We start from the raw sequence: 72,089 nt of genomic DNA, 5'->3' as shown, positions 1-72,089 counted from the left end.
GGCAGAGCCTGGTAGGCTACAGCCCATGGGGTCGTGAAGAGTCACAGACGACTGAGCAACTTCACTTTCACTTTTCACTTTCATGCACTGGAGAAGGAAATGGCAATCCACTCCAGTGTTCTTGCCTGGAGAATCCCAGGGACGGGGGAGCCTGGTGGGCTGCCGTCTATAGGGTCACACAGAATCGGACATGACTGAAGCAACTTAGCAGCAGCAACACAATATTTATAAATATCACTTCAGCTATTTTGCCAACTGAATGAATCAATTGTGATTGAAATGATGGCCACACATATTAGGAATAGATATGGTTCAAATAATTACAAAGATTGTACTGAAATGCAAATGTATAAATTCATCCATTTATTTGATAAAAACTTACTAAATATTTATTTTATTTTCACTAAGTTCTTAATACCTACTTAGCACAGTGCTAAATGATGGAGATTAAAACAGAGCATGATAAGAATGGAAAATAGTGTATACATCTTATAATTATTGATTCTGCCCCCTCTCCATGAATTCCTTTACACTTATAAAAAATAAATCTGAAAATATAGTTATTGTTGCCTACCAGATAGAAATTTGAATATCTGTTAGCCTAAAACATCTTAAGAAAAGAAAATGGAACTCTTTTAGTGAAACTGCTTCTTGACTATACTAGTTAATTAAATACATTCTGGCTCTCAAATACAGTAAATAGGATATCTCTCCCAGTTATCACCCAAATCAAAATCTTGCTTCAAATTAGCAAACATATATTCTTCAGAAATGTTGGCAATTTTCAGAAGGAGTACAATTTTTACTTGGAAAGAAGTCTCTGGTGAAGTTATTAACATGTTAAAATAATTTCATTCAGTCATTTAATAATTTTAATTAACATTTTTAATCATTAAAATAAGTCCCCAAGTAAACATTCACAAGAGTGGGGCTTCAAAACGAGCAAGCTTATATTCAGCTAATCCATGTCTGGAGCAGATGCCAGAAGTTCTAGACCAGTTCCACATAATATGTAGGGTCTATAATCATAAATATAAATGCTGAGACACTGCTTCATTTCCACCTCTCTTACACACTTGCTCTTTTTCTAGCAGGAAATGGCATGTGAACAAATGAGATAATAGCTGGAAACATGGAGCCCTACTACTCATTAAGGCAGAGAGCACTCCAATTGTAAAAACTCTTCAAAGTTTCTATTAAAAAAAGAAATCACAGGGTTTTTCAAGAGCTTTTTGAGAACATGCTGCGATGGAAAGAAAGTTAGATGAAAGATAGTGCCTGGGAGCAGACAGTAACTCAGAAGTCTAGTTATAAAATATTTTTAAGGTGGAAAAAACCATGCTAGCACTTCCCAAATCAGGCCAAATTCATTTTAGCTTATGCAGTTGTTTCCTAGTGAGTCAGTGCTCTATAGAAGACAGAGACGTCCAACACTTCTGTAATAGGTCAAGGACAAGAATGTGTGGCTGGAGGAGAGAGCTGAGGCTCACTCTAGCAAGGCAGTGCTGCTCCAGGGATCATTGCACATGGAGCCCTTAAAGAGCAACTGGTTTTTATCTCATGTAGGAAAAATACATATGAGTCAATCTACATGGATATGAATTCATTTAAACTTGTCTGTATTCAGTTACTTTCTGAAGGTTCGTGACTATTTTAGCTGGACCTTTAAGACTACAGGTGCCCTTCAAATATAAGACTTAAAAAAGTCTTATTGACATTGACATTTACTAAGTAAAAAGCGTAAGTTGAGTTACAGGATGCACATATATCATGAGGAAGTGCAATTGTCATAAAGATACGGTATGATTGTAATGTTAAACTATGTCCATCCGCACACCCTCCAATTTGCTTTGGGAATTTCTTGAAGTCTCATACAGGCATTCTAGGCTAAAAAGGCTCACTGGCTAAAATAAAGAGATCTCTGGCTGACTTCCCTCCCAAGGCGAGTCCGTGGTCTCACATCTCTCTTTTATTCAGAAATAACCCTGACTCTGTTTTTATACAGCTCAGTACATCATCATAGCTGACTCAAGGAAACCAGAGGAAAGTGGCAAATGTTCGGCCTAGACCTACTTCTTTGGTTATTCCATTTAGGGGGAAATGTGTGAAGGCATGATCTCCTGTTGAGACTTGGCCCATGATAAGTAGAAGAAAATATCCATTTTAGGAAAGGGAAAGTTGTTGCAAAGCCCAAGTTAAATATGACAGCCTTCCTCCCCTCAGGTTCCCATGTGTGGGTATGCACGCTTGACAGAGGGATTAAAACATCCCTGGTTTCATCTGGCTTTATTTGGCACATGTGAACACTATTTCTCTTCTCAATATGATTGTTTCTCTGGCCCAGTTCCAATGATCTCACTGTGGAAATCTTCAACATTAAAATTCGTGCGTGAGAAATTTTTTCGAGTTTTAAAAATTTGGTTTATTTTAAGGAAAAAGTCAACATGAAATAAAACACCAGTAATTCTATGAACAACATAAACTGATATGTACACATAATATAAGTGATATAGAATTTCCCTACAGAGCCCCTAATACAAAGTTCACACTCAAAACCTCTTTGTATATACAGGACAGCCTTTCTGTAGAGTGGATATTTAACATGTGACCAGCCATGCACTCTGTCTACAAACTGAACATTTCAATAAAGTGAATTACATCAGAATGTATTTCCAACTGTGCAGGACAAAAAATGTTCCATAATTCAATTCGGTAAACATAGTGTGTACTTTAAGAAGGTGTATAGCACAATGGTTAAGAAGACAGACTGTGACTTACTACTTTTGTGAACTTAGCCAAGTTTTTTCACCTTCTATGCCTCATTGTCCTCTTCTGGTATAGGGATGATGAGACTACACAGAGTTATTATGAGGAATGGCCTAATTAACATATGTAAAAAATGCTAACAGCAAGGCATGGCACATGGTTAAGGCTGCATCAGTTTTGGTTGTTGCTGCTATGGCCTCGGAGAAGGTGATGGCACCCCACTCCAGTACTCTTGCCTGGAAAATCCCACGGATGGAGGAGCCTGGTACGCTGCGGTCCATGGGGTCGCAACAAGTCAGACACGACTGAGCGACTTCACTTTGACTTTTCACTTTCATGCATTGGAGAAGGAAATGGCAACCTACTCCAGTGTTCTTGCCTGGAGAATCCCAGGGACAGTGAAGCCTGGTGGGCTGCCGTCTATGGGGTTGCACAGAGTCGGACACGACTGAAGCGACTTAGCAGCAGCAGCTATTGGCCTGTTGCAAGCACCACCCCAGGTGCTGCAGGGCAAACAAAGGTGAATGAGTAATAGTCCTTACCTTCAAGGCACAGAAAACTGAGAGGTATCAGTGTTATAATTCAACGCAGGCAGCAATAAGAGCTCCAACAGGGATGCAAAGTGCAACTGGCAGTACACAGGAAGGAGAAAGTTTATGCAATTTGAGTGGGGGGAGTCTTAGATGATGAGTAATATTTTGACAGGTAAAAGAAGAAAAACAGGGAACTAACCAATAAGATAGGAGATACAGGGACAACACCCATTCGAAATTGGCTAGAATGTAACATGTAGCATCAATGCAACTGACCCTCTTTCCTGTGCCCAGGGCTAACCTATTTCAATATTCTTTCCTGCTAGTCTGATTTGCCACAGAATCCTTCTTAATATAGGGCTCAAGGAACCACTACCTCTTCACTAATTTGTCTTGGGTAAAGCAATCTGTTTGCCACCTCAGATACATGTGATGAAGGTGTGTATATTAATAAAGTTGAAAAATAAAAAGCAATGATGACTATCACAAATTGAGTATTCATTGTGTACTTTCATATATGTTATCTAATTTAATTCTCACAATGAATACTCTTATTTTGTATGAGACTGAGAAAGGGTAAGAACCATTTTTAATATCACTTAGTGAGAAAAATGTTGAAGGCAGAATTTAAAACCAAGGTTTTTAAAATTGAAAAGTTGTATTCTTAATCACATTATAATATTTGATATCATTTAAAATAGCAGGGAGATAAATAAATTAATCATAAGCCAGCTCTTAATTTCATGTTAAAAAATTTAAAAATCTATTCCATGTATAGGGAAGCTATTAAAGGCTTCTGAACAAAGGAATAGCTAAATTAGGTTTGTGCTTTGCCACCAAAACTCTGGTGGCAGGATGACAAATGTATTGGCAGTAAGGAGATTAGACAAGGGACCATCAGTATGTTAGGGGAGGAATGAGGATATGAGTGGAAAGGAAGTAAGGAATCAAATTAGTAGCTTCAGGTGAAATTCACAGGACTCGACTATATGGAAAGAGGTGACATTTATGAAATTTTGAGTGTGGCAGTGTAACAACTGATGTGGGCAGGAATACAGTGAATTAAGTTTGAGATAGTGGTGGAATATATGGATGTGGATTTTTTAAAAAATCAAATCGATTCTTTCAATACTGTCTTTGTATAGATAAGGTTTAACATGTTAAGTTTTGTTTTTATAGTCAAAAAATTGTGGACACTGCTTTAACGAAATTCTGAACATTTTTTGGCCATATTAAGAATGGGCACATTCTCGATTATGTTTGTGTGTGTGTGAGACAGAATAGTGTTCCAGGACTCAATTTAAAATAACTGTTTGATACGATCAGAGACATACTCCAAATTTCTCATTAAATCACTTCTTTATAAAAGACAAGGTAGATTTATTATGTCGTTGTCGTTCTTCCATGGTACTGAATCCTTGGCCAGTCAGAAATAAACTCAGTGCCAGGGTTCTCAGCAGTCTGACCTACTTAGCTAGGCTTTTTTTTTTTTTTTTGAGTTTGTAGTTGAATTCTGCTGGGAAGGTGTCAGAATGTTAGCTCCTGTGACTAGTAGACAGTAGAATACTCAGTGTTGTTGGAAAGCATGCAAGTTAGTGAAGCTCAATTCCTGCTTTCCTTTAACCATATGGGAATTCCTTTAACTTGACAGAGCATGGCAGAGTGTGGAAGGTGTTTATGCTTTTCTTCTATCTTTAAACATTGGTTAGAGTTTATATTATAGTGGTACTCAGGAGCTTTATCATTCTAAATAGTATTTCCATGTAGCAGGTAGGTGATGCATGGATTGCCTTATAGAAATTTCTTTCAGTCAAGTAGTCAACACAGATGAGGAAATATTAAAATATATATGCTAAAATACAAAAGTGACAGTAGACATGAAAATATCAGATGGTGAGAAAACACCATCTGATAAGCTGACTAACTGATAAAAACACCATCTGATAAAGCTGATTAACTTTTATACTGAAATTAAGGTGTGGTGGTGGTGGTCGTTGTCCTGGTCTAAGTCGCTAAGTCATGTCGGACTCTTGAGACCCCAGGGACTGTAGCCCACCAGGCTCCTCTATCCATGGGATTTTCCAGGCAAGAATACTGGAGTGGATTGCCATTTCCTTCTCCAAAATTAAGCTGTGGTCACTAATAAACTTTATTTTATGGAAAATACTAATTTTCCCAATAACTAGAGATATCATTTTTCATTAGAATAATTACAGTCTTTAATAATTCAATGAGCATAAAAAGTGATTTGTTTTTCTTAGAGGCAGCTGTTAAACATCCAGGGGTAAATTATATTCAAAAAGTTTAGCATTTTCCTAGGCACTTACAGCTCACTGTTCTTAAGGAATTTAGGAAGTAATAAAGCCATTGGAGACATATAATAGCATGAAGGCATTCATATAGAATAATAATTAAAGAGAGTTGAAGACAGAGGAGGCAAATGCTTATCTGTAGGTGCTGCAAATATTCATTAGAAAGAAAAGGCTCATCTAAAAACAACAGGTCCTGATTTACAAGCTAAAAGTAGAGTTAAAGAAGGAGGGTAGTCATTTACCTCCTAAAGGACTAAGGTTTGGAAATTGATCAATGCTTGCTCTTAGTGTCATTGAATTTCTGTGTAGCAACAGTATAACTTCGACTGAAATATCCTTAGCTTAGAAAATTTAAGCAAATTAATGACTAAAGATTGAGTAAAATGTGGCTGGCAATCATTTTATGAACATCTGGCTTCAGAGGAATATGATTACTGATTCAAAATTATAGGGAAAAAGTGACAAATAATCAGGGTCTTGGCTGTAAAGTTCATATTTGGGTTCTGAGCCAGCTTCCTCAGAAATCAGTTTGGTAGTTCCCTCCTCCCTCCATGTCCTTGGCACACAGACCAGCTGCCTGCCCCTGGAGTCCAGCTGTGAAGAAATTAAGGAGGCCCTCTCCAGGGGTGCCAGCCCCAGGAATGTTCTCCATGCAGATTTCTCCCAGAATCTCAGTGTGGCAAAGCACACCATGCAATCATCTTTTTATTTAGACTTTCAAATGAATGTAAAAATATTTGGCATGCTCTTTCCACCTTTGCTACTATTCATTTAGTCTTTGCCTCTGAAAAGTATTGCCAAGAGGAAAGTTTCCTGTGTTTATTTTATTTCTAGCATGACATCTTGCTTTGAAAACTTTGATTGTGTGTATAGGCAGGGAATGAAAAACATAGGCTTCATTTTTTTCCTTCTTTGCATTAATACACAATCTTAAGAGGAAATTCAAGGTGAATGCTGAAAATCACAAACTTATAAGAATGTATGGAAAGAGTTTATATTCTGTCTCGATGATAGATGTTTTATTGCACCTTCAAAGACACCTGAACAGCAAACAACCTTTGCAAGAGCCTTAGTAAATCATTAAAACAACTAAACTTGAGGTATGAGTTTTTCCTTTATTCAGAAATTAGAGAGGAGATTAGTATGCTTTTTTTTTTCATTGTTATTGGAAGTAGTAAGACGTGTGGGAGACATTTTGCGTGTTCGTTTTAAACTTTGGTACCCAAGTGGTTATGTTCAATTACAGGTAACAAAATAAAGTATCAGATTTAAGGTTGAATAAATTTTTGGGGTTGAAGGACATGGATATATTGGTGTGGGGTAAAGGGTGGATATTTTCACTAGCTGACTTATCTCTTGGAATTGACAGAGTATTTATATCAGAAAAGGGTAGTAAATGGATATAAATTTAAACTTGATGAGAAAAAGGCAATAATGAGTCTTCTAACTCCATTTAAGATTGTCCCCTGTGACCAAGGAGCTCTACATAAAAAAAAAAAAAAAAAAGCTATGATATCACAAACCTTAAAACCTGTACTTGCAGAAAACTAATGAATTTTAGTGAAAAGAAACTCATAGCTTAAGAATGTGACAACCATGATAAGGTACTGAAAAGTCCATTTCCCTAAAGCAGTTAGTATGGACTCTATAATAAACTAAATACTGAGAAATTTAATTTGAGTTTTCCAAACTGTGTGCCCAGATATGTATGACTGAAGCATAGTTTCAGAAAGCTGTAAAGCAACCATGTTTCTTGACAAGGACTGACAGTCCGCTTATGCAAAGAACTTAAAGAAAAATCTGAGGATTTCAGAGAATATGTGTTAACTGTCATGTATCACAATTTATAATTAGGGAGAATGAATTTGTGGTAGGGAAATGATTAATTTGGAAGTCACATTGGGTCAAGGCTCATCTTTTTTTCCTACTTTTAATCTAGGATTACTGCATTTTCTTCGTTTAAGATAGAATTTCAATTTTATCTATGAAAGATATGCCAATATTTAAATTCTTTGACATATTATTTCAAATAATGAAAAATTTATCAAATTGTACTTATTTTTGAAAATTATTGAAACAATAAAATTCAAAGATGGCAAAATAACTGTTCACTTTGTAAACATCATGTCTGTGCCACATTGTTACTGAAAGATCTTGTCAGTAGGGGAAGGAAAGAGAACAGAACTTAGTGTGCTGAATGACTTGTAGAACTGCAGGAGGAAAGAGACAGAATAGGCTCTATCTTGAAAGCAGGACTCCATCTTGGGCCAGACTGTGGACTTTGAGTTATATGCCCAGTGTCTATGGAAACGACATACCAACTGGAAAACCAGGCCGCAGGAAGGAAGAGCCCCAGGGTTCATACCTAGACTCTCCATGGCCTAAAAGAATACCCTAATTGTCTGTGTAACTGAATAGAATTGTTAGGGGAAGCATACTGATTGAAACCGCCCACCCTGGCCAGGCACCATAGTAACCATTTGCATGAGTTGTTTTATGACAGGAGATCCTGGTAAGGAATATGGAACTAATAAGCCACCACCAACGGGAAGGGATCAGGAAAGGTCGAAAGGAGACACCGGGTGTCCGTCCACTTCCCAGAATCCCTCTCGCTAGCATCCATCTTGGCTGAGCGATGTGTGGGCCACCAGGAAAGACTCTGAATTAGAATGATTGGCCAAAGACCACCCGGAAACTAATCCCATCACCATAAAATCTGAGACTGCGAGCCACGCAGCAGAGCAGGTCTCCTGGGTTCCCTTGCCCTACTTCTCTCCACCCGGGTGCCCTTTCCCAACAAAATCTCTTGCTTTGTCAGTACATGTGTCTCCTCAGACAATTCATTTCTGAGTGTTAGACAAGAGCCCCGTTTTGGGCCCTGGAAGGGGTCCCCCTTCCTGCAACAGAATCATACATTCTATTATGCTTATTGGGGTATGACGACAGGCCTATTGATAATTGTTCACTGTTAACTACCTAGGCTTAAGGCATATGAATGACAGGTTAACTTTGATTGTATCTTTCTTTTCCTTGGTTCAGACTAGTTTCAGGGAATTTGGGGAGTTGGGTTTGGGTACGTACACTTAGGGTATATAAGGTTTTCACAAAAACTGGTTGGGGTCCTTGGCTAAGAGGAGACTCTGCCTTGGGCCCACCGGTGTAATAAACTCCACTATCTGCATTGTCCTTCTGAGTGAGTTTGTTTCCCGGAACGCGTGGCTACAACAGAAGTAGGTGATATCTTCACAGAGATACTGGGGAAAGTAGAAGGCAGGTTTACCAAAGGAGTGACGATGTAGAAGGGGTTGTATGAAGCATGCTAGGTGAAACCCCCATGCCAGAAAAAAGGTGTAGAAAAAGGATTCTGAATGTGAAAGCGAATTTTGGAAAGAGCAAGACAAGAACATCAAGACAAGTATTATGTCCTTTAGAACTTTGTCTAGTCTTGGTGTTAGCAACATGTCTAGGTTAACGTTAAAGGAAGCTATAATAGACTGATGTCCCAGCCTCTACTACCCACATTCTGGCTCTGCGTAGAGTTACAAGAAGACACCAATCCCTCCCTTCCTTCGTGGCTGAGGAGCATGGACAAACCTCATTCCCTGAACCTGTTAGTCATGCTAACGAACCCTTAATTTTCATCTTATTTGATCCTCACACCAAGTTAAAAACAGGGAATAGTACCTCTCCCCCAACCTCCCACTATCCCCCTCTCTGCCCGGCTGCTATACTGAAACTCTGATTTGTTAAATGATTTAAGGCAAGCGAAAAACACCTCAAAAACCCACCAACAATAAAACTGGGGTTTAACCCTCAAGCAGTCAGACTCCAGACTCCAAAGACTTGGTTTATTCTGGTACCTTGAGACACAGGAACTTCTATCAGAGAAACGTCTGGAGAACTGGATGCTATTTGGTCTTCAGGCTCTGCTCAGGCCAGAGCAGCAGCTCTCTCTAGTGGGGGCAGGAACTGAAGACAAATTGCTAGGATTTTAGGACTTCCTGCAGCCAGTCTCAGGTCTTTCACTTCTATTTTCCCTCATCTGATTTTGAGATGCAAATATTTGACTTCTGCTCCAAAAGAAGAAAATGAGAGTATAAGTAAGTCTCAAAGAATCAAGGGAATGAATCCTGGTCTAGTTTCTCAATTTCTCCAGCTTCTCAGTCCCTTCCTAGTTCCCAGCATCAGAGTATGTAAAAAAGGGCAAAGTTTGGAAGGAAGGACAGCAGCTTTTCATTATCTGCTTTGTTTTCTGTTACCCTTGAAATTCATTGTATCTTTCTCTAACTGTGATGTAGCCCTTTAAAAACAGACTACTTGTTTTCAGAGTTTGGGAGGGCAGGTGGCCAAACATCATTGTCAGATATGTTAATTATTGTACTCTATATGGATGTCTACACTACAGTCCTGGTTGTAACATTTGCTGCTTATTAAGTGAGGTGATTTTTGTTTGTTTGTTTGTTTGTTTTGGTTTTTTAATCAAGTCTTGAAATTCCTCAGGGCAAAGGAAGTTTGTAAATGACACTAATTGGAAAGAAGCTACCTCTAAAGCATGGCTCAACACAGAAGGACTTTTCTCTTCCTAGATCATCCAGTGCTTCACCCCAAATAGATAGGAGAGTCAATCCTACTCCCCTCTTATTTACTCTCCTGCCCTGTCTATGAGCACAATGCCTAACCTATCCCTAGGGTCTTGGCACACTCCTCCAGCAAAGGAGGGTAAAATAATTACTCAAACACACTTTACAAAGTTTCTAGTAGTTGGCAATACTTGTTCTGACCTTTCTGTTGGATTTTAATTACTTTACCTTCATTTGCAGGAGAGAAGGTGTCTTTGAATGTGCCCTATTTAGGGAAATCTTCAGGGCCAAAACTAAGTGTACATTTTCATCATTTCACAAATTGTCAAAGTAACCAGTATACTGAAATGACAGGATTTGAAAGAAAAATAGGTTTTTGCAAAGCTTTTAATTAAGGTAGGAGGGCATTTTATTGCAATTATTTATATTTGATGTTAACTTTTTAACTGGCTTTTTATGTTTACATAAATAGAATATATATGAGTTTATTGCATCTGAAATTTTGCTTTTAATTTCCTACAACTGTTTGCCATAGCCCTTGTAAATTTCTTTCACAAGTTTTTCACCCAAGAATTTTTGGACCAAATACTGTAATCTTTATGTTCCTATATGTTTGACCGATTATTTTACTATAACTTGGGTCTTATTTGCAAAAAAATTAATTTACACATAGCATGCTAAAAGAATGTTCAGTGTATTTATTATCTAAGGTAAACTTAACTTTTCTCTGTTATGTCTAACACCCACAAGGATAAAGCATTTTATAACAATTGTTACTACTGTCATTCCTTTCATTTACTTTTCTATTGTTTTCTTTTGAAAGACATCAAGATTATGGAAAAGCTGCAAAAAAGGACCCTTCAATCAGACTCATTAATTGTTAATATTCAGCCATTTGAGAGTTAGACATCATAACTTTCAGCCCAATTCGTCAACACATCTCTCCTAAAACAGGACCATTCTTCCACAAACCTCAATATAATTATCATAAGAAAATTTGACATTAATACAATGTTTTTATCTAGGTATAACCTGTATTTATATTTCCAAAGTTGCCCCAATAAAATCTTTCATAGTTATTCATACTCTCTTTCCAGTTGCTTAGAAACAGTCATGCATTATATTTAGTTATGATATCTCCTTGTTGTCCTCTAATCTAAAACAATTCCCAGCTGTTTTTTTCTTTCACTATATTAACATTTTTAAAGAGATTGGATCATATTTTTGCACACTGTTACTAAAATGAGTACTTTTGCATGATTAGATTCAGGTAAAGAACATTTTTGGCAGGACAACAGATGTGATGTATCTTTCACAGCGTATCGTATCAGGAAATGGATGAAATAAATATATCCTAATTGGAAAATTAAGTTTGATGCCTTGGTTAAAGTGGTATCTGTCAGATTTCTTCATTGTGTAGGTACTTTTGTCTTTTGTGATTAGTAAATACTCTGTGGAGTAATATTGTGAGAGTGTATAAACATTTGTTTTCCAACGATTCTTCAATGGTTTTGGTATCCATTAAAACATATTGCTTGAATCAATCATTACTTTTGTCTCAGCAAAATGGTGTTTTACCAATTTTATTGTCTTTTCTACATTTATTATCATTTTTCTCTAAATAAGAGCTTTTCAGTCTCCCTGTCCCAAATACTTGAAGTTATTACATTGGGGTATCATTATGAGTGAGCTCATTTTTATTCAATGTATTATAATTTATTTCACTCATTATTTGTTATAAAATATCAAATATTCCAAATTTGGCCAGTGGAAACTCTGCTCAACTCTGTTATCCATTTCAATTGTCCTATTCACATCATTATTAGAAATAGTCTCTGAAGATAATTTAAAATAATATTTAGCCTGCTTATTTGTAGGAGTACTTCAACTCCCTTATCACATTAACTTTAACCTATGAAAAATCATATAATCATTCATCTTCAACATTCAAAGAGCTTAGAAGCTGTTCCTCCCATCTTCACAAGAAAAAAGATGAATCTACAAAAAAAAAAAAAAAAAAAAAAAAGAAAGAAACAGTACCCTTTGTTTTTCACAGCAGTGCACTGAGTTCTCAGGTCAATCTCTACCTTCAAACCAAACAAACCAAAGCTCTAAGAAAGTCACAACCAAGATCTGCCTACCTGCAGCACAAGTAATTGGAACATTACAAAACTTACAGTGAGACTTAAACAATAATTTTAATGAATTGTTGGCTGCTGATCATGGACTTGCAAGCGAATGAGAAACTCCTAGAGGATACAGTCTTAAAGGAACCCTCATACTTTTATAGTTTGCGTTCAGGAACCCCATCAAATCCTCTTGGTAAAGAGTCAAGAAAGATTCCCTGTGCCTCTTTCAGGAGAAGGCAAAAAAAGTCACAATTTAAAAACTCACCCAGAACATACACCATGACAAAAGCCCATTCTTCAGGGTATACAACTTTACCAGAGCCTTATTCCATCCAGGGAAGGGCATGTACCCAACTCTGACACTCTAGCCGTCTTGTTTCATCTAAGATGGAGAGTAAAGCTAAGAAATATTGATAAAGTTCACAGCTCAGTGACACAGGCCAATTAAAAGACTGAGATTTCGTTTTAAGATTATTGAATACTCTCCTTCCCCCCACCACACACTCCAGTAGGGCTCCAGTAAATGACAGAGTGTTACAACTGAAAGGGCTAGAAGCCATAGACTATTTCTGAGGAATTCTTAGGAAGTTCAAAGACAACAGAGGAGACAAAAATAAGGGCAATAGACGTATTTGAAGCCTCTAGTATGTACACCTACTTTAAACATTGAACACAGCTCAACTTCTAGATAGATTAAACATAAAACACCACACTAAAGGCCTATTTACCCTAGTTCTTGTTACCCACTACATCATATCTAACTTCCAACAAAAAAATTTACAAGGCATGCTAAATGACAAAAAACAAAACAAAAAACAAAACAAAACAAAAAACAAAAAAAAACATAATACGAAAATATCTTCTCTTTAGGAAAATATTTTTACTTTTAGTCGAGTTAAGATGAAATTGCCCTGAAAATCCCTTTGTTACGTTTATGTTGTGAAATCCCATGTGTGATATCTGATTCCTGCCTATAAAAATCAATATGGAGACTCATATAACATGAAGAGAAACTTAATAATTAATCCAGCACTAGAGAAAATAAGTAGTACATTTAAAAAGGTAAGATTAAAAAGACATCAGTAGACCAGAAAGCTGACTATTTTCCTTGGGAACAGAGAAAATAAAGTGAAATATTTGCATTGAAGGGACCTGCTGGTTTTATGGTCACATCTGCTAACCAGTCTGCATCCTTGGCTCACAGAGATCCCCATGACTGCTGAAAAAAAAGTGACTCAGAAACATTTCCCCTTCGTGTAGCCTAGAATATTTTAGCAGTCTGTGTTCCCAAAACTCGCGGTTGAAAAATACTCAACTTCATGCCTACATTTCCTGAAAAGAAGATCAGTCCAGAGGTGATTCAGTAACACATGAAGCTTGCTATCCAGACATAAATATGCAATACAAATCAGAAAGAACACTGGCATAGAAATGACAGAAACCTCATCATGTTGAGTTGGGAAGTCAATCTCATTATTTGTTAACAGAGATTGAGTGTTCTTTGGCATTGGGTGGTGCCAACAATGGGCTAGGTGCTGTAGAGAACATAGACTTAGACAAAGTTCTTGCCCAAGGGGCTCGTAATCAAATCAGACAAACCAGACACTAACACAGTCCAGCAGTCTGGAATGGAGAAAGTTGGGTTTATATGGGGAACCTAAGGTCACTCTGTCCACGAGTATACTCAATTTCCCTCCAACAAGCTTGATCTCTTGTGTTGTGTAAGTCTGAGAGAAAATTTGAACATACTTTCTTATTACTTCCTTTGCAACATCACCCAGGAAGTCTGTTTTGGGAGAGAGTAAAGTCGGGTTCTCATTGTCATGGGACAGGGTTTAGGATAAATTCTGTATGGTACATGGCCTGGTTTACTGGAGAAGGAAGGAAACACTCAAAAGTCAGAGCCACTAGAAAGAGAAGCACAGTTATGTAGGAGAACATCCCGCAGAAAGGCCTGTGGAACCAGATTTCTGCTGAGACTGTGGTACATATCAGTCATTTTGTGATGTGACCATGCTCACCTCTATTCTATCACAAGCAACCTTGACAAGTGAATGGGCTGCTTGGCAGCAGGCATTCTGGATTTAAATTTTTAGCTATTTACAAATTTCTGAGTATACCATAAGCCAACAATTGAAACTCTTTGGGCCCATGTGATATTCCCAGTGTGGGGCAATGCATGGCACTGTTCACATAGGGTTCTGAATTTAAAAAGCAGTAAGTAGAAGCTAAAAGTGTTAGTTGTGTCTGACTCTTAGTGACCCCATGGACTGTAGCCTGCCAGGGTCTTTTATCCATGGAATTCTCCAGGCAAGAATACTGGAGGAAGTAGTCCACTGGAGTAGAAGTCCTCTTCTGTCCATTCCCTTCTCCAGGGGATTTTCCCAACCCAGGGATAGAACCTGGATCTCCCACATTTCAGGCAGATACTTTACCATCTCAGCCATCAGGGAAGCCCATTAAAGAGAGTAATTCAAATGTGGGTTAGAAAATTTCCTGTATCCTCTACTAGTACTTAGTGCTTACCTCTATCATAGCTCTTAACGATACTTATCTATTTGTCTATAAACCATCCTCCATCACTTAGATAGCACTTGGCACATAATAGGGTTCTAATAAAAATTTGTGTATTAATAAATTCCAAAAAGTACATAAGCCATCTCTAACTCTGCATTTTCTTTGAACTGCGAAGGAAAACTCAAGCATGATACCTACAAAGATCTTCACAGAGTCCCAAACCCTGTTAAGTTTATTTTTCTTTACAGCTTAGGGACCCCAGTTTTGTATTTAAGCATATAGAATGATATCCATAGTTAATTAGTTAGAATCACAAGTAGCCACTACCAAACCTTCATCTATTCCATAGTTTTGTGCACATTATACACACAGAATTGTATCAGTATTAATTTGTGTATGTATCTGGTCCCATCACTTCATGGGAAATAGATGGGTAAACAGTGGAAACAGTGTCAGACTTTATTTTTTGGGCTCCAAAATCACTGCAGATGGTGACTGCAGCCATGAAATTAAAAGACGCTTACTCCTTAGAAGGAAAGTTATGACCAACCTAGATAGCATATTCAAAAGCAGAGACATTACTTTGCCAACAAAGGTCCGTCTAGTCAAGGCTATGGTTTTTCCTGTGGTCATGTATGGATGTGAGATTTGGACTGCGAAGAAGGCTGAGCGCCGAAGAATTGATGCTTTTGAACTGTGGTGTTGGAGAAGACTCTTGAGAGTCCCTTGGACTGCAAGGAGATCCAACCAGTCCGTTCTAAAGGAGATCAGTCCTGGGATTTCTTTGGAAGGAATGATGCTAAAGCTGAAACTCCAGTACATTGGCCACCTCATGTGAAGAGTTGACTCATTGGAAAAGACTCTGATGCTGGGAGGGATTGGGGGCAAGAGGAGAAGGGGACGACAGAGGATGAGATGGCTGGATGGCATCACTGATTCGATGGACGTGAGTCTGAGTGAACTCCGGGAGTTGGTGATGGACAGGGAGGCCTGGCCTGCTGCGATTCATGGGGTCGCAAAGAGTCGAACATGACTGAGCGACTGATCTGATCTGGTCTGATCTGATCAGTACCAATGCAAGTTGAACTCAGAACAAAAGTATTCCAAGTATTTAAGAAAAACCTTTGTGAATTTAAGTCCTGTGGCTTTTAAATAATTTTGTTTCTTTAAAGTTCCTTGAAGACCTTGTGGATTTTAATAGAGGAAATAACTTTTTTAAAAAAGAACATTGTGTGGATATATAACATATTACAGACTAGCTTCTAGCAAGAATGGTGGGTTTATATACAGATGTCTTGGAGTCAATCAACTGGTGATAGAAGACCAGAAGTGTGTCCTAAATGCCTGTAAATGTTTTAGTCCTAATAACTAAGCCAAACCCAACACTGCTGAAGTTAGAATGAATTAAAGGACCTGCCACCCATGTGTGGGTTGTCTCCCCTCCTCGTGAAACAGTGTCTGGGAAAAGCTTCACTTTCTGAAGAGAAAAAAAAAAAATCTGTAATGCAAATATTTATTTGGACTTTGGATAGGCTGAGAAGATAGACTTTCTAATTTAATCTTAAACTAGTTTTTCATCTCTAACGTCATGGGGAAATGCTATCTCAGGCTGGGCTGAGAATACTTTAGAAATTTGCCTTTAGTGAGCAAGAACTCTATTTTAGTTGTGTATAAATGGGTATATTTTATGCAGATACTGTTTTCTAAGAAATAAAAACCTTTCAGAGACTTGTGTAACTGTAACTTGATTTCAGAGGGCAATGTGTCTAACCTACACATTGTACAAATTAGAAAACTATGGAAAGTTGTGACTTACTCAAGGTCATGACTCCTGAGTAGTGTTACTGAACAAAATCCTAGGTCCTCTGAATCCAATTCTGTGCTCCTTCCTTTAAAATAATTAATGATGTTTTCTAAACTTTTAATTTTGTGATAATTATAGATTCACATATGGTTATAAAATTATTATTTCCTCACTATTCCTTCCTTCTTACCTTTTATTTTTTCCTCAATGTAACACCTGGCAAAACTATAGTGTGATATTACAACCAGGATGTGAAAATTCATATGATCCAGATATAGAATATATACAACATAACACAGATTCCTCATGTTGCCCTTTTATAGCCACACCCATTTTTTCTCTCTTCCTCATCCCTTCCTTAATCCCTAACAAACAATTTGTTTTTAATTTCTGTAGTTTTATTATTTTAAGAATGTTCTATGAATGGAATCATAATAGCCCTTTGGGGGCAGGTTTTTTGCACTTTGTATTTCTCTGGAGATTCATTGAGTTTGTTGTGTACATCAGTACTGTGTTCCTTTTTTTTTTTCCCTCTGTGTAATCCATGATATGATTGCACTATGGTTTGTTTAACCATTTACCTATTGTAAGACATCTATGCTGTTGACAATTTTTGGTTAATACAAATAAATCTGCTGTAAAAATTCAAGTAGAGATTTTGTGTGAACATAAGTGTTCATTTCCCTGAAATAAATACCCAAGAGTACAGCAGCTGGGTTGTACAGTAAATGTGTTTTTAATTTTAGAAGAAAGTGCCAAGTTGTTTGTCATAATGGCTGTACCATTTTATATTCCTACTAGCAATAATAAGTCATCCAATTTCTCTGTATTTTTGGCTGCATCTGGTGTGGTCACTGTTCTTTTATTCTAGCTATTCTAATGGTGTATAGTGATATCTCACTGTGGCTTTAATTTGAATTTCTGTATGACTGATGATGAGTTTTTCTCATGTGCTTATTTGCCATCTATACATTTTCATTAAATATGTCTTTACCTCCTTTGCCTATACTCTAACTAGTTTATGTATTTTTTTTGTTGAACTGCTGAGTTTTGAGGTTCTTTATATATCATAGATATTAAGCCTTTGTCATACCTATGGTATGCAAATCTTTTCTCCTAGTCTGTAGTTTGTCTTTTCACCCTTCTCACAAGATCTTTCACACACACACACAAAAATTAACGAAGTCCAGTTTCTTAGTTTTCCTTTTATGAATTGTACTTTTGATGTGAAATCCAAGAATTCTACTAACATACCCATAAACTCAACATTTAGTAATTTTGTGTATATGATGAGAACGCTTAAACTCTACTCTGTTCACACATTTCAACTAAACAATAGCATATTATTAGCTATAGTTACCACACTACAATTGTTGCTAGAACTCAATCATCTTTCATACTGAAACTTTGTACCCTTTGATCAACATCTTCCTAACTCCCCCATTTCCCCAACCCTTGGCAACCATCATAGAGTATGAATTCTTTTTTTCACATGTGAGAGCCTACAGTACTTGTCTTTCTATGTTTGGGCTATCTTATTTAATATAATATCCACCCATTTCGTCTGTGTTTATGCAAATAGTGGGATTACCTTTTATTTTAAGGCTGACTAATATTCTATTGTTAGTTCATGTACTGTTGGAGCTTGGCTTGGAGAATTTTGAGTGTTACTTTACTAGCGTGTGAGATGGGTGCAATTGTGCAGTAGTTTGAACGTTCTTTGGCATTGCCTTTATTTGGGATTGGAATGAAAACTGACCTTTTTGAGTCCTGTGGCCACTGCTGAGTCTTCCAAATTTGCTGGCATATTGAGTACAGCACTTTCACAGCATCAACTTTTAGGATTTGAAATAGGTCAACTGGAATTCCATCACCTCCACTAGCTTTGTTTGTAGTGATGCTTCCTAAGGCCCACTTGACTTCACATTCCTGTATGCCTGTCTCTAGGTGAGTGATCACACCATTATGATTATCTGGGTCGTGAAGATCTTTTTTGTATAGTTCTTCTGTGTATTCTTGCCACTTCTTCTTAGTATCATCTGCCTCTGTAAGGCCCATGCTATTTCTGTCCTTTATTGAGCCCATCTTTGCATGAAATCTTCCCTTGTATTTTTCTAATTTTCTTGAAGAGATCTCTAGTCTTTCCCATTCTGTTGTTTTCCTCTATTTCTTTGCACTGTTCACTGAGGAAGGCTTTTTTATCTCTCATTGCTATTCTTTGGAACTCTGCATTCAAATGGGTATATCTTTCCTTTTCTCCTTTGCTTTTCGCTTCCTTTTCACAGCTATTTGTAAGGCCTCCTCAGACAGCCATATTGCATTTTTGCATTTCTTTCTCTTGGGGATGGTCTTGATCCCCGTCTCCTGTACAATGTCACCAACCTCCATCCATAGTTCATCAGGCACTCTGTCTATCAGATCTAGTCCCTTAAATCTATTTCTCACTTCCACTGTATAATCGTTAGGGATTTGATTTAGGTCATACCTAAATGGTCTGGTGGTTTTCCCTACTTTCTTCAATTTAAGTCTGAATTTGGCAATAAAAAGTTTATGGTCTGAGCCACAGTCAGCTCCCAGTCTTGTTTTGCTGATAGTATAGAGCTTCTCCATCTTTGGCTGAAAAGAATATAATCAATCTGATTTTGGTATTTGCAATCTGGTGATGTCCATATGTAGAGTCTTCTCTTGTGTTATGGGAAGAGGGTGTTTGCTATTACCAGTGCATTCTCTTTGCCCTGCTTAATTTTCTATTCCAAGGCCAAATTTGCCTGTTACTCCAGGTGTTTCTTGACTTCCTACTTTTGCATTCCAGTCCCCTATAATGAAAAGGACATCCTTTTGGGGGTGTTAGTTCTAGAAGGTCTTGTAGGTCTTCATAGAACCGTTCAACTTCAGCTTCTTCAGCATTACTGGTCGGGGCATAGACTTGGATTACCATAATATTGAATGGTTTGCCTTGGAAATGAACAGAGATCATTCTGTCATTTTTGAGATTGCATCCAAGTACTATGATGGCTACTCCATTTTTTCTAAGGGATTCCTGCCCACAGTAATAGATATGATGGTCATCTGAGTTAAATTCACCCATTCCAGTCCATTTTAGTTTGCTGATTCCTAAAATGGGGATGTTCACTCTTGCCATCTCCTGTTTGACCACTTCCAATTTGCCTTGATTCATGGACCTGACATTCCAGGTTCCTATGCAATATTGCTCTTTACAACATCAGACCTTGCTTCCATCACCAGTCACATCCACAACTGGGTGTTGTTTTTGCTTTGGCTCTGTCTCTTCATTCTTTCTGGAGTTATTTCTCCACTGATATCCAACAGCATATTGGGCAGCTACCAGCCTGGGGAATTCATCTTTCAATGTCCTATCTTTTTGCCTTTTCATACTGTTTGTGGGGTTCTCAAGTAAGAATACTGAAGTGGTTTGCCATTCCCTTCTCCAGTGGAGCACATTTTGCCAGAACTCTCCACCATGACCCATCCATCTTGGGTGGCCCTACACAGCATGGCTCAGTTTCATTGAGTTAGACAAAGCTCTGGTCCATGTGATCAGAATGGCTAGTTTTCTGTGATTGTGGTTTTCAGTCTGTCTGCCCTCTGATGGAGAAGGATAAGAGGCTTATGGAAGCTTCCTGATGGGAGATACTGAAAGGAAAAGGAAAGGAAAGTGAAGTCGCTCAGTCATGTCCAGCTCTTTATGATCCTGTGGACTGTTGCCTATCAGGCTCCTCCATCCATGGGATTCTCCAGGCAAGAATGCTGGACTGGGTTGCCATTTCTTTTCCAGGGGAACCTGGGTCTTGTTCTGATGGACTGGGCCATGATCAGTATATCTTTAATCCAATTTTTCTGTTGATGGGTGGACCTATGTTCCCTCCCTACTATTTAGTGGGGCCAAACTATAGTGGAGGTAATGAAGATAATGGTGAACTCCTTCAAAAGATCCCATGCATGTACTGCTACACTCAGTGCCCCCAACCCTGCAGCAGGCCCCCGCCAACCCACACCTCCACTGGAGACTCCTGGACACTCCCTGGCAAGTCTGGGCCAGTCTCTTGTGGGGTCATTACTCCTTTCTCCTGGGTCCTGGTGCACACAAGGTTCTGTTTGTGCCCTCCAAGACTTTATTTCCCAGTCCTGTGTAAGTTCTGGTGGCTCTATGGTGGGGTTAATAGCAATCTCCACCAAGAGGGCTTATACCATATCTGAGTCTGCTGCACCCAGAGCCCCTGTCCCCGTGGTAGTCCACTGCTAACCCATACCTCCACAGGAGATGCTCAAACACAGTTCTGTCCCAGTCTCTGTGGGGTCCCAGGATCCTGGTGTACACAAGGTTTGTTTGAGCCATCTGAGCATCTCTGGCAGGAATGGGGTTTGATTCTAAATGTGAGTTTGCACCTCCTACCATCTTACTGGGATTTCTCTGACCTTAGATGTGGGCTATCTCCTCACAGCCGTCCCAGAGAGGCACAGCCACCACTTGCTCAAGTGCCATGCAGCTGCCACACGCTGGGAAATTCTGAAAGAGATGGCAATACCAGACCACCTGACCCACCTCTTGAGAAATCTGTATGCAGGTCAGGAAGCAACAGTTAGAACTGGACATGGAACAACAGACTGGTTCCAAATTGGGAAAGGAGTACGTCAAGGCTGTATATTGTCACCCTGTTTATTTAACTTATATGCAGAGTACATCAGAAGAAACTCTGGGCTGGATGAAGCACAGGCTGGAATCAAGATTGCCAGGAGAAATATCAATAACCTCAGATATGCAGATGACACCACCCCTATGGCAGAAAGCGAAGATGAACTAAAGAATCTCTTGATGAAAGAGAAAGAGGAGAGTGAAAAAGTTGGCATAAAGCTCAACATTCAGAAAACTAAGATCATGGCATCTGGTCCCATCACTTCATGGCAAATAGATGGGGAAACAGTGGCTGACTTTATTTTTTTGGGCTCCAAAATCACTGCAGATGGTGACTGCACCCATGAAATTAAAAGATACTTGTTCCTTGGAAGGAAAGTTAAGACCAACCAAAACAGCATATTAAAAAGCAGAGACATTACTTTGCCAACTAAGGTCCATCTAGTCAAAGCTATGGCTTTTCCAGGAGTCATGGGTGGATATGAGAGTTGGACTATAAGGAAAGCTGAGCACTGAAGAATTAATGTTTTTGAACTGTGGTGTTGGAGAAGACTCTTGAGAGTCCTTTGGATGGCAAGGAGATCCAACCAGTCCATCCTAAAGGAAATCAGCCCTGAATATTCATTGGAAGGGCTGATACTGAAGCTGAAACTCCAGTACTTTGGCCACCTGATGCAAAGAACTAAGTCATAGGAAAAGACCCTGATGCTGGGAAAGATTGAAGGCAGGAGAAGGGGATGACACAGGAAGAGATGGTTGGATGGCATCCCAAACTCAATGGACATGAGTTTGACTAAACTCTGGGAGTTGATGATGGACAGAGAGGCCTGGTGTGCTGCAGTTCACCAGGTTGCAAAGAGTCGGACACAACTGAGTGACTGAATGGAACTGACTGAATATTCTCTTATATACATACACCTGGGCCTGCAGCACACTTGGGAGAGAACACCAAACATTCCAAAGCTCTGCTCAGGCTCTTTTGAGGGGGCACCATGCCACATCCTGCTCCATCATAAATACAGCACATTTTATTTTCTCATTCATCCACTGACAATTGCTTAGGTTTTTTTGTATCTTGGCTATTGTGAATAATGCTGCAGTGAACATGGGAGTGAAGATATTGCTTTCATTTCTTTTATATATATGTTCAGAGTAGAATTGCTATGTAATAGTCTATTTTTAATTTTTTGAAGAACCTTCATACTGCTCCATGATGGCTGTACCAAATTATATTCCCTCATATCTGTACCAAAGTTCCATTTTTCTCTGCATCTTCACCTACTCTCGTTTTTGTTTGTTTGCTTTGTTATTTTTTAAATAATTGCTACCTTGAGAGGTGTGAAGTGTTATAATGTTGTGGTTTCTATTTGAATTTCCTTAATGGTTAGTGATACTAATCATCTTTTTGTATACTCGATGGCCATTTGTGTCTTCTTTTGAGAAATGTCTATTCAGGTCTTTTGCTTATATTTTAATCAGGTTATCTTTTATATTTTGCTATGGAATTGTAAGAGTTCTTATATATTTTTAATATTAATTCCTTATCAGATGTATGATTTGCAGATGTTTTTCTCATTCCTTAGGTTGCCTTTTTACTCTGTTGATTGTTTGCTTTGCTATGCAGAAGCCTTAGGTTAGATGTAATCCCACTTGTCTATTTTGCTTTTGTTGCTTGTGCTTAGGGGAGCATATCTTAAAAAAAAAAATAATTGCACAGGCCAATGTCAAGTGGTTTTCCTATGTTTACTTCTAGAGTCTTATGATATCAGGTCTTAAATTTAAGCCTTGAATCCATCTTGAATTTGTTATTTATATGGTATGAGACATGGGTCCAATTTTACTCCTTTGGTTGTAGATATCCAGTTTTTCCAACAGTATTTAGTAATGAGTGTTATTCTTTGCACCATTATTGAGGATCAGCTGACCATAAGTGTATGGATTTTCTGTCTTTTCTCTTCCACTGGCATATATATATGTTTTTATGCTAGTACCATACTGTTTAGATTACTAGAGCTTTGTAATATATTTTCAATGGTTTAATTTCTCATCACTTTTTTTGGTAATATATTTTGAAATCAGGAACTGTGGTGGTTTTAGCATTGATCTTCTTGTTCAAAGCTCATGTTTAAGAATTTAGCTATTTGGACCCATTTGCAGTTCCATATGGATTTTAGGATTAATTTTTCCCCCTATTTCTATGAAGAATGCCATTAGAATTTTGATAGGCATTGTGTTAAATCTGTAAATGACTTTGAGTACTATGAATACTTTAATAGCTTTACTTCTTCCAATCCATGAACATGGACTATTTCTCTATTTATTTATGTCTTTTTCAATTTACTTGTGTCCTTTTCAATTTCTTTTATAATTTTTTAATGATTATTATTTTTTATTTATTTCTGGCTGTGCCGAGTCTTTGTCGCTGAGAGCCAGCTTTCTCTAGTTGTGGAGAATGGGGACTACTCTCTAGTTGCGATGCATTGGCTTCTCACTGTGGTGGCTTCTCTTGTTGCAGTGTATGGGCTCTAGACCCACAGGCTTCAGTAGCTGTGGCTCAACTCATTAGTTGTGCCTGACAGGCTCTACAGCCCTGGCTTAGTAGTTGAGGTGCACAGGCTTAGTTGCCACATGGCATGTGGGATCTTTTCAGAGCAGAGATGGACCCACCTCCCTTGCATTGGCAGGTGAATTCTTAGCCACTGGACCACCAGGGAAGCCCTATAAATATTTTATAATTTTCAGTGTATACATCTTTCACGTTCTTGGTTAAATTTAATCCTAAATATATCATTCTTTGTGGTGCTATTGTAAAGGTAATTGTTTTAACTTATTTTTTGCCTAGTTAGTTCATTTTTAGTGTATAGAAATGCAGGTATCCCCTACACAGATGAGAACTTACATATTCTTGGGTAGTGAAGATTTATCTGCAATATTCTCTACTGTGAGAATTTTTTCTGCATATTTTTCTGAATATTTTCCGCAATATTCTCTAACATTCTCTCCACCATATTCTCTACTGTGTCATTTTGGTCAACATATTCCAACTGGATGGTTAGTAGTGAAAACAGATTCCATTTGTTTCCTGCAAAACAAAAACTTTCTCCGAAAGGAAAACATTTTTTGTATACAAATGAATGCTTACTGATAATTCAGGTAATCCCAGACAGACAAGGCAAATTTTCCAGAGGAGCTGTCTGTACTATTCAGATTTATCCAACTTTTTCCCTCACTTTGGCAGTGTAGGGCTGATTCTAAACATACCATGAAATAAGCTGTACATTTGGCTCTACATTTATTGTATTTGGTCCAAAATGGCATCAAAATCATTAACTAAGTACAATTTGACTTGGAAGGAAAGAGGAGAAAACTCAAGTGAAAAGTGACTTTTATTGCCAAAATTTGAGTTCTCTTTCAGTGGCTGCCACAACCTCACTAACACCCAAGGCAAGCAAGAGGCAGGCATCTTTTACGCTTTAGGTGTTAGTGATGACATGAATTATAGTGGGAAACAATACAGTGCTTTAAAAAGTTCTGGCTGGTTTTAAAAAAGGAGAAATGGATTTTCAATATCAAGCCTTAAAACTGTTCATCTGGCTAGTCATCCTATTGTTTCTTACTCCTTTGGTTTTAAATTAAATCATGTAGCTAAAATGATAGATTTTCAAAATACTCTAACTACCATTATGGTTTTACTTGTATGCTTCCAGTATATTGGTGTCTCATTTTATCACTTACAAGGGAAAAAATGGTCCCAGAAGACTAGGTGACTTTCCTTCACAAGAACACTGAAAACAAGACAAGGAGAACCATTCCCAGTCAGTGCTGTTCTCTAATGTGTTCTCTGGTCAAGCCAATATTTTGGTTAAGTAATAGTGGATAAGAAAAAAATTGATAGTGTACCATTATAGTGCTGATGAGACAAAGAAAATTGGATGTAGTTTAGGTGAAGCAAACAAAGATTGATAGTAGTATAAAAAGACATCCAAAAACCATTAATATTTTTTGGATGATAATTTATTTATTTATTTTTTTTTATGGAAGTATAGTTGATTTACAATATTGTGTTCAGTTCAGTCGCTCAGTCGTGTCCGACTCTTTGTGACCCCATGAATTGCAGCACGCCAGGCCTCCCTGTCCATCACCAACTCCCGGAGTTCACTCAGACCCACGTCCATCGAGTCAGTGATGCCATCCAGCCATCTCATCCTCTGTTGTCCCCTTCTCCTCCTGCCCCCAATCCCTCCCAGCATCAGAGTCTTTTCCAATGAGTCAACTCTTCTCATCAGGTGGCCAAAGTACTGGAGTTTCAGCTTTAGCATCAGTCCTTCCAAAGAAATCCCAGGGCTGATCTCCTTCAGAATGGACTGGTTGGATCTCCTTGCAGTCCAAGGGACTCTCAAGAGTCTTCTCCAACACCACAGTTCAAAAGCATCAATTCTTCGGCGCTCAGCCTTCTTCGCAGTCCAACTCTCACATCCATACATGACCACAGGAAAAACCATAGCCTTGACTAGACGAAACTTTGTTGGCAAAGTAATGTCTCTGCTTTTGAATATGCTATCTAGGTTGGTCATAACTTTCCTTCCAAGGAGTAAGCGTCTTTTAATTTCATGGCTGCAGTCACCATCTGCAGTGAGCTTCGAGCCCAAGAAAATAAAGTCGGACACTGTTTCCACTGTTTCCCCATCTATTTCCCATGAAGTGATGGGACCACATGCCATGATCTTTGTTTTCTGAATGTTGAGCTTTAGCCAACTTTTTTACTCTCCACTTTCACTTTCATCAAGAAGCTTTTTAGTTCCTCTTTACTTTCTGCCATAAGGGTGGTGTCATCTGCATATCTGAGGTTATTGATATTTCTCCCAGCAGTCTTGATTCCAGCTTGTGCTTCTTCCAGTCCAGCGTTTCTCATGATGTACTCTGCATATAAGTTAAATAAGCAGGGTGACAATATACAGCCTTGACGTACTCCTTTTCCTATTTGGAACCAGTCTGTTGTTCCATGTCCAGTTCTAACTGTTGCTTCCTGACCTGCATACAAATTTCTCAAGAGGCAGATCAGGTGGTCTGGTATTCCCATCTCTTTCAGAATTTCCCACAGTTTATTGTGATCCACACAGTCAAAGGCTTTGGCATAGTCAATAAAGCAGAAATAGATGTTTTTCTGGAACTCTCTTGCTTTTTCCATGATCCAGCGGATGTTGGCAATTTGATCTCTGGTTCCTCTGCCTTTTCTAAAACCAGCTTGAACATCTGAAAGCTGAAGCCTGGCTTGGAGAATTTTGAGCATTACTTTACTAGCGTGTGAGATGAGTGCCATTGTGCAGTAGTTTGAGCATTCTTTGGCATTGCTTTTCTTTGGGATTGGAATGAAAACTGACCTTTTCCAGTCCTGTGGCCACTGCTGAGTTTTCCAAATTTGCTGGCATATTGAATGCAGCACTTTCACAGCATCATCTTTCAGGATTTGAAAGAGCTCAACTGGAATTCCATCACCTCCACTAGTTTTGTTTGTAGTGATACTTTCTAAGGCCCACTTGCCTTCACATTCCAGGATGTCTGGCTCTAGGTCAGTGATCACACCATCATGATTATCTGGGTTGTGAAGATCTTTTTTTGTACAGTTCTTCTGTGTGTTCTTGCACAGAATACACAGAAGAACTGTACAAAATATTAAATATTAAATATTGTGTTAATTTCTGATATAAAATGTTTCATATATATATCATATATCAATATACATTCTGATATATATATATATTCTTTTTCAATTACTTTGTATTGTAGGTAATTATAAGATATTGAATACAGTTCCCTGTGCTGTATAGTAGAACCTTGTTGTTTATCTGTTTTATATAGAGTAGTATGCATCTGTATTCTTTTTGATGTTGACACAGAATTGTTTTCCTAATTTCTCTTTCTGATAGTTCAATTATAGTATATGGAAATGCAACAGATTTATTATATTAATTTTCTATCCTGCTATTTTACCAAATTCATTCATGAATTCTAGCAAGTTTGGGGGGGGTGTCTTGAGAATATTTTATGTGTGGTATTATGTCATCTGCAAACAGTACAGCTTTTCTTCTGTCTTTCCAATTTAGATTCCTTTATTTCTCTCTCTTGCCTCATTGGTATGACTAAGACTTCCAATACTATGTTGAATAAAAGTGACAAGAGTGGTTATCGTTGTCTTGTTCCTGATCTTAAAAGAAATGCTTTTAGGTTTTTGCCATTGAATATGATGTTAGCTGTGGACTTGTCATATAATGTTGAGGTCTGTTTCCTCTGTACCCACTTTGTGGAGAAATTAGGTTATAAATGGATGCTGAATTTTGTCAGAAGATTTTTTTTCATTTATTAAGATGATCATGCCATTTTTATTTTTTCAGCCTGTTACTGTGGTGTTAATGTGGTTCAAAATGGGGAAAGGAGTACATCAAGGCTGTGTGTTGTCACCCTGCTTATTTAACTTCTATGCAGAGTACATCACATCATGCTAAATACTGGGCTGGATGAATGCAAGCTGAAATCAAGATTTCTGGGAGAAATATCAATAACTTCAGATATGCAGATGACACCACCCTTATGGAAGAAAGCAAAGAGGAACTAAAAACCATCTTGATGAAAGTGAAAGAAGAGAGTGAAAAAGTTGGCTTAAAGCTCAACATTCAGAAAATGAAGATCATGGCATCTGGTCCCATCACTTCATGGGAAATAGATGGGGAAACAGTGGAAATAGTGTCAGACTTTATTTTTGGGGGCTCCAAACTCACTGCAGATGGTGACTGCAGCCATGAAATTAAAAGACACTTGCTCCTTGGAAGAAAAGCTATGACCAACCTAGAGAGTATATTAAAAATCAGAGATATTACTTTGCCAACAAAGGTCTGTATAATCAAAGCTATGCTTTTTCCAGTAGTCATGTATGGATGTGAGAGTTGGACCATAAAGAATGCTGAGCACCAAAGAATTGATGCTTTTGAACTGTGGTGCTGAAGAAGACTCTTGAGAGTCCCTTAGACTGCAAGCAGATCAAATCAGTCGATCCTAAAGGAAATCAATGTTGAATATTCATTGGAAGGACTGATGTTGAAGCTGAAACTCCAATACTTTGGCCATCTGATGTGAAGAGCCAATTCATTGGAAAAGACCCTGATGCCAGAAAGATTGATGGCAGGAGGAAAAGGAGAAGAAAGAGTATGAGATGGTTGGATGACATGACTCAATGGACATGAGTTTGAGAAAGCTTCAGGAGATGGTGAAGGACAGGGAAGCCTGGCATGTGCAATCCATGGGGTTGCAAAAGGTCAGACAGAACTGAGCAACTGAACAACAACAGCAATGCAGTGTATCACAGTGATTGATTTGTGGATATGGAGCCATCCTTCCATCCCTAGGATAAATCCCACTTGATCATGATATATCCTATATGATCCTTTTAATATATTCTCAGATTCAGTTTGTTGATATTTTGTCCCAGATTTTTGCATCTATGCTCATCAGTGATATTAACCTGTAATTTTCTTTTTTAAAAGTATATCTTTGATTTTATTATCAGGATGATACTTGTAGAATGAGTTTGGAAGTGTGCTTCCTCTGCAATTTTTTGTCAGTTTATCTTCTACTTTTTTACTTCTGATTTTATTTATTTGGATTGTCTTTTTTTTTTTTCTTGATGAGTCTGTCTACTAAAGGTTTATGGATTTTTTTTCAAATAAACAGTTCTTAGTTTCATTGATCTTTTGTTAGCTTTAACATCTATTTCATTTATCTGTTCTGATCTTTGTTATTTCTTTCCCTATACTGAATTCTGGTTTTGTATGTCTTGTTTATCTAGTTCCTTTAGTTGTAATGTTAGTTTGTTTATTTCAAATTTTTCTTGTTTCCTGAGATAGTCTTTATCACTATGAAGTTCCCTCTTAGAACTGCTTTTGCTGAGTACCATTGATTTTGCTCTTGCTTTCATCTGACTCCAGGTATTTATTTCCTTTCTGATTTCTTCAGTGCCCTACTGGTTGTTTAGTTGCATATTGTTTAGCCAACACATACTTTTGTGTTTTGAAAATTTTTTTCTTGTAGTTGATTTCCAGCCTCATAGCGTTTGCCTTAGAAAAGATGTTTAGTTATGATTTCAATCTTCTTAAATTTACTGAGACTTGTTTCATGGCCTAGTATATGATCTGTCCTGGAGAACGCTCCATGTGCACTTGAAAAGAGTATGTATTCTGCTGCTTTCGGGTGGAATATTCTATATGTATCTCTCTTTTTTTTTTCTTTAAATTTTATTTTTAAACTTTACAATATTGTCTTAGTTTTGCCAAATATCTAAATGAATCCACCACAGGTATACCTGTGTTCCCCATCCTGAACCCTCCTCCCTCCTCCCTCCCCATACCCTCCCTCTGGGTCGTCCCAGTGCACCAGCCCCAAGCATCCAGTATCGTATATTGAACCTGGACTGGCGACTCGTTTCATACATGATATTATACATGTTTCAATGCCATTCTCCCAAATCTCCCCACCCTCTCCCTCTCCCACAGAGTCCATAAGACTTATCTATACATCAGTGTCTCTTTTGCTGGCTCGTACACAGGGTTATTGTTACCATCTTTCTAAATTCCATATATATGTGTTAGTATACTGTATTGGTGTTTTTCTTTCTGGCTTACTTCACTCTGTATAATAGGCTCCAGTTTCATAAGAAGAAGTAAAACTCTCACTATTTGCAGATGACATGATCCCCTACATAGAAAATCCTAAAGACTCCACCAGAAAATTACTAGAACTAATCAATGATTATAGTAAAGTTGCAGGATATAAAATCAACACACAGAAATCCCTTGCATTCCTATACACTAATAATGAGAAAACAGAAAGAGAAATTAAAGAAACAATTCCATTCACCATTGCAACGGAAAGAATAAAATACTTAGGAATATATCTACTTAAAGAAACTAAAGACCTATATATAGAAAACTATAAAACACTGGTGAAAGAAATCAAAGAGGACACTAATAGATGGAGAAACATACCATGTTCATGGATTGGAAGAATCAATATAGTGAAAATGAGTATACTACCCAAAGCAATTTATAGATTCAATGCAATCCCTATCAAGCTACCAACGGTATTCTTCACAGAGCTAGAACAAATAATTTCACAATTTGTATGGAAATACAAAAAACCTCAAATAGCCAAAGCTATCTTGAGAAAGAAGAATGGAACTGGAGGAATCAACCTACCTGACTTCAGGATCTATATGTATCTCTTAACGCCATTTGAACTACATGTATCATTTTAGGCCAGTGTTTCATTATTAATTTTCTGTCTGAATTATGTAAGTGGGATGTTAAATTCCCATGCTACTATTGTAGTACTGGCTATTTATCTTTCATGGTTGTTAATACTTGCTTTTTGTATTTAGGTACTCCTATGTTGGGGACATATTTTTCTTGATAATTGTTATATCTTCCTGGATTGATTACATAATTTATTATCATGTAATATCTTTATCTCTTTTTACAGTATTTTTATTTTGTCTCATGTAAGTACCTGGCTTTCTTTATGTTTCCATTTGCATGAAATACCTTTTCCATTCCCTCACTTTCAGTCTGTGTGTGTTTTTAAAGCTGAAGTGAGTCTCTTGTAGGCAGCATATATGGCTCTTGTTTTTACATCCATTCAGCCATTCTATATTTTTCAATTGGACCATTAAGTCTGTTCACATTTGAAGTAATTATCGTAGCTGTGTATTTGCTGCCATGTTGTTAATTGATTAGGGGTTATTTTTGCAGTTCTTTTTTGTTCCTTTCTTCTTTTGTGCTCTTCCCCTGTGATTTGAAGACTATCTTTAGTGTTACAGGCTTCCTCGGTAGCTCAGCTGGTAAAGAATCAGTCTGCAATGCAGGAGACCCTGGTCTGATTCCTAGGTTGGGAAGATCTGCTGGAGAAGGGCTAGGCTACCCACTCTAGTATTCTTGGGCTTCCTTTGTGGCTCAGCTGGTAAAGAATCCTCCTGCAATGCGGGAGACCTGGGTTTGATCCCTGGGTTGGGAAGATCCCCTGGAGAAGGGAAAGCCTACCCACTCCAGTATTCTAGCCTGGATAATTCCATGGACTGTATATGCCATGGGGTCACAAAGAGTCAGACACGACTGAGCAACTTTCACTTTCACTTTTAGTGTCACATTTGTATCTCTTTCTCTTTTTGTGTGTGCATGAATTATAAATTTGGGTTTTGTGATTTCCATGAAGTGTATATAGAACAATTTATGTATATGTGATTATTTTAAGTTGCTGATCTCTTAAAATCAAATGAATTTAATGACTGCATTTTTAATTCACCCACCCACATTTACTGTTTTTGACATCATATTTTACATTATTTTTTTTGTGCAATCTCTTAACTACTTATTGTGGATTTAGATGATTTTACTACTTTAGTCTTTTAATCTCCCTACTAGCTTTATAAGTGGTTGATCTACTATTTTTACTATATATTTGCCTTTACCAATGAGATTTTTCATTTTGTGGCCTTTTTCTTTCCTCTTAGAGAAGTCCCTTTAACATTTTTAGTGCAGGTGTTTTGTGTTGATGAATGTCTTTTAACTCTTGTGTGCTCGCGCTCAGTCATGTCTGACTCTTCACGACCCCATGGACTGTAGCCCACCAGGCTCCTCTGTCCATGGAATTTTCCAGGCAAGACTACTGGAGTGGGTTGCCATTTCCTTCTCCAGGGGGTCTTCCTGACCCAGGGATCGAACTCGCAAGTTGCCTGCTTTACAGGCTGATGTACCTGTACATCTGGTAACACTGGTACCACCGGTACCACCTCTTGGAGATAGCTCTTGCTTTTCTGTAAAACTTCTAGCTCTATCTGTAAAACTTTTAATCCTTCAAATCTTAATGATATCTTTGCCAGACAGAATATTCTTGCTTGTAGGTTTTCCCCTATCATCACTTTATGTATATTGTGTCACTCCTTTCTTGCCTGCATATTTTCTGCTAAAATTTCAGCTGAGTCTTATGGGAAGGAGTTTCCTTGTACATAATTTATTGCTTTTTCCTTGCTGTTTCTGATATCTTCTGTCTTTAATTTTTACCATTTTAATTAGAATGTGTCTTGGTGTCGGGTTCTTGGGTTGATCCTGTTGATCCTGACTCTACTTCCTTGACCTGAATATCTATTTCCTTTCTCATGTTAGGGAAATTTTCAGTTATTTTGTCTTCAAGTATATTCTCTGAAATTTTATTTCTCTTTTCTCCTTTTGGGATGACTTTTGAAAAAAACATTTTATTTCATATTAGAATACAGTTGATTAACAATGTTGTGTTACTTTCAGACGTACAGCAAAGTAATTTAGTTATTCATATACATGTATCCATTTTTTTTTTTTCAAATTCACTTCCCATTTAGGTTGTTATATATACTGAGCAGAGTTTCCTGTGCTATAAGGTAGGTCTTTGGGATCTTCTTAATATGAATGTTGGTACACTTGACATTGTCCCAGAAGTCTCTTACATGCACCTCATTTTTAAAAAATTCTTTTTTCCTTTTTACATTTACCTTAGGTAATCACTCTGTCTTCTAGTTTGCAGTTTATTTTTTAAATTAATTAGTTAGGGTTAGGGTTATACTGTTGATTCCTTCTAGTATATTGTTTCAGTTATTGTATTCTTTAGTTCTCTTTGGTTATTTTTTATATTTTTCTAACTCTTTGTGAAACTTCTTACTATGTTTTTCCATTCTTCCTCTGAGTTCTTTGAGCATTTTTATGATTATTACCTTGAATTCTTTATCAGGTAGATTGCTTATCTCCACTTCACTTACTTTTTCTTCTGAGTTTTTATCTTGTTCCTTCATTTGGGACATATTCCTCTGTTGCCTCATTTTGACCAATTCACTTTCATTTCTATGTATATTTCCTGAACTTGGAGACATAGCCCTGTGCAGAAGACACTCTATGGGGCCCAACAGTACACTTCCCTCTGGTCACCAGAGCTATGTGTCCTAGAGGTGCCCTCTATTTGGGCTGCATTTGTCCTTCTGTTGAGGTGGACTGACTACCATGGACATTCTGATACGCATGACTGACCTTGTTCCAGTTGGTTGGTGGAACTAGGTCCTGGCATGGCTGGCTGCATGACCAGAGGAATCCTGATGCTGACCCACTAGCAGACAGGATCATGTCCTGAGTTGGCTGGCTGCAGAACCCTGGGTGGTCTTGGGGCTAGTACAGGCTTTCTGGTGGGCAAAGCAGGGTCCCATGGTGCTGGTAATGGGGCACATGGAGTCCCAGAGTTAGTGTCAGCCTACTGATTGGTGAGGTTGTGACCTAGGAGGGTCCCAGGTCTGGTGTCAACTGGCTGGCTTCTGACATGGCTAGCTGCAGGGTGATGCGTGCCCCAGAGATAGTGCTGGCCCACTGACGTGTGGAGCTGGGTCCTGGATGCTCTGGTGGGTACTATTGAGTCCTGGGATGACGGGGGGCTGCCAGAGGTCTTATGGTAGGCACCCTGCAGGTGGGTGTGACTATGACCCCAACCAAAATTGCTTGACCTGGGACGTCCCCAAGATACTGACTGGCTAGTGGGAGGAGCTGGTCCTAGTGCCTATATGACAGAAGGAGTGTTCCAAAATGGCACTTGCCAGCACCATTTAGGAGCTAAATAGCTGCTGCCCCTATATGGCTGCTGCCAGCATCTTTTTTCCCTGGATGAGTTCCAGTTTCTAGCTGCTTCTAGAGGAGGCTCTCCAAGATCAGCAAGTGTGTCTGCCCCACACTTCTTTCAAAATGCTGCTTCTGCCCTGGATCTTGGAGTGTGTGAGAGTTTGTCTGAGTCTTTTAAGAGCAGAGACTGTGGTTTCTACAGACCTCTGACTCTCCTGGAAGTATACCCCATTGGCCTTCAAATCCAAATGTTTGGGGACCTCACTTTTTGGTGCAGGACCTTCAGATTGGGGATCCTGATATGGGGCTCAGAGGCCTCATTCTTTTGGGGAAAAACCTCTTTAATTGTGATTATTCTCCCATTTGTGGGTTGCCTACCTGGGGGTATGGATCTTAACTCTACCTTGTCTCTGCTCCTCCTCCCTATTTTATTGTGATTCCTTCTTTATATCTTTAGTCATAGAAGATCTCTTCTGCTAGTCTTTGGGTTGTGTTCATTGACAACTGCTCTATAAATATTTGTAATTTTAGTGTGCTTATGAGAGGAGGTGGACTTCCCAGGTGACTCAGTGGTAAAGATTCTGCCTGCCAAGCAGGAGACCTAAGTTTGACCCCTGGGTCGGGAAGGTCTGTTGGAGAAGAAAATGGCAAAACAATCCAGCATTCTTGCCTGGGAAATCCCATGGGTAGAGGAGCCTGAAGGGCTACAGTCCATGGGGTCTCAAAGAGTCAGACACAACTTAGCAACTAAAGAACAACAACAACCATGGGAGAAGTGAGCTCAGGGTTTTCCTACTCTGCCAATTTTGCCACTTTCTCACTTTCTTTTTTATATTTAATGATATATACAGCAAAGAACTGATATCATATTTCTAAGTGCAGGAAAATATTAACTTTTACAATGAATGGCAATGTATCATGAGCTTTGTATATCTATATTATCATTTTCAGTGGCTACAAAATATTTACCATAATTTATTTAGCAAAATCTCAACAATGGACAGGCAAGATTTCTGTGAGCAGGAAGGACTGTTTAAAAAATCTAAAATGATATACTTATGCATGTATCTTTGTGGAACTCCTTTGTTGTTTTCTTAGAATAAATTCTGGATCAAAGACGAAGCATTTTTAAAGTGTTTGGCACATGTTGGAAAATTGTCCTCCAGAGAGTTTATATTTACTTATGCTTCCAACAACAATGTACAAGGGTACATATTTCTTTATACACTATTATTATTAAAAGTCATCCTTCAACTTTTTATTCCTTGCCAAACAAGTGGAAAATAATAGTATATTGCATCAATATAAAAGTTTATATTTTAATTCTAAAATTATATTATTTGTTCTTTATTTGACAACTGGCTATTGCTCTTAATAATTAAAAGCCTGCAGCTCATAGTTGACTTTTGGGGGGATTTCTAGACCTACACATATTTTAAATATAGAACACTTACCTTTTTTAGTTCTTTAACTCTTTCACATTCAAAATATCCCATAGATTCTTTTTGTGGAGAATATGTGTGTTTATTTAGACCACTTGCTTTGTCCATTGGAAGATAAAAGAAGATTAGATGGTAAAATAGTAATTTCATATCTTGTTTATATTTTATTATTTATTGAGAGCTCTCTGTTCCAGGTGCTGAATTAATCTTTTCACATGAACCATCTATTTTTTCTTTATACAATCTCATGTAGTGTTAATAAAGCATCCTCATTGTAAAAAAGTGTTATGGTTCTATGAGATAAAACCATAATTTGAGCCCAGGTTTGCATGGGATCCAGAATTTCAATTACTAATCACTACAATGTACTACTTTTTTCTAAAGTGGCCTCATGTTAATGATAATATGAATCGATTCTCTCTTGATGATGGAAGAATGAGATAATTAATGCCATCACGTGGTACCTTTGGTAGCAACATTTTATTTCCTCACCAGAAAGTTAGAGAATGAGAGAGGAGTGCATTGTCTGCTCTTTTTTGCTTCCTTCAGTTCCATTTCTCGCTGCCTGCCAGATTTCTGTTTAACCCAGTCATACAGGGCACAATGGTGTGTGTGAGAGTTGATACTCGCCTTTTCCCACGGGCGCTCATCCATCTCTGCTCTGTTTCTCTTCATCTCATCTCGGAATAACATACAGTCTGCCAGGCCTAGCTCATTACTTACCCTGGGGCCTGTATATTCTCCAGAAGTCAGAGCACTGGCCTTGGTGGTTTTGTGGTTCTTGGTCTCTCCCCTCTGGGAGCTGAGGGTGAGAGCTGTCATATTGGCAGTAATCCTGCTGCCTCTCAAACCGCCCTTCCTGTTATATTAGACCACAAGCCCAGTTTTCTCGGCATTCTGTAGAAGGCAGTAGCATACCAGCCAGCCTGTGGTGTGGGCTTCTGGATGTATATAGATTCAGAACCCATGAAATGGGTATATTACTGTCCACAGATATCTCTAAATATTTCTTATAATTTATCCTTTATTTTTTTTCCTTTATGATAATAAATTTTCTATTATATGAGTCTGGGTTTCTAGCATTCCTTGCAGAAAAATGTACATTTCCCCTCACATTTCCCATTTTCAAGCCTAAAACAAAATGGGAATTCTATATAGCCAGAATTCTATTGATTTAAGCAAACAAGAGGAACTTTGTTCTTTTGCTCATTCAACAAATCTTCATGGAGAACTGAGTGTATGCTAGGCACAACTCAAGGCATAGAGGGATGAACTAGACAGACTAGATCCCCATTCATAGGATGGCATTGGGGTTGTTGTTGTTCAGTCACCCAGTCATATCCGACTCTTTGAGACCCCATGGACTGCAGCATGCCAGGCCTCCCTGTCCCTCACCATCCCGCAGTGTTTGCCCAAGTTCGTGTTCATTACATCAGAGATGCCGTCCAACCATCTCATCCTCTGACACCCTCTTTTTCTGCCCTCAATCTTTCCCAGCATCAGGGACTTTTCCAGGGAGTCGTCTGTTCACATCAGATGACCAAAATACTGGAGCTTCAGCTTAAGCATCAGTCCTTCCAGTGAATATTCAGGGTTGATCTCCCTTAATATTGACTGGTTTGATCTCTGTGTTGTCCAAGGGACTTTCAGGAGTCTTCTCCAGCACCACAGTTTAAAGGCATCAATTCTTTGACATTCTGCCTTCTTTATGGTCCAGCCCTCACAACTGTACATGACCACTGGGAAGACCATAGCCTTGGCTATATGGACCTTTGTCGGCAGAGTCATGTGTCTGCTTTTCAACACACTGTCTAGGTTTGTCATTGCTTTCCTGCCAAGAAGCAATTTTCTTCTGATTTCATGGCTGCAGTCACTGTCCACAGTGATTCTGGAGCCCAGGAGGAGGAAATCTGTCACTACTTCCACCTTTCCCCCTTCTATTTGCCATGCAGTAATGGGGCTGGATGCCATGATTTTAGTTTTTTAATATTTAGTCTTAAACTGGCATTGGGGTCAGTTCAGTTGATCAGTCATGTCCAACTCTTTGCGACCCCATGGACTGCAGCACGTCAATCCTCCTTGCAGTCCAAGGGACTCTCAAGAGTCTTCTCCAACACCACAGTTCAAAATCAGCAATTCTTCAGTGCTCAGCTTTCTTTATAGTCCAACTCATATCCATACATGACTACTGGAAAAACCATAGCCTTGACTAGATGGACCTTTGTTGGCAAAGTAATGTCTCTGCTTTTTAAAATGTTGTCTAGGTTGGTAATATCTGTCCTTCCAAGGAGTAAGCATGGCATTGGGGTAGGGAGGCAGAAATAATCAAATAACCAAATAAATGAAATTAGTGATCGATGCTATGAAATAAGGGCTTCCCAGGTGGCACTAGTGGTTAAGAACCCACCTGCCAATGCAGGAGACATAAAAGATGCAGTTTCCATCCTTGGATCGGGAAGATCCCCTGGAGAAGGGAATGGCTACCCTCTCCAGCATTCTTGCCTGAGGAATTCCATGGACAGAGGTGCCTGGCAGGCTACAGCCTATTGGTCAGACATGACTGAAGTGACTTAGCACACATGTATGCTATGAAATAAATGGAAACAGAAATGTTGTAATTTTGATATTTGGCAAAACTAATACAGTTATGTAAAGTTTAAAAATAAAATTAAAAAAAAAAGAAATATTGTAATGGAAAGTGATGGGTTACAGTGGTGGGAAAGGGCTACTTACAAGTGAATGTCAGTGAGAATGTGAACATCTGAACTGAGACTGAGTGACTAGGAGGGGCTAGATATGCAGAGATCTGGAGGCAAAGCCCCCAAGGAGGGAAAGATTTTGGCTTATTCTAGAAGTATAAGGTGGCAAAAGCATAGGCAGTGAGGAATTAAAGAATGAGAAGTCATAGAAAAGGGCAGGGTCATATCATGTGGTACCTAATTGGCCATTTAGATTTTATTCAAAATTCAGTAGGAGGCTACCAAAAAGTTTGATGTGGAAGTTTGAAAAAAAAATCTGTTTCACATTTAAAAGCGTTACTATGACTTTTGTGTAGTTTATAGAGGCGCATAAGTAGCAGAGAAACAACCAGCTGGGAGACTTTTGCAGTCATCAAAGCTGGAAATAACAATGACTTAGACCAGGGTGAATATAGTATAAAGAAAGAGAAGTAAACAGATGTGGAATATATGTTTCAGGTGGATCCAAAAGCATTTGTTGGTGAATTGGATGGTAGCAGTGATAATGGAGTTAAGGGATAGAAGAATTAAGGATGACTCTACATTTTTCACCTGAATAATTGGGTATAGTGATGATGTTTACTGAGGTGAAGAAAATTCAGGAAAGAATAATTGTCATGCAGCAGCAGTTCAGGCCTATGTTAGGCAGAATTGCAATTGATATGCCATTTGGATGTCCGGGTAAGAATGTCAATCATGTAGTTGTGATAAGTGAGACTTAGAGTAAGGGAATCATCTTTTAATTAATTAAATCTTTTAAGTAGAGGGCCTCAAATGAAAAGTATAGCTTTAAATGAGGGAAAAAATCTTAGTCTAATATCTCTATTTCTGTCAAAGATGACATTTTTCTCATTATCCAATGGAGATCATATATTTAAAATACTTCATTAAAAACAAATAAAAAATAAAACCAAGGTGGGGATCAAATGAAACAAAGAGAATGGGCTTTGGAGACAGAAAGTTTGGGGAACTTTGTGAGTTTTCACTAAGAAAATGTATATAAAAATCCTTTATAGCCTATAGAGTACCATCTTAAATCATTCTTCATATCAGAAATTTATGAAATGAAATACTTGGGTATACATATCACAAATATTAATGACTTAGATGTCTGGATCACATAGGACTTATTTTTTGTAGTATGAAATCCTTTCATTGCTAATCAAAATGTCTAGAATTAAAAGAACTGAATTTATCATGTTTGAATTAATGTCCTATTCTATCTCCTTGGATTGTTTTGGTCACCTATTTCAAATTAGAGAAACAAAGATGCACAAATGTGAATTAGTAACAAGCATGTTTAGTCTACTCTGAAGTATGCACCCTTACACTCTTTTCTGAATCAATGCACTGAATATTCAAAAGCTCAGCCAGCCTTTGAATAAGTCTGGTTGAAAATACTGACATTCTGCACCCCTTGAATCATGGCAGTTCACACATCAGCTCAGCTTCTTTGAAGTTTGCAGCAGAAACCAGAGAAAGCAAAACATCACGTTTCATACTTTCTTGTTTATGTACAAGTAATGAAACACTTAAGAATACACACACACACACACACACACACACATTTATCCATATGCTGCCTTGAGCTTATGCTGACAACTTATGTGGGAAAATTATAAAAATATACATCATCTGTGTGAAGAATGTACATTGGTACTTGGGCAATGGGCAGCCAGACAGAGTGGGCCAGATAAGCCAGTGTCTTGCATCTACTGCTTTGAGGGTATTTCATTTTCACTCTCTGCTGTTGGTCTCAACAGTCTCTTAAAAGATAATGCCCTTTTCATAGCTGGCAGAGAAATTGCTGGTATCATAAACAGTGATTAAAAAAAAACTCATTATAATATACACTAAGTTAAGTCAAGTATTAGTCGCTCAGTCATGTCTGACTCTTTGCGACCCTCTAGACTGTAGCCTGTCAGGCTCTTCTGTCTGTGGAATTCTCCAGTCTAGAATACTGGAGTGGGTTGTCATTTCCTTCCCTAGGGGATCTTTCCAACCCAGGGATCAAGCCCTGGACTCCTACATTGCAGGCTGATTTTCTACAATCTGAGCCACCAGGAAAGCCCATAATATACACCAAGAAAGTTAATTTTAGGTTTTCAGTCCTGTGCCTAAGGGGCAAAGAGAGCTTTCAACAAAACAAAATCTTAAGTACAAATAAACAACGATCTTTAATTTATAGATTCTCTGAGAGTGTGTTAAGTGTGAAACACTTCACATATATTTTGGTGAGAAAATGTTCCTTTCCATGGTCTCCTGCTGCCCTTCCTCCCATCACAGAGGCAACTTTGCTGTCATCAGACTGAAGAGGAAAAGTTAATTTTGTCACTACTGGTTTAACTGGCTCTGAGGGTGAAGACTATCTTCTAATTCTATCATAATTGCTCTCTTTTGGCCATAGGCGGAAGAGGGCCTATGAAGAGATCAAATAGAATTAATAAGTTTTCTGCAATTATTCTGGATTCCAGAAGGAAATAAAGAGGAAAGTTATACTTTTATGGAGTGTCCCATTTACTAATCAAAGAAGGAATAAGAGTTATTATATCACTATTTTGCAACCTCTAGCAAATTAGCAGTCTAAGTAAAGACCACCAGTGACCTGTAACATCATTAAAATAGAGAGAGAGAAAAAAAAATAGCTTTACATTGCAATACTTCTGAGGTATTTTCCAAAAAAATTAAGCTTGAATCTGCTTATATCTCAACATCTAAATAGAGAAAGATTACATGGAGCAGAGGAACATGTTAAATGACACCATGGGACTGCAATTAGCAGACTCCAAACTGCAAAAACTATATGAAAAAACCTCTACTCTCTTCAATAAATAAATTGAAAGGAAAATATTGGAAAATTTATAGATCTAAAGGAATTTAAATTGTGACATATAGAACTAATTTGGATTACGATTTAAGCAAATTGTAAAAAAAAAAAAAAAGCATTGCAAATGTGGAAAATTTGAATACTCTCTAGAGTTTTTTCTTAATTGAAATATAGTTGATTTACAAAATATTAGTTTCAGTTGTACAGCATAGTAAATATCTTAATAGATTATACTCCACTCAAAGTTATTATAAAATATTGGATATATATCCTGTTCTGTGTATTATATCATTCTAGCTTATTTATTTTGTACATAAAAGTTAGACCTCTTAATCTCCTATCCTTATTCTGCCTCTTCCCCCTTTCTGCTCCCCACTGGTAACTACTAGTTCTTTATGTCTGTAAGTCTGTTTCCACTGTTATGCTCATTTATTTTACTTGAAATGTCATAATACAAATGATAACATGCAGTATTTCTCTTTGTCTGACTTACTTCACTAACCATAATACCCTCCAGGTGCATCCCTGTTGTTGTAAATAACAAAATTTCATTTTTTATGGATGAGTAATTCTGAAAGAAATGGGAATACCAGACCACCTGATCTGCCTCTTGAGAAATTTGTATGCAGGTCAGGAAGCAACAGTTAGAACTGGACATGGAAAAACAGACTGGTTCCAAATAGGAAAAGGAGTACGTCAAGGCTGTATATTGTCACCCTGCTTATTTAACTTATATGCAGAGTACATCATGAGAAGTGCTGGACTGGAAAAAACACAAGCTGGATTCCAGATTGCCGGGAGAAATATCAATAACCTCAGATATGATAAGTCTTAGATATGCAGATGACACCACCCTTATGGCAGAAAGTGAAGAGGAACTAAAAAGCCTCTTGATGAAAGTGAAAGCGGAGAGTGAAAAAGTTGGCTTACAGCTCAACATTCAGAAAACGAAGATCATGGCATCCGGTCCCATCACTTCATGGCAAATAGATGGGAAAGAGTGGAAACAGTGCCAGACTTTATTTTTCTGGGCTCCAAAATCACTACAGATGGTGACTGCAGCCATGAAATTAAAAGACGCTTACTCCTTGGAAGGAAAGTTATGACCAACCTAGATAGCATATTCAAAAGCAGAGACATTACTTTGCCAACAAAGGTTCGTCTAGTCAAGGCTATGGTTTTTCCTGTGGTCATGTATGGATGTGAGAGTTGGACTGTGAAAAAGGCTGAGTGCTGAAGAATTGATGCTTTTGAACTGTGGTGTTGGAGAAGACTCTTGAGAGTCCCTTGGCCTGCAAGGAGATCCAACCAGTCCATTCTGAAGGAGATCAGCCCTGGGATTTCTTTGGAAGGAACGATGCTAAAGCTGAAACTCCAGTACTTTGGCCACCTCATGCGAAGAGTTGACTCATTGGAAAAGACTCTGATGCTGGGAGGGATTGGGGGCAGGAGGAGAAGGGGACGACAGAGGATGAGATGGCTGGATGGCATCACTGGCTCAATGGATGTGAGTCTGAGTGAACTCCGGGAGTTGGTGATGGACAGGGAGGCCTGGCGTGCTGCGATTCTTGGGGTCGCAAACAGTCGGACACGACTGAGCGACTGATCTGACTGGTCTGATCTGAATATTTTATTGTACATATATACCACTTATTCTTTATCCATTTGTCTATTGGTGGATACTTGGGTTGCTTCCATATTTTAACTGATGTACAGTGCTGCTATGAACATTGCAATGCATGCATCTTTTCAAATTAGAATTTTCCTTCCTTCCAGATATATAGCCAGATATATATTTTCTTCCTTCCAGATATATTGCTAGATCATATAATAGTTCCATTTTTAGTTTTTGAGGAAAAACTTCATAACATTTTTCACAATGATTGCACCAGTTTACATTCCTACCAACAGGGTTCCCTTTGCTCCACATCCTCACCAGTAGTTATTATTTGTAAACTTTTCATGCTATCCATTCTGATAGCTGTGAGACAATATCTCATTATGGTTTTGATTTGCATATCTCTAATAATTAGCAATGTTGATCATCTTTTCATGTGTGTCATGACCACCTGTGTATCTTCTTTGGAAAATGTCTATTCAGGTCTTCTACCCATTTTTCAGTCAGGTTGTTATTTTTTGATATTCAGTTGTATGAGTTGTTTATATTTTTTTATATTTACCTCTTATCAGTCATATCACTTGGGCTTCCCTGGTGGCTCCGGTGGTAAGGAAACTATTAGCAAGGTGAAAAGACAGCCTTCAGAATGGGAGAAGATAATAGCAAATGAAGCAACTGACAAACAACTAATCTCGAGAATATACAAGCAACTCCTACAGCTCAACTTCAGAAAAATAAATGACGCAATCAAAAAATGGGCCAAAGAACTAAATAGACATTTCTCCAAAGAAGACATACAGATGGCTAACAAACACATGAAAAGATGCTCAACATCACTCATTATCAGAGAAATGCAAATCAAAACCACTATGAGGTACCATTTCACACCAGTCAGAATGGCTGCGATCCAAAAGTCTACAAGCAATAAATGCTGGAGAGGGTGTGGAGAAAAGGGAACCCTCTTACGCTGTTGGTGGGAATGCAAACTAGTACAGCCACTATGGAGAACAGTGTGGAGATTCCTTAAAAAACTGGAAATAGAACTGCCTTATGATCCAGCAATCCCACTGCTGGGCATACACACTGAGGAAACCAGAAGGGAAAGAGACACGTGTACCCCAATGTTCATTGCAGCACTGTTTATAATAGCCAGGACATGGAAGCAACCTAGATGTCCATCAGCAGATGAATGGATAAGAAAGCTATGGTACATATACACAATGGAGTATTATTCAGCCATTAAAAAGAATACATTTGAATCAGTTCTAATGAGGTGGATGAAACTGGAGCCTATTATACAGAGTGAAGTAAGCCAGAAAGAAAAACACCAATACAGTATACTAACGCGTATATATGGAATTTAGAAAGATGGTAACAATAACCCTGTGTACAAGACAGCAAAAGAGACACTGATGTATAGAACAGTCTTATGGACTCAGAGGGATGGAATGGGGGAGGGAGGAGGGAGGAGGGTTCAGGATGGGGAACACATGTATACCTGTGGTGGATTCATTTTGATATTTGGCAAAACTAATACAGTTATGTAAAGTTTAAAAATAAAATAAAATTAAAAAAAAAAAAAAGAATATGCCTGCAATGTAGCAGATCTGGGTTCAATCCCTGGGTTGGGAAGATCCCCTAGAGAAGGGAATAGCTACCCACTCTAGTATTCTTGCCTGGAGAATTCCATGGACATAGGAACATGGCAGGCTACAATCCATAGGGTCACAGTCAGACATTACTATGTGACTAACACACACGCACACACACACACAGTCTTATCACTTGCAAATATTTTCTTCCATTCAGTAACTGTCTTTTTGTTTTGTTGCAAAGCTCTTAAGTTTAGTTAGATTCCATTTTTTTGTTTTTGCTTTTGTTTTCTTTTCTTTAAAAGACAAATCCAAAAAATATCACTACAATTTATGTCTAAGTATGTTATACTTGTGTTTTCTTCTAGAAGTGTTATGGTTTTTGGTCTTACTTTTAAGTCTTTAGTCCATTTTGACTTATTTTTGTATGTGGTGTGAGAAAATGTTCTAATCTTATTCTTTTACATGTAGCTGTCCAGTTTTCTCAGCACCACTTATTGAAGAGACTGTCTGTCCCATTGTATATTCTTGCCTCCTTTGTCGTAGATTAACTGACCAGGAATGGGGTTTATTTCTGGTCTTTCTGTTCTTTCCCATTGATCTATGTGTCTGTTTTTGTGCCAATGCCATGCTGTTGTATTTCCTGGGGCTTGGTAGTATAGTTTGAAGTCAGAGAGTGTGATACCTCCAGCTTTTTTCTTTTCCCTCAAGATTGCTTTGGCAATTTGGGGTCTTTTGTAATTCCAAATGAATTTTAGGGTTATTTGTTCTCGTTCTGTGAAAAGTGTCATTGGTGGTTTGATAGGCATTGCATTAAATCTGTAGATTCCTTTGAATAGTATGATAATTTAACAATATTAATTCTTACAATCCCAGAGCACAGTATATCTAAATATTTCTTTGCAACATCTTCAATTTCCTTCACCAATGTTTGGTAGTTTTCATAGTATAGATATTTTACCTCCTTGATTAAGTTTATTCCTAGGTATTCTTTTAGCTGAAATTATTACTTTTTGCTTTCTCTTTCTGACATTTTAATATTATATTATAGAAAAACAATAGATTTCTGTATATTAATCTCGTATCCTGCAACTTTGTTGAATTCATTTATTAGCTCTAACAGTTTTGAGGTGGAGACTTAAGTTTTTCTACAGTTAGTATCATGTAATCTCCAAATAATGACAGTTTTGCTTCTTCCCTTCAAGTTTGGAAACTATATTTTTCTTGTCTAGTTGCTGTGGCTAGGACATCCCAAACTATGCTAAAGAGAAGTGGTGAGAGTCGGCAACTTTGTCTTGTACCTGAATTTAGGAGAAAGGTTTTCAGCTCTTCACTTGTGAGTATGATGTTAGCTGTTGGTGTGTTATAAATATCCTTTCTTATGTTGAGATATATTTCCTCTATACCCACCTTAATGAGGTTTTATCATGAATAGATGCTGAATTTTGTCAAATGCTTTTTCTGTATCTGTTGAAATTATTATGTGACTTTTATCCTTCTCTTATTCACTGTAGTGTATCGCATTGATTGATTTACAAATGTCAAACCATCCTTGCATCCCTGGAATAAATCCAGTTTGATGATGGTGCATGATTGTTTTTATGTATTGTTGGATTCAGTTTGCTTTTACCTTGTTGAGGACTTTTGCATCTATATTCATTGGAGATATTGACCTGTAATTTGATCTTTTGTTGTTGTTGTGTCTTTGTGTAGTTTTTGTATTAAGGTAATGGTGGAACTGAAGAATGAATTTGGGGATGTTCTCTCCTCTTCAGTTTATGGGCATAGTCTGAAACAAATAGCTGTTAGTTTTTTATATGTTTAGTAAAATACCCTTGTGATGCTGTCCAATCATGGGTTTTTATTTGTTCAGAGTTTATTTTTTTAAATACAATTTCACCACCAGTGATCAATGTGTTCAAATTGTTCATTTATTCTTGATTCCATTCCCAAAGGTTTCATTTTTCTACAAACGTGTCCATTTCTTCTAAGTTTTCCAATTCATTGGCATATAATTGTTCATAGCATTATTTTGTGATATTTTGTATCTCTGTGATATCAGTTGTTATTTCTCCTCTTTCATTTCTTATTTTGTTTGCCTGGATCTCTTTTCTTCTGGGTGAGCCTGATTAAAAGTTTGCCAATTTTTTGTATCTTTAAAAAAAATTACAGCTCTTGATTTCATTGATCTTTTATATTGCTTTTTTTGATCTCTATTTCCTCTCTGATCTTCATTATTTCATTCTTTCTGCTGACTTTGGGCTTTGTTCTTCTTTTTCTATTTCCTTTAGGTGGTATATTAGATTGTTTGATATTTTCTTATCTCTTGAGGAAGGCCTATATTGCTCTAAACCTCCCTCTTAGGACTACTTTACTGGATCCCATGGATTTTGGAGAATTGCTTCTATTTTCATTTGCCTTGAAGCATTTTCTGATTTCATCTTTGATGTGTTCATTGACTCATTGGTTTTATAATAGCATGCTGTTTAGTCATCATGTATTTGTTCTTTTCTGTTTTTTCTCTCTGTAATTGTTCTAATTTTATACTATTGTGGTATAAAAAATGGAACGCTAGTATACTGCTGGTGGGAATGTAAATTGGTACAGTAACTGTGGAAAATGTTATGGAGGTTCCTCAAAAACCTAAAAATGGGACTACCATATGATCAGGCAATTCCTCTCCTGGGTATATATCTGGAAAAAATGAAAATACGAATTTGAAAAGATACACACACCACATTGTTCATAGCAACACTATGTATATTAGCCAAGATATTAACCGAAATATTCATAGACAGACCAATGGATAAATTGAACCTGCATCTCTATGTCTCCTGCATTGGCCGAAAGGTTCTTTACCACTAGCACTACTTGGGAAGCCCTATAGATATATACATTGGAATACTACTTAGCCATAACAAAATAATGAAATTCTGCCTTTTGTAGCAACATGGATGGACCTAGAGAATATTATGCTTAGTATTTCACTTATTTCAAGTCAGACAGAGAAAGACAAAAACTGGGTGTTATTACTCACATGTGGAATCTTAAATATAGTATAAATGAATGTGTATTGCAAAACAGAAATAGACTCACAGATATGGAAAACAAACTAATTGTTACTATTAACAGTGGGCAGAAAATAAGGTTATGTGATTAAAAGATACAAACATACTATGTATAGAATTGATAAGCAACAAGGGTGTATTGTATAGCACAGGGAATTATAACCATTATTTTATAATGACTTTTAATGGAGTATAACCTATAAAAGTACTGAATCACTGTGCTGTATACCTGAAACTATTATAATATTATAGTACTGATATTATGATAAGAAATGTCCTTTCTTTTCAAAAATAGGAGTATTAGGAAAGCATCAAGAAATTATTGATAAAATTTATTATACCGTTTTATTATTTACAAACACTAAAATTGCTATACATACATTTTAAGAGTGTATCTTGACCTGGGCAGGAAATATTTGCAGATGATATTTGCAGATGATAAGCATATGATTAATTCTCTTAATATATTAAGAACACTCATGAATCAATAAAAGACACATAACACTGTAATAGAATGTGAACAAGATTATATAGAAGATTCATAGGAACACTACAAATGACCAATATGAATTTGAAAAATATCTTTCTTTAAATTAACATAATTAAAATGACAGTGGTATAGTATTTCATGTCTACCAAATAACTTAGGATTTTTATAAAAGGTAATATTTAATTTTATAAAGAGCACAGTGATATACTCCATGATAGTATGTAACAGGAATCTGAATTCTGGACAGTTAGGGGAGGTTTCCCTTAAAGAGTGATGATTGACTTGAAACTTATGGAATGGTTAAGAGTTAAATAGATGAAGAGTGTGAACTCTAGGAAGAGGAAACCACTGGAACAAAGATCCTGAGGTGGAAGACCAGAGAGTAGAATGGCATTACTTTAAGACCGAGACTGGTGATGGAGGCAGAAGCCAAAACATCCAGGGATTTGCTGTCATAATAAAATCTGGCGCTTATTCCGAGAACAGTCATTCAGTTCTGCCAGTGGTTATTTACTGTAGCATCGAGACTAGATTGGAGGGAATTAGGAGAAGTTGCAGGAGGTCATTGAAGAGCCCAGTGCAGATATCTGGGAAATTGGTGATAGTAACAAAGGAAATAAATAGAAAAGTCTGTTACAGCTTTATTTTTCAAATTAAAAATATGTCAAAATGCTCTTTAACCTGCATCCATCAAATATGGTATTATTCAATCAGTTACTCAAATAACTTCTTGGCCTTTGAAGAAATAGGCAAATAGGTGATATAAAGCAGAATGAAAAGTCATGCTTACCTAATGCGCCCTAGTAGTGTAGGTGCAGACAAGATAAATGAAGTGGTGGGAGGAAAAAGAGGGAGGAAAATGAGGAAGAGAAAAGTTTATGAAAATATTGTGTGTGTCTTTGTCAGGTATTACAAATGGAGGGTTCAGGATGTGGAACACATGTATACCTGTTGCGGATTCATTTTGATATTTGGCAAAACTAATACAATTATGTAAAGTTTAAAAATAAAATAAAATTAAAAAAAAACAAAACTTTCAACTGTACAACTTTCACTATTCATTAGATTTCATACATTAAGTTCATATTGTATTTAAGACCAGAAAAAAAAAGATGAGATATGATAATATAATTTAGTTCACACTTCCATTTAGAAGAATAAAGCCAAGAAAAAATGAGTAAAAGAACCCAAGAATCACATCTGATAGAATTGCATAAGCAGTGCATTTAATTAGGTAGTAAAGCAAATATGCCACCTAGGTAATTCAGAGTTTTGAAAGGAATGGTCTTGGTAACAGTATTTTCTAGAACATCACCAGCAAAATTATCCATTAAGTTCCTTTTAAGTGTCTAAAACATTTGTGGTCCTTTGAGGCTCATGATTCCTGTGAAGGTTTACAAATCAAATGCAGATGCCAGTCTGGGCAAAGGAACAGGTCAAATGGGGGTAATAAGCTTCATTTGTATGATTTGTATATTTTTCACTCCTGATTCTTCTCATATACTCCAGCTTTTATTAATATTGTTAGTAAATAATGTGAGCAGAAGTTAGCATTGCCAAGTCATAAAGACACAAATTCTCCATGAAAACTGTGAAGGATTGAATGATGTCTGTATTTTACTAGCTCTGTGACTTGGGACAAGACATTTAACATCTTTGTGTCTCAGATTCTTCATCTCTGAAGTGGGAATTATAGTATTACCCTCATAAGATCTTAACAAGTGGTGGTATGGCTTGTGTAAATGATGAGGAACATGATTCTAGAGTTTGAAAATTTTTCAGTGCCTCCTCCACACAGAAGGAAGCCAAGTGGTTGTATCCTGGATTGCTTTGTCCAGGAAAGGTTGAAGCTTCTGCATAGTCTCAAGTGCTTCCTTGAATATGGGATCCAGAAGAGAAGTCTGGAGTGTTGGCATGAAGCAGTTCACTGACTTTCCAGCTGTAATACATTTTCATTTTCCTAAACACACAGCAAGCACCAAGGGAAGAATGCACTGTATATAAAACCAGTCTCCCTGAGCTGTTCATTATTTATAAACAACATGAACTCACATACTTACACTTATTTCTTTATGTGTGTTTTATATTTATTGGTTTATTTAGATAGTGTTTGGATTAAATCTTCAAATTTAGCATTCTGAGAAGTATTTAAATACTGCTGACTCTATAAAGTTTAGTTCTCTGCTCAGTCCTTGACCAGTGCTCATGGTTTACTGATTAACAGTAGTGCATGATTGCTTTCTTCTCCTTCATAGGTAGAACTATCCTACCAGTATCAAATGAGGAAGGGCAGAATGTGGTGCTTCTAGGTATCAGGAACTCACTGGTTATCTTTGAAGACTTCACGGGTTGGGATCTAAGCCAAAATGAATTCAGATGTTGAAATTAGAACAAGGAATTCATTTCTGAACTTTGTTAATTCTTTAGTTCTAGGTAGTTGGCGCATCAATAAATTCTTATTAACTAAAAAGTACATAGTGAAAAATCAGGTAAGTCACATCCAGCACATTAAATGTTGATGAATGAAATCCTATACTTTACTTTTAGAAGTCACTGATATTGCAGCAGTCCAATATCTTATAAAGGGCTTCCCTGATAGCTCAGTTGGTAAAGAATCTGCCTGCAATGCAGGAGGCCCCGGTTTGATTCCTGGGTTGGGAAGATCTGCTGGAGAAGGGATAGGCTACCGACTCCAGTATTCTTGGGCTTCCCTTGTGGCACAACTGGTAAAGAATCCACCTGCAATGCGGGAGACCTGGGTTTGATCCCTGGGTTGAGAAGATCCCCTGGAGAATCTAAAAATCACTGCAGATGGTGACTGCAATCACGAAATTAAAAGACGCTTGTTCCCTGAAAGAAAAGCTATGACCAACTTAGCATATTAAAAAGCAGAGACATTACTTTGCCAACCAAGGTCTGTCTAGCCAAGGCTATGGTTTTTCCAGTGGTCACGTATGGATGTGAGAGTCGGACTGTGAAGAAAGCTGAGCGATGAAGAACTGATGCTTTTGAACTGTGGTGTTGGAGAAGACTCTTGAGAGTCCCTTGGACTGCAAGGAGATCCAATCAGTCAATCCTAAAGGAAATCAGTCCTGAATATTCATTGGAAGGACTGATGCTGAAGCTGAAACTCCAATACTTTGGCCACCTGATGCAAAGAACTGACTATAGGAAAAAACCCTGATGCTGGGAAAGATTGAAGGCGGGAAGAGAAGGGGACAACAGAGGATGAGATGGTTGGATGGCATCACTGACTCTACAGACATGAGTTTGAGTAAGTTCTGGGAGTTGGTAATGGACAGGGAATCCCGGCGTGCTGCAGTCCATGGGGTTGCAAAGAGTCGGACACGACTGAGCGACTGAACTGAACTGAACTGAATATCTTATAGTTTTTGTTGTCTGGAGGTACACAGGAGTGTAACAAAACATTTTAGTTGACTGGCTGATGTCTTGGTTACAAAGGGTTAACAGAAATCCCTGGCCTAAAAAGTTATTGTGTGAAGGCTCATGGATCAAACTCAGAAGCTGGTAAGAGGGCTTTAGCTCTGCTGGTTATTCATCCACCAAAGGATCAGTTTTAAAAGTTCAGTTATAGGGTTGGCTTTACTGGAAGCATACCAACTCATGCTATTATTCTAAATATTATGACATTTCTTCCTCACTTGTAAAATTGGAAGGGATGTTCTTGGGAAGAAATAAGTGGGTAATTATCTTGGATCTTTAGAAACAATTGTGCATTACTCTGAAGGCAGCTGCAGTAATGTAAAACCCTTGGACACTTAAGATGAGCCATTTCTTTCTTCTCCCATTTTCTCAAAGTGTCTGCTTGATCACACATCCAACTCTTTTGGCTCCAACTTTCTTTGTCACTTGAGTAATTTTGAAGGATGGATAGATGCCTTTTTTCACTCAAAAGTAAATTCAATAGTGATGGTGTAAAGAATGCTATACCACAATCCAGATATCACTTTTATAGAAGCATAGCATTCATTGCCTTCAGTTACAATATTATTGGTTGCTAATAACTCTTAGCTGAGTCTTTTCTTGGGGATTGGCCTTGGCTAAACAATCCATCTCACTCCAGGTTATACTCCCTTCCCTAGGTAGTCTGCATTCAATAACTGGTTATTGAGTAGAGTACAATGGCCCAGCCTCATTGCTTCCACCTGGGACTACTTTTAAGGACCATTCCAGAATTTCCATAAGGACTGGCTAAGTCCTCTAGTAGAGGAATGCATTGCAGTTCAACTAGTCCCAACTTTGCCTCCCACAAAATATTGTCACTGGGTGGGTTTTCCAAACATACAGAGCATATCTCCACTAGCTTGTTCACTTCTCTCTGCCATACTAATTACTGTCTCAGCTGTTTGTCACAGTGGTTCTAGAATTATCACTTTGTTTAGAACAGGCTTGTTTTTTTTCCAAGCTTCCCAGGATCATCCTAGCAGTATCTTAACACAGTTTCCCTAAAGTCTTGCCAGGGAGTTAAAGCCAATATCCCAGAAGAATGGCAAATAAAACTCTCACTTATCCAGCTTTGAGTTCTGCCCCCCTGATCTAGAACCTCTTGACACCTGGTAATATATGTGAATGAGGTCTTATTGATCCTTTGATATATTCTTCTTTTTCTTTTTGAGCAAACCTAGACTTCCCTGCCATAAGGGTGGTGTCATCTGCATATATGAGGTTATTGATATTTCTCCCGGCTATCCTGATTCCAGCTTGTGCTTCTTCCAGCCCAGCATTTCTCATGATGTACTCTGCATAGAAGTTAAATAAGCAGGGTGACAATATACAGCCTTGATATACTCCTTTTCCTATTTAGGTTTCTCATGAGGCAGGTCAGGTGGTCTGGTATGCCCATCTCTTGAAGAATTTTCCACAGTTTATTGTAGTCCACACAGTCAAAGGCTTTGGCATAGTCAATAAAGCAGAAATAGATGTTTTTCTGGAACTCTATTGCTTTTTTGATGATCCAGTGGATGTTGGCAGTTTGATCTCTGGTTCCTCTGCCTTTTCTAAAATCAATAACCTCAGATATGCACATGATATCACCCTTATGGCAGAAAATGAAGAAGAACTAAAGAGCCTCTTGATGAAAGTGAAAGAGGAGAGTGAAAAAGTTGGCTTAAAGCTCAACATTCAGAAAACAAAGATCATGGCATCCGGTCCCATCACTTCATGGCAAATAGATGGGGAAATAGTGGAAACAGTGACAGACTTTATTTTTGGGGGCTCCAAAATCACTGCAGATGGTGATTGCAGCCATGAAATTAAAAAACACTTACTCCTTGGAAGGAAAGTTATGACCAACCTAGATAGCATATTGAAAAGCAGAGACATTACTTTGCCAACAAAAGTCCATCTAGTCAAGGCTATGGTTTTTCCAGTGGTCATGTGTGGATGTGAGAGTTGGACTGTGGAGAAAGCTGAGTGCCGAAGAATTGATGCTTTTGAACAATGGTGTTGGAGAAGCCTCTTGAGGGTCCCTTGGATTGCAAGGAGATCCAACCAGTCCATTCTAAAGGAGATCAGTCCTGGGTGTTCATTGGAAGGACTGATGTTGAAGCTGAAGCTCCAATACTTTGGCCACCTCATGCAAAGAGTTGACTCATTGGAAAAGACTCTGATGCTGGGAGGGATTGGGGGCAGGAGGAGAAGGGGATGACAGAGGATGAGATGGCTGGATGGCATCACAGACTCGATGGACATGAGTTTGAGTAAACTCCGGGAGTTGGTGATGGACAAGGAGGCCTGGCATGCTGTTATTCATGGGGTTGCAAAGAGTTGGACACGACTGAGCAACTGAACTGAACTGAACTGAGACTCTCCTGGTTGAGTAACATTGTAAATTGACCCTAGATATTGGTCTGGTGGTCAGGAGAGGAAGTGAAGACAGATCCTGAGAGGAATGCATATTGTTTTGCAAAGCAGAAAGAGAAGCACCAGCCTTTAACAGGGATGTGTGGGCCACTTTTGTGAGCTCAGCAAGATCAGGAGGATATAGGAATTCTAGGTCTTTGATAACTGACCCAACTGGCTCCATCCCTAGATTCAAGATTCCTTGCTTTCCCAGTAGGGTTCCAATGTTGTATCAGATTTGCCACAGTTGAGAACTCAACTTTCTCTGGAGCTCTAATACTCTTATTAGGCTGTTAGGACTGATGCTGGAGCTGAAGATGCAATATTTTGGAAAAGACCCTGATGCTGGGAAAGATTGAAGGTGGGAGGAAAAGGAGGTGACAGAGGATGAGATGGTTGAAGGGCATCATCGACTCAATGGACAGGAGTTTGAGCAAACTCTGGGAGATAGTGAAGGACAGGTAAGCCTGAAATGCTGCAGTCCATGGGGTCACAAAGAGTTTGACATGACTGAGTGAACACCATCTATAAAGTATTTTTCTTCCCTTCAAAAATGCAGAAATTGAGAGTCTGTTTTTGTGCCAACAAGAAGACACTTTGACTTTCAGAGTTCATATTTAATTAATTATTATTTACTGTCAGCACTTGCTGTTAATCTGGCAAATGTGTTATTTTCTACCTCTATCAACATGAAATAAGAAATACGGAATAGTACAGCCTTGATTCAGGCTGTGTTAACTCTCCAGTCCTTGCTTACAATGTAGTTCCTGGAGACCCCAACCATTTGGATACTCTGCAGTACATCACTTGGTCTCCCATAGTGATGACTCATGTTAATTGGCACAAATGAGCAAGAGATGATGAACATGTTGGAGGCCTTGGTAAGATTTACGAGCTCCTTGATAAGACATATATGCTCCAGAGGGTAGGGGATATACACTCAGAAGATTCATAGACTAACACAACAGTGAATTTAACAGTCTTCAGGAGCATGTCTGTCTATCATCTCCACACTAAGAAAAATTTTACAGCTCATACTTCTCACCACTAGGAAGCTAGCATAATGCCTTGTAGATCTCTTTAGGTACTGAGTGGCAAATCCTTTTATACTTGGGAATATTTCTTGGATCCATTTACTAAATGACATATATTCTACCTGCTTTTAGTGAAGCTCAAAGAAGATAAGAGGTCTCTAGCAAGTTCAGGCCATAATATAAACAGCTCTAATATGTGGATCATAAGGTCCATCAGACCTTATGTAACTAGAAGTTTTGTATAATGAGGAAAAATACCATGATCGATTTATGGGCCAGCTGATATCAGATAGCATCTGTCATCCCCTAATTCAGTGCTGGCACAATGGGTTCATAAATAGAGTAGCCAGTTTGGCAAGATGACTGTGTAAGGGTCCAAACGATCTGTTCCCCCTTATCAAAAGTTATTTAGCTACTGTCCTTTCTAGATATCTAATCTGCCAGCAAGAGAAACTAATACTGATCCCCCATCATTTGAAAAGGTCTCCGAGGCAATTCATAGTAAACTTATTATATTGGGTCCATTTTACCCTGGAAAAAACATTCATTTTTTCATTCCTCCTGACATAGGCTTGGTCAGCATCACTATTTGAGGGCTACAGTATGTTTAATCTTATGACCAGATAATTAGGTCCCATAAAACATCAAATCAAACCCCAAATCCCACCTACAACAAAGAGGGTATGGTAGTGGCTCTTGTCACATGGCAGCCCACTGCCCAGAAGCTGCCAGCCTGATAGGGTGATGCAATGGCATGTCACCCTCCAGGATGCAGCATGTACTCCAAGTAAGGGGCCAAGTGCCATAACTGATCTGCCATCTTTGTTGTTGTGCTTAGGTGCTCAGTCATGTCTGACTTTTTGCAACCTCATGAACTATGCCTGCCAGGCTCCTCTGTCCATGAAATTTTCTAGGCAATACTGGAGTGGGTTGCCATTCCCTTCTCCAGGGGATCTTCCCGACCCAGGGATTGAACCCAGGTCTCCTGCATTGCAGGTAGACTCCTTACCATCTGAGCTACAAGGAAAGCCCATCTTTGTTGTTAATAAAGTTTTATTAGATAGCAATCATTCTCTTTCATTTACATTTGGCAATGGTTGCTTTCACACTATAGAGGCAGAGTTGAGTAGTTGTGACAAAAACTTTATGGTCTGCAATGCCTAAAATATTTACTGCTTAGATTTTTGCAAAAAGTGTGCGCTCCTGCTCTAGATCAATGATTTTGTATAGTATTAGGTCCCCAATAGATTGAATAAATTGGTTCATGAACCAAGTTAAGGAAATCAGAATAACCACACATATCATCACTTCCAGTGACCCAAATGGGGTAAACGTATACTCTCCAATCCAAAAGCTTTATGCTCTGAGGCTAGAGACTAGAAGGGGTAATGCTTCCATTAGGAAATATAGTAAAAGTTCCATGTAATTTTAAAGTACTCCTTTCTTCCAATTACTATGGGTTCCCCATACAAGGAGATCAACAGAAAAGCATAATTGACCCTGAATACTAGGGGAAAGTAGAGTGGCTGTTATACAATGGGAACAGGGGAGAATATACATGGCAACCAGATGATCTAATGTGACATCTTTTGGCAAAGCCCTGCAACTCTGCTTAGTTTTGATGGTAATAGTAAAGTCCATTAGTCATGGCCTGAGAAAGTCATGGTGACCAGGGACTTGTATTCCTCATGAATAAGGGTGTGGGTCATCTACCAAATAAGATACCTTGACAAGCAGATGTACTCATTGAGGCTGAAGGGAATCTAGAATGATTGATGGAGAAAGATGCTGAGCATCAGTTTCCATCTTGAGATAGCAATATGATGGGGCCTGTAGTTTACCCATTAACCAACCCTTGAATGTTGTTAAATCACTAAGACTTAACAACGTGGACATGGGGTCACTTTTGTGACCCCTTGGGTTGTCACCTGTCAGGTCCCTCTGTCTATGGGATTTCCCAGGCAAGAGTACTGGAGTGGGTTGCTATTTTCTTCTCCAAGGGATCTTCCCAAGCCAGGGATGAAACTCATGCCTTTTGCATTGCAGGCAAATTCTTTACCACTGAGTCAACAGGGAAGTCCCAACTCTTGTATAGTTTCTTGTATAGAAAAAGAGACCAGCTTTAATTCTGGAAAAGATATTCCCAGATGGGAAGAATTTGCAGTAGGAAGAAAATAGATATGAATGGCATAATGGGGAATAATTTCTTTCTTCTCTAACATCCCCAATATAATTTCCTACCATTCTTCTCTCTCACTAGATTCCAATTACATCTGTCTCCTTTATCAACAACATGCCAAGACTCCAGACTTGTAGGCCATTGAATTTTTTTATTCTTTCTGCCTATAATGCTTTCCCCTATCTTTTTCCATGGTGGTCTCAATTTCCTCCTTCAAGTCTCAGTTCAGATGCCACCTCTTCTGAACAGGTTTTGACAGACCACCCTATCTAAGGTGACCTTCCCAGATTATGCCCTATATTATCAATCTATTTAATTTATAACACTTGTTGCTTATTTATTTGTGTCTTCCCCACTAGAATGTAAGTTCTATGATGGCAGGGAAATTATCTGTCATATAATTGTTTTCCCAATGGCAGACAGTGACAGGCATGTATTATGGGTGTAGAAATACTTGTTAATTCATTCAATAGATAAATGAATTAAGAAAATTAAGGAGATCTGTGTGGGAGGCAGAATGCACATTATTAATAAGCACCTCACACCATGATGTTGATGTAAATTTTCCTTATGCCACATTTTGAGAAAGAGTTGTTTAGTGGTTAGAAGGTTTAAAAAGTGACTTTTAGTTATTTCTTATAAAATATTTTGATAATGAAACATGCAATTTTTGGACTTGTCTGCCATATGTCAGCTTCTGTGCTTACTTACTGCTATATGTGTATTACCACATTAAATCTTACAACACCACTATTATTCTTTCCATTTTACTGATGAGGAAGCTGAAGCTCAGAGTAGTTATGGACTCAGTTAAAGTTTATGCAGTGGTAAAGAGACTCAGGACCAGAACTGAGGTCTGTCTGACACCAAAACCAATGCTTTTCTGTTCCTGAGTGACTCCGCATATCTGTTGTTCAGAGTTGATTCAGTGATGCTCTTCTATGGTCCTCTTCACTTTTTTCTTTTTGCCTTGTCACTAAAAAGGAAACTCACTACTTCAGTCTGATGGCAGCCAGATCACATCTCTCTGATGACAAACTGAGTGCCTTTACTCTAAATGACACATAAATCTTAACGTTTAAATCACCCTTTCAACATAATGCCAGGAAAAAATACAGGGGAAATGATGGAATACATCATGGATAGTCATAAATTCTGTAGTGTGGAGACATTTGAAGCTTTCAAAAATGGAAAGGATATTTCAGGCTGTTAGACATCTTGCTTCAGACTGCTGGTTGAAAGACGGTACCTTGTCAGCAAAGGTAGCCTTGAGGAATCTTAGGTGATATTTCAAGAACTCATGATACTAAATTGAATTAGAAAACTTGCCAAAGCAGAACTTTCCTAGGACATTAATTTTCAGTCTCCTATTTGTCATCATAAATATATATTTGTTCCATAAATGTACACATAGTGAGTGCTTTCTTATAATGATGACTGACTACTTCCAAAAAACATTCTATTTTGTTCTTAAGGTGGTTTATGCTCTAGCTGTTAGACTCATCTTAATCCTGAATAACTGTCCCTTTGGAGAACATAGAGTATGTCTTCATCAAAGGAGTCAACAAATATAAAAAGTTGTAGAGTTGCTAATTGAATTTAGGACTTCAATGCAAAACATTATCTTTTTGTTGGCTATCATTGCTATGGTAGTAACTGAAACCAGAAGAGGAGAGATGGGGATTGACTGTTAACTCTGCTGCTTAGAATTTAAAGTAGAAACAACATACTAAAGAAACTTTCATTTATTATCTAAGAAGTAAATTGTGTGTGTGTGTATGTCATCAGTTGTGTCCAACTCTTTGCGACCCCATGGACTATAGCCCACCAGGCTCCTCTGTCCTTGGGATTTCCCAGGCAAAAATACTGGAGTGGGTTGTCATTTCCTTCTGCAGGGGATTTTCCCGAGCCATGAATCAAACCTGCATCTCCTGCAAGTCTCCTGCATTGCAGGTGGACATTTTACCACTGAGCCTAAATGGAGAACTATAAATGAAATAACCTTTGTTAGTTGAGTTTTATACAGTTTATAACCTAGTTCTGTTAACAGGCTGCTGCTGCTGGTACTGCTGCTGCTGCTGCTAAGTTGCTTCAGTTGTGCCTGACTCTGTGCGACCCCATAGATGGCAGCCCACCAGGCTCCCCCGTCCCTGGGATTCTCCAGGCAAGAACACTGAAGTGGGTTGCCATTTCCTTCTCTGATGCATGAAAATGAAAAGTGAAAGTGAAGTCCTTCAGTTGTGTCCGACTCTTAGCGACCCCATGGACTGCAGCCTACCAGGCTCCTCCATCCATGGGATTTTCCAGGCAAGAGTACTGGAGTGGGGTGCCATTGCCTTCTCCGTGTTAACAGGCTACTTGAAGTGAATTTGCTTCAATAGGGACCAAAATTCCATATTTAACAATGAATGAAAGATTTGTTGAAGTTTATATTGAAAGAAGGAAAAAGAAAGTGAAGTCACTCAGCCGTGTCTGACTCTTTGCGACCCCATGGACTGTAGCCTACCAAGTTCCTCCATCTATGAGATTTTTCCAGGCAAGAGTAGTGGAGTGGGGTGCCATTTCCTTCTCCAGGGGATCTTCCCAACCCAGGGATCAAACCTGGGTCTCCTGCATTATAGGCAGACGCTTTACTGTTTGAGCCACCTATATTGAAAAATTAAACTAAAAATTATGAAGTATATTTATTAAACCAAGTAATATAATTAGCTTATTAATTACATACACTTCAACCTATGCTAATATTAAGAAGAAATAAAATGTAAATCAAGTTCTCCTTTATTTCTGTGGGGAAATCAGACAAAACCATTTGATGTAATGTTATGATATCTGTCATTCTACATTTGATATTTACAGATATGAAGTGTAATTTTTGCAAAGAAAAATGGAAGCTTCATTAATTTTCCACATAGGTCTTTTACAATTTGTTATTCAAAACCATTTTCTCTTAGAGTATTTATTCTGGCATCATTCTTGTCTTTATTTTCATCTAATTAAACTGGACTAAATCTTTCAGGCCGTTATTTGTCAATAGTATTACTTGTGATTCTTCAGCACCTTTTTCTTATACTTACAAAATTGGATAATCATCCATAAACTGGTAAGACAGTTTCTTAGAATAGGATAAGGATTAATGTGATTATTAAACAGAAAATTATATTTCAGTGGGAATTAATCCTTAAATTAATATTCTTATGCTTTGACTTTCGCTCTCCTAAAGAATGAAATGTCTGCAGAGACTTAGTGAATAAATGGAATAGAAGAGTAGTTTAAAGAAAAGACTGTGGAGTAAGAAAGTGTCTGTTAGTCAGCTCAGGCTGCCATAACAAAATACTGCAGGCTGGGTGGCTTAAACACAGAAATTTACTTTTTCAATTTTGGAGGCTGAAAGTGCAGGTCAAGATACCATCAGAGTTGGTTTCTGGTAAGGCCTGTCTTCCTGGCTTGTAGATGGTCTCCTCCTCATTTGTGTCCTCACATGGCTTTTCCTCTCTGCCTGTAGAGAGAGAGATCTCTAGTGTCTTTTTCTTTTTTCATAAGGACACAAATACTCAAATTAGGCCCCAAACGTATGAACTCATTCAGCCTTAACTCCGTAGTGGCTTAGCGGGAAAAGAAAATGCTTGCAATGCAGGAGACCTGGTTTGGATCCCTGGGTCAGGAAGAACCCCTTCAGAAGGAAATGGCAACCCACTCCAGTATTCTTGCCTGAAAAATCCCATGGACAGAGGAGCCTGGTGGGCTACAGTCCAATGGGTTGCAAAGAGTGTGACATAACTGAGCAACTAAGCAGCAATAACATCTCCCTAAAGGCCCTGTCTCCAAGTAGAGTCACAGTGGGGATTAAGGTTTCAACACATGGATTTGGAGGCACACAGTTCAGTCCTTTGCAAAATGTGCTCATATCATGGCTCTATTGCTTAATTTAATAACCTATGTGATATGATCAATTACTCAACTCATAGGATTTTGACAAGGGTTAAAATAAATAGCGTATTTTAAGAACTCAGCACTATTCCTGGCATAGAATAAGTGCACAAGAAATATTGGTTGTTATTATGGGCTGAAGAGGAACTAAAAAGCCTCTTGATGAAAGTGAAAGCGGAGAGTGAAAAAGTTGGCTTAAAGCTCAGCATTCAGAAAACGAAGATCATGGCATCCAGTCCCATCACTTCATGGGAAATAGATGGGGAAACAGTGGAAACAGTGTCAGACTTTATTTTTCTGGGCTCCAAAATCACTGCAGATGGTGACTGCAGCCATGAAATTAAAAGACAGTTACTCCTTGGAAGGAAAGTTATGACCAGCCTAGATAGCATATTCAAAAGCAGAGACATTACTTTGCCAACAAAGGTCTGTCTAGTCAAGGCTATGGTTTTTCCTGTGGTCATGTATGGATGTGAGAGTTGGACTGTGAAGAAGGCTGAGAGCCGAAGAATTGATGCTTTTGAAGTGTGGTGTTGGAGAAGACTCTTGAGAGTCCCTTGGACTGCAAGGAGATCCGACCAGTACATTCTGAAGGAGATCAGCCCTGGGATTTCTTTGGAAGGAATGATGCTAAAGCTGAAACTGCAGTACTTTGGCCACCTCATGGGAAGAGTTGACTCATTGGAAAAGACTGTGATGCTGGGAGGGATTGGGGGCAGGAGGAGAAGGGGACGACAGAGGATGAGATGGCTGGATGGCATCACTGACTCGATGAATGTGTGTCTGAGTGAACTCCGGGTGATGGTGATGGACAGGGTGGCCTGACGTGCTGCGATTCATGCGGTCAAAAAGAGTCAGGCATGAATGAGCGACTGATCTGATCTGATGGGCTCTTGTTTATACCCTAGTGCTGATTAACTCTGAAAACTGAAAAGAGATCGACTCCTTTTCTTCATGCCAGTGAGAAATGGGAAAGCTGGGTTTGTGGAGAGGGGATAGAGTGGGTAGAAAAAGTTACTAGGAGAAGGAAAAAGCAGATTGAGTCCCTGAGATTTTGAGCAGGAGTAAGAAGAAGAAACCTGTCCAAGCAAGAGCCTTGGTGCTTAGTGACCCAAAGACATAAGAAGTTTCCCAATCTGTCTGTCTTTCCAGTGGGCTCAAAACTCAAAGGGAAAAGTGACCATGTTTACACTTCTTTGTATTCCTGACATTATCTGACATTGAACTTTACCTATAGTTGATGGTCAATATATGGTATTTATTGATTTAATTATTATTTAATTATAATCAGCCTAACTCTGTGCCTAACTTGTATTTTGGGGCCTCAGCCACCATAGATGATTAATTGGATCACCTGGATTGTTCTGAAGTATCACCCACTCCAGTACTCTTGCCTAGAAAATCCCATGGACGGAGGAGCTTGGTGCAGGCTACTGTCCATGGGGTCGCAAAGAGTCGGGCATGACTGAGCGACTTCACTTCACTTCACTTAGAGATCTAACACAACTGTTAGTCTAACTCAGGGATAATCATGACAGTCCTTCAATTGCTTAAGAGGAATGTTGAGATGAATCTGGTATTTTATTGTGCATAGAAAACAAAAGTCATTAAATAAATACCCAACCTTTCTTTCAAGTCATTCCCTCTTCAGCCTTGCTTTAAATTTTTCCTATTTATTGAAACTGGCATGTTTTAGTGGGTTTTCTCTCTCATTTGTTCTTTTGCTCATCATGGCTGTTCTGTGGTTTCCAGATTAAAATTTTTTTCTCCAAGATATTCTACCAGGTTTCTCTTTCAGTTTTCCTCCTCTCTTTTTTTTCCAAAACTATAGAAACTAAAGATGGAAAAGACACATTGCTCATCAAGTCCCTCTTCTTCCAGGGTTGGGTAGTCCTCTTTAAGAGAGAAATTTTTCCACTTGGCTGACAATGATTCAAGTGATGGGGTTTCCACCACTTCCTGGGAATGACTCTTCCACAGACTGACAGATCTTATTACGTGGTCATTTTCTCCCTTATGCTCTGCCTACATTTTTCTTTGCTCAATTTAATCCTGTTTCTGTTAGTTATACCCTTTTGGATAACTCAAAGAAATTCCTCTCCCCTTGTTCCATAATTCTTTCAAATATTTGCAAATGGTTGTTATTTCTCCTTAGTCATTACTTGGCCCAACCATTTGAATTGGGTCTTTAATCTTTTCCTGTTATCCATTGCCTCTAGCTTTTTCAATTTTTTTGGTATATGTGCTCAAAACTTATCATTTAAAAAAAAATGTCCTGACAGCTTTGAAATGGAAAGGTCCAAATCTCAGCATGAGACTTTTCTCTCAGAAACTTCTATACACAGTGGGTGTGTATAGAAGCCATACACACTGGGTCTCAAGTACCTATAGTTTCAGTTGTTACATCAAGCAATTGTGCTTCTTGATTCAAATGTTCCTGGTTCAGATTTTGTTTCAAGAAACTTCATTCACAGCACTTGGCATGATTAGGAGAAAGGACCAATACTGTACCGGGAGAAAAGGATACTTCTCTCACAGATCATGTAGAAACAGCCTAAGAGAGGTACTATTCCTCTGAAAGAGGGATACAATTTTTCCAAAAAGGAAGTTTTAATTTAAGAAGATAATTTTCCTTTAACATTTTTTGTTTGAAATCTGATTTACTCGCCCAATGTGCTTTCAGATTTCTAGGTTCCTTTCTGGCTGAGTTCCTTAACAGCCACTGCTAGAAATATGCTTTGAATTTTGTGTTTTGAGAAATGGATCATTTGTTTAGAACTGCCATATTATTTTGTTAGCAACATAACTAAGGACAGTGTGAAAACTATGTTTCAAATATCAGCAAATATCAAAAGGCCCAAGGTCTGGAAATTCCTGGACATCACAAATTCAGGGAGTCCCTTCCTTCTTGGTCTCCTGGGTGGTCACTGAATGAGTCAGATGTCCTTTTCTCATATCTAATGCATTCTTCTTTTTGTCAGTGACTATTGCCATGAAATATAATTATCATTTCTTTTTCCTTTATTCTTGTTGTTGCACACTCATATATTGCAATGCCAATTGACGTTTCAAGGGTAAGTTGTTTGTTTTGCTTTGCTCTCTGGTCTTGGAAATGATGAAAATGTAAGATAGATGCTTGTTAGCTTGGAATGTCTTCAGTACAGACCTGTTGGGATCACAGACAGAGGCCAAGTAGTAAAAATTCATGAGTTTCAGAGCCAGATGGGCCTATTATAGAGACTTATTTCTGTCTTGCTGTGAAATCTAAAGCAAATACCTTCTCGTTTTCCTTTTCAAATGTTTCTTTTCTCACTCTGAATTGGGAAGTATGACTAGTGGTTTACTAGTGATTTTTTTTTCTAATCTTTAATAGCTTATTTGCAAGTCATCTTTGCAGAGTGTATCAAAATTAAGTAATGTTATGATCTCCATCCACTGTATTAATTTGGCCAATCCTGCCTGTTATCTTCACTGAAATCAAATATCTGGGCTGGTTAGGCTTTAAAAGTAAATTCTTCACCTATCTTCCAGCTCCTGAGTTTGCTGAAGTAGTGTTTTTCTGCCTTACTACTGTTTTCCCTCTCACAGAGTGTCTGTTTTATGGCAGAAAATTTTGCATACTACCCTATGTTATATATGGGCTTCCTAGGTGGCTCAGTGGTAAAGAATCTGTCTGTCAATGCAGGAGACCTGGGTTAGGTTCCTGGGTGGGGAAGATCCCCTGGAGAAGGAAATGGCAGCCCACTCCAGTATTCTTGCCTGGGAAATTCCATGGACAGAGGAGCCTGGTGGGCTGCAGTCCATGTGGTCTCAGAAGAGTTGCACACAACTTTGTGACTATACAACAACCCTATATTACCATCTTCAATTACATTAAAACCATTTATTCAGATTTCACTATGACTAACACCAGATTCATTGCTCACCCTTGTATTCTATAAACACTTGTTCTATCTTGAGAGCTAGCTCATGTTTTTGGTGAGGACGCTTTCTCAAGTTATTGCTTCAGCCAGAAAACATGAAAAGAGAGGGTGTGCAAATTTTAAATCCTTATGAGATCTGATAATGAGGGCTATCTTGGGGAAGGATAAGAATCTCTATAATTGTACTGCTTTTCTTATTAGCAAATCTATAGTTCTCTCTCTCTTTTGTTTTCCATTATAGTAGATGGAAAATCTGATGCTCTGTGGGTGGCCTCCACAAAGCGTGTCATCCAGAGAAAGGTAAGGTGGACACTACAGTGTTTTCTATGGGACGACCTCCACAAGGGGTGAATGAATACAAAAGATCCTCAATTGGAGCCACCTTGGAGGCTGGCTACTACAGTACTTTACCTTTTCATTTAATTGAGATTTTAATTGATATAATTAGAGATTTATGTGCAATTATGAAAGACTATCCAGTGCATACTTTGCCAAGTTTTCCCCAATTTTATATTTTGCAAAACTCTAGTATAATATTTCAATATTGACATTGATATAATACCATTTTTATTCAGCTTTCTCAGGTTTTCTCCTTCTCATTAGTGTATGTATATGCATTTTTGTGTATTAAGTTCTATATAATTAAATCACTTGTTGGTTCATGTATCTAATACCTCAGTCAAGATACTAAAGAATTCCAGCACCACAGGAATTTCTCCTCTTTTTCCTCCTCTTGGTTTTTTACAACCATACCATCCTCCTTCTTGTACTAACTCCTCTCGTCAATCCTGACTCCTGGTAAACACTAATCTGTGTTCATTTCACAGGCAAATGATTAAACAAACTATTTTATATACACCCCATGAAACACACCATGAAACACTACTCAACAATAAAAAAGGAATGAACAATTGATGTAAACAACAACTTAGATGATGAATAAAGGAATTATGCTGACTGAAAAAAACAAGTTTCCTTCATATTTTCTCTCTTTTTTTTTTTCTCTTTTCTTCCTTTCTATTGATCATTTCTTTTCCGTTTGTAGAACTTCTTTCAGCTAATCTTTAACAGTAGGTTTCTTGGTAACAAATTCTTTTACTTTTCTCTCCTTTGAGAATGTTTCAGCTCAGTTCAGTTCAGCGACTGAGGCATGTCCAACTCTTTGTGACCCCATGAACCACAGCATGTCAGGCTTCCCTGTCCATCACCAACTCCCGAAGTCTACCTAAACCCATGTCCATTGAGTCGGTGATGCCATCCAACCATCTCATCCTCTGTCGTCCCCTTCTCCTCCTGCCCTCAATCTTTCCCAGCATCAGGGTCTTTTCAAATGAGTCAGCTCTTAGCATCAGGTGGCCAAAGTATTGGGGTTTCAGCTTCAACATCAGTCCCACCAATGAACACCCAGGGAGATCACTCCCTTGGGATGGACTGGTTGGATCTCCGTGCAGTCCAAAGGACTCTCAAGAGTATTCTCCAGCACCACAGTTCAAAAGCATCCATTCTTTGGCCCTCAGCTTTCTTCACAATCCAAATCTCACATCCATACATGACCACTGGAAAAACCATAGCCTTGACTAGACGAATCTTGGTTGGCAAAGTAATGTCTCTTTGATAGTTTTTGAATATGCTATCTAGGTTGGTCATAACTTTCCTTCAAAGGAGTAAGTGTCTTTTAATTTCATGGCTGCAGTCGCTATCTGCAGTGATTTTGGAGCCCAGAAAAATAGTCTGAAACTGTTTCCACTGTTTCCCCATCTATTTGCCATGAAGTGATGGAACCAGATGCCATGATCTTCGTTTTCTGAATGTTGAGCTTTAAGGCAACATTTTCACTCTCCTTTTTCACTTGCATCAAGAGGCTCTTTAGTTCTTCTTCACTTTCTGCCATAAAGGTGGTGTCATCTGCATATCTGAGGTTATTGATATTTCTCCTGGAAATCTTGATTCCAGCTTGTGCTTCTTCCAGCCCAGCCTTTCTCATGATGTACTCTGCATAGAAGTTAAATAAGCAGGGTGACAATATACAGCCTTTACATACTCCTTTTCCTGTTTGGAACCAGTCTGTTGTTCCATGTCCAGTTCTAACTGTTGCTTCCTGACCTGCATATAGGTTTCTCAAGAGGCAGGTCAGGTGGTCTGGTATTCCCATCTCTTTCAGAATTTTCCACAGTTCATTGTGATCCACACAATCAAAGGCTTTGGCATAGTCAATAAAGCAGAAATAGCCGTTTTTCTGAAACTCTCTTGCTTTTTCGATGATCCAGCGGATGTTGGCAATTTGATCTCTGGTTCCTCTACTTCCCCTTAATTCCTGAATAATGATTTAAAAAGATACAGAATTCACAACTCATCCTTTTTTTCCTTTTAGCACTTGAAAAAAATTGTGTCACACCCTAATGGCCTCATGATTTCAATGAGAAACTCATTGTTATTTGAACTGAGTTTCCCCTATAGATAATAGTTTCTGTCTGGTTGCTTCCAACATTTTTTTCTTTATCATTAGTTTTCAAGAGTTTATGATATGTCTTGTTGTGGATTTCATAGTTTATACTTTCGGGGGGTTTGCTTGGCTTCTTGGAACTATAGGCCTATGTCTTTCATCAAATTTGGAAAAAATTCAGGAATTATTTACTCTAATTCTTTTTCAGTCCCACTGTCTTTTTCCTCTTCTTTTGGAATACCAATGATGTGAATGTTGATTTTCCTATTGTCTCCCAGATCCCTGAGACTGTTAGTTTCTTCTGGTCTATTTTTCTCTGTTGTTCAGATTAGGTGAATAACTAGTCTAGTGTTTTGCTCTCAGGTTCATTGATTCTATCTTCTGTCATCTCCACTCAAATACTGAGCCCATTCAGTGAGTTTCTATTTTTGTTATTGGCAGTTTTCAGCTCCATGATTTACATCTTGTTTATTTTTTATTACTTTTATTTCTTTACTAATATTTACTATTTTTAAATTGATTTTAAGAGAATTTGTAATAGATTGTTATTAGAGTATTTTTATGAAATTTCTTTAAAAGTGTTTTCAGATAATTTGAACATTAGATTCATCTTTTTTTTTTTTTTTGGTTTCAATTGATTGCCTTTTCTCCCTCAAGTTGCAATTTTCTTTGTTTTTTGTCTGGTGGATGATTTTCTATTACATTCTTGATGTCATTTGTTTATTATATTGCTACTGCTAAGTCACTTCAGTCGTGTCCAACTCTGAGCGACCCCATAGACGGCAGCCCACCAGGCTTCCCCATCCCTGGGATTCTCCAGGCAAGAACACTGGAGTGGGTTGCCATTTCCTTCTCCAATGCATGAAAGTGAAAAGTGAAACTGAAGTCCTTTAGTCGTGTCCGACTCTAGCGACCCCATGGACTGCAGCCTACCAGGCTCCTCCGTCCATGGGATTTTCTAGGCAAAAATACTGCAGTGGGGTGCCATTGCCTTCTCCATTATTATATTAGAGAAACCAAATTTCATTTGAATATCTTATTTTTACAAATAGCACATCTATTTCTGCTTTATGGACTATGCCAAAGCCGTTGACTGTGTGGATCACAATAAACTGTGGAAAATTCTTCAAGATATGGGAATACCAGACCACCTGACCTGCCTCTTGAGAAACGTGTATGCAGGTCAGGAAGCAACAGTTAGAACTGAACATGGAACAACAGACTGGTTCCAAATAGGAAAAGGAATATGTCAAGGCTGTATATTGTCACCGTGCTTATTTAACTTCTATGCCGAGTACATCATGAGAAAGGCTGGGCTGGAAGAAGCACAAGCTGGAATCAAGATTGCCAGGAGAAATACCAATAATCTCAGATATGCAGATGACACCACTCTTATGGCAGAAAGTGAAGAGGAACTAAAAAGCCTCTTGATGCAAGTGAAAGAGGAGAGTGAAAAAGTTGGCTTAAAGCTCAACATTCAGAAAACGAAGATCATGGCATCTGGTCCCATCACTTCATGGCAGAGAGATGGGGAAACAGTGGACATAGTGTCAGATTTTATTTTGGGGGGCTCCAAAACCACTGCAGATGGTGATTGCAGCCATGAAATTAACAGACGCTTACTCCTTTGAAGGAAAGTTATGACCAACCTAGGTAGCATATTCAAAAGCAGAGACATTACTTTGTCAACAAAGGTCTGTCTAGTCAAGGGTATGGTTTTTCCAGTGGTCAGGTATGGATGTGAGAGTTGGACTGTGAAGAAAGCTGAGTGCTGAAGAATTGATGCTTTTGAACTGTGGTGTTGGAGAAGACTCTTGGGAGTCCCTTGGACTGCAAGGAGATCCAACCAGTCCATTCTGAAGGAGATCAGTCCTGGGTGTTCATTGGTAGGACTGATGTTGAAGCTGAAACTCCAATACCTTGGCCACCTCATGCAAAGAGTTGACTCATTGGAAAAGACTCTGATGCTGGGAGGGATTGGGGGCAGGAGGAGAAGGGGACGACAGAGGATGAGATGGCTGGATAGCATCACAGACTCGATGGACCTAAGTTTGAGTGAACTCCAGGCGATGGTGATGGACAGGGAGGCCTGGCATGCTGCGATTCATGGGGTTGCAAAGAGTCGGACACGACTAAGTGACTGAACTGAACTGAACCCTGTTTAGATTTATTGTGTGAGGTTTGGTGCCCTTTGTGGACTGTGACTCCAATGGTAGTTTCATATTTAGAGTCTTGTTGTTGTTTAGTTGCTAAGTCATGTCTGGCTCTTTGCAACCCCATGGATTATAGCAGGCTAAGCTTCCTAGTTCACTGTCTCCTGGAGCTTCTCAAATTCTGTCCATTGAGTCTGTAATGCTATCTAACCATCTCATCCTCTGCCACTGTCCTCTCCATTTAGAGTCTATGTGGTCTTATTTTGGTCTACTTGCTTGACCTGGTGATACTAGGGCATGTATTGCTCCTCCCAGTGTTGCCAAAAGGTGAAACAGTGATGTCCCAAGATGATCTTGAGTTTTTCTTCCACAGATGAGGACTGATACCTCTTGGTTGCTCTGATATCTCTGAGCAAGGATCAGAGACTCTGGGGCCCTGGAAGAGTGAGCTTCTCAGACCAGGCTGAGTCTCTTCCTCCAGTTCCACTTCATGTCTACTGCAAAACAGGAGTATCAGGCTCTGCAGGGAAGAAGAATGCTTCCCCAGGCTCCTAATTTTTGGTGTGGCTCCCAATCCATCCACCCTACCTGAGGTGTCTGGCTCACTTGATGTTATCAGAGGGACTCCTGTTCAGTCCTAGGAAGAGATAAGCCTACTTCAGCTGCCTTCTTTTGCTAAGGTGGGGATCAGGAAACACTGGGCCTCTGTTAGATGGAAGATGCAAGACAGCCTGTCATTGTGTCATTCCCCAAGTCCTGGCCTCCCAAAATAACCCATCTTCTTCTCCCCATCTTTTAGAGTTCTGTTTTCTTTGTACCTTGTACCATTTCCAGGGTTCACAGTTTTACCTGCTAGAGAGGAGCAGAGAAAAACACTACATAACCTCGTAGGGTACCTTTTAAATCTTCAGCTTGCATCAATTTTCTTTTATTCATTCATTCATTCACGGAGCACTGAATGAATGGGCTTGGCACCATTTTAAGTATTGGCAGTGGTAAACAGATACTCGATTTCTGTCTTCATGTAATTTACATTCAGAGTTTCTCTACATATAATTCTCAGGATGATAATACCCAGCAGCTGTTTCATGTAGATTAGAAGAGAGACCATAAGTGAACAGGTAAAACTCATAGATTTTTGGAGTTCGGTAGTGCTTATTTACAAACCTGACTTGATCAATTCGGTTCAGTTTGGTTCAGTTCAGTTGCTCAGTCGTGTCTGACTCTTTGTGACCCCATGGATTGCAGCATGCCAGGCTTCACTATCCATCACCAACTCCCGGAGTTACTCAAACTCATGTCCATTGAGGTGGTGATGCCAGCCAACCATCTCATCCTCTGTTGTCCCCTTCTCCTGCCTTCAATCTTTCCCAGCATCAGGGTCTTTTCCTATGAGTCAGTTCTTCACATCAGGTGGCCAAAGTATTGGAGTTTCAGCTTTAGCATCAGTCCTTCCAATGAATATTCAGGACTGTTTTCCTGTAGGATGAACTGGGTGGATCGCCTTTCTGACCAAGGGACTTTCAAGAGTCTTCCAACACCACAGTTCAAAAGCATCAATTCTTCAGCGCTCAGCTTTCTTTATAGTCCAACTCTTACATCCATACATGACTAATGGAAAAACCATAACTTTGACTAGACAGACCTTTGTTGGCAAAGTAATGTCTCTTCTTTTTAATATGCTGTCTAGGTTTGTCATAAATTTTCTTCCAAGGAGCAAGCGTCTTTTAATTCATGGCACAGTCACCATCTGCAGTGCTTTTAGAGCCCCCCAAAATAAAGTCTCTCACTGTTTCCAATGCTTCCCCATCTATTTGCCATGAAGTGATGGGACCAGATGCCATGATCTTAGTTTTCTAAACGTTGAGCTTTAAGCCAACTCTTTCACTCTCCTCTTTCACTTTCATCAAGAGGCTCTTTTATTCTTAGCTTTCTGCCATAAGGGTGGTGCCATCTGCATATCTGAGATTATTGATATTTCTCCCAGCAATCTTGATTCCAGCTTGTGCTTCATCCAGCCTGGCATTTTTCATGATATACTCTGCATAGAAGTTAAATAAGCAGGGTGACAATATACAGCCTTGGTGTACTCCTTTCCCAGTTTGGAACCAGTCTGTTGTTCCATGTCTGGTTCTGTTGCTTCTTGACTTGCAAACAGATTTCTCAAGAGGCAGGTCAGGTGGTCTGGTATTCCCATGTCCTTAGGAATTTCCCACAGTTTATTGTGATCCACACAGTCAAAGGCTTTGGCATAGTCAATAAAGCAGAAATAGATGTTTTTCTGGAACTCTCTCACTTTTTCAATGATCCAACAGATGTTGGCAGTTTGATCTCTGGTTCCTCTGATTTTTCTAAATCCAGCTTGAACATCTGGAAGTTCAGAGTTCACATATTGCTGAAGCCTGGCTTGGAGAATTTTGAGCATTACTTTGCTAGTGTGTGAGATGAGTGCAATTGTGTGGTAGTTTGAACATTCTTTGGTATTATCTTTTTTGGGGATTGGAATGAAAACTGACCTTTTCCAGTCCTGTGGCCACTGCTAAGTTTTCCAAATTTGCTGGCATATTGAATGTGGCACTTTCACAGCATCATCTTTCAAGATTTGAAATAGCTCAACTGGAATTCCATCACCTCCACTAGCTTTGTTCGTAGTGATGCTTCTTAAGGCCCACTTGACTTTGTGTTCCAGGATGTCTGGCTCTAGGTGAGTGATCACACCATTATGGTTATCTGGGTTATGAGGATCTTTTTTGTATAGTTCTTCTGTGTATTCTTGCCACCTCTTCTTACTTGCTCATAATTGGAAATATAGTTAACCTCTCAA

The sequence above is a fragment of the Bubalus kerabau genome, chromosome 2, assembly GCF_029407905.1.
Source record: "Bubalus kerabau isolate K-KA32 ecotype Philippines breed swamp buffalo chromosome 2, PCC_UOA_SB_1v2, whole genome shotgun sequence".
In the NCBI taxonomy this organism is placed as follows: Eukaryota; Metazoa; Chordata; class Mammalia; order Artiodactyla; family Bovidae; genus Bubalus; species Bubalus kerabau.
The sequence above is the reverse complement of the archived record's forward strand: the minus strand, read 5'-3'. Positions refer to the sequence as shown.